General features: G+C 59.2%; 2 protein-coding genes across 3 annotated transcripts; both read left to right on the top strand.

Moving 5' to 3' along the window:
• The first annotated feature begins 8,216 nt into the window (after positions 1-8,216).
• Positions 8,217-41,691, top strand: LOC140897322 (WAP four-disulfide core domain protein 2). 2 transcript variants are annotated; one of them, XM_073309800.2, is made up of 4 exons: positions 8,217-8,438; positions 27,827-27,961; positions 37,704-37,857; positions 41,500-41,691. In XM_073309800.2, the coding sequence occupies exons 1-3, from the start codon at positions 8,345-8,347 to the stop codon at positions 37,853-37,855; spliced, it is 381 nt and encodes a 126-aa protein (XP_073165901.1). In that variant the 5' UTR covers positions 8,217-8,344; the 3' UTR covers positions 37,856-37,857; positions 41,500-41,691. The 2 variants fall into 2 exon arrangements, with proteins under 2 accessions (XP_073165901.1, XP_073165902.1); XM_073309801.2 differs by lacking the exon at positions 8,217-8,438 and adding an exon at positions 27,294-27,552.
• Positions 41,692-56,629: 14,938 nt separating this feature from the next.
• On the top strand, positions 56,630-58,654 carry LOC140897143 (BPTI/Kunitz domain-containing protein). Its single transcript, XM_078848286.1, has 4 exons — positions 56,630-56,669; positions 57,502-57,669; positions 57,776-57,943; positions 58,487-58,654. Exons 1-4 carry the CDS (start codon positions 56,630-56,632, stop codon positions 58,495-58,497), a joined length of 387 nt encoding a protein of 128 aa, XP_078704412.1. The 3' UTR covers positions 58,498-58,654.
• Positions 58,655-60,995: the final 2,341 nt, after the last annotated feature.

Raw genomic sequence — 60,995 nt, 5'->3', positions numbered from 1 at the left:
CCATGCAATACAGAGACACCCTCTGTCATCCAACCAGTGCAGTGCCCCCAGCAGCTGCCACCTGAGTGCAATGACCCAGTTCTCTGCACAGTGCTGGGAGGACGTCCTTGTCCCATCTCCTATCCCTCCTGCTCCCCACATTCCCACCGGGCTCTGGGCTTTGCCACACGCGGGCTTGAGCATTCTCCGCTCTGCTGAGCAGGGCTCCCTTGGGGCACGTGCAGGCTCCCTGCCTTTAGCATGTGGGCCCCAGAGCTCAGCTTTCAGGCTGGTGCTTCCCGCTCAGCAGCGCCCGGTCCCCACATCAGCTCCATCCAGCAAAATCCCTCTGCCTGGAGGTGCTTGGGCCCTGCCCAGCTGAGCTCCCTGATGGCCCCTCCTTCCGCCCGAGATGCGGGTCCTGCCAGCCCTCCTCTGGAGCTAGCACGCAGATCCTGGAAGGCTGCAGCATTGCCCTCTGCGGCCCAGCTCCCCGCGGGCTGAGCCCTCGCTGCCAGCGGGAGGTGCCCCATCTCTGATGCTCCCAATTACTGGCTGGAAGACTCTGGTGCTGCTTTTCCTACAGCCGCTTGGGCCTTTCAGGGAGCTTCCCCCGCGTGACTGCTGCATGGGGACCCAGAGGGAATCTGCCGGGGCGCCTGGCTTCGCATGACGACCCCTCGCAGACCCTGCTCGCTGACAGTGTGGCTGAGCCAGGCTAGAGACGGGAGAGGAGCATCACTCCCGTGTTCCGGATTCACAGCCTGCAGCCGCCTGCGCCCGCCCGGGCAACACCCAGCACAAGGCCAGCCTGGCGCAGCCTCTCCCGGCCCTTCGCCCTACCCTGCTCGCTGTGCGACAGCCGTGCAGGGGTGGGGGAGAAATGCTCATCCGGCTGCGTCACAGACAATGTACACGTGGCTGCTTTACTGGGGGCCCGCCCTGCCCGTTGGGTGTTACGATTATTGTCTTCTCGGTTTAATGGCCCCGGTGCTCTGGGCTGGCCGTGATGCTAGAGAGAAGCATGTTTGCTGGCTGACATGTGAAGACAGCCTGCCCTGGGCAGGGAGGCAGATGGGAGCCTGTCACCTCAGACTCATCAAAAAGTCACTTGCCTCGGCTGAGGTTTGTATTGCAAGGGAAGCCTGTGCCCGTGCCGTGCTTGGGGTTATCCAGAGAGACCCTCCCGTTCAGCACACGGGCTAACATCCTTGCTATCGCCCCGAAATTTCACACCTCTCCCATCGCCACAGTACCGGACCAGCACCTCGCAGAGGCTGGTTTCACTCCAGCGACTGGTGGATGATGAGTCTAGCTCCTGCTGCATCCCACTTCCATCAGCAGCTTTATTCCCCTCGATAAACAGCTGCCACTTTGTGGCTCTAATGACACAGCCAGAGGTTGGCCAGGACAGATGTTCTGGGGTGGTGACGCCTGTGGGACTGCTCCCGGGTGCACCAGGCAGCACGTGCATTCGTGTCTGCAGAATGGGAGCTGAGCGCAGTGGTCAGACCGACAGACAGAGTTCAAGATGTCCCAGAAAGCACAAGGCACCGTGAGCGCTGCTAAAGCATGTCCGCTGTGCTGCTGGTGGCTGCAGGACAAGGAATAGAATCATAGAATCATAGAATATCAGGGTTGGAAGGGACCCCAGAAGGTCATCTAGTCCAACCCCCTGCTCGAAGCAGGACCAATTCCCAGTTAAATCATCCCAGCCAGGGCTTTGTCAAGCCTGACCTTAAAAACCTCTAAGGAAGGAGATTCTACCACCTCCCTAGGTAACGCATTCCACTGTTTCACCACCCTCTTAGTGAAAAAGTTTTTCCTAATATCCAATCTAAACCTCCCCCACTGCAACTTGAGACCATTACTCCTCGTTCTGTCATCTGCTACCACTGAGAACAGTCTAGAGCCATCCTCTTTGGAACCCCCTTTCAGGTAGTTGAAAGCAGCTATCAAATCCCCCCTCATTCTTCTCTTCTGCAGGCTAAACAATCCCAGTTCCCTCAGCCTCTCCTCATAAGTCATGTGTTCCAGACCCCGGAGGGTCTGGAGGGGCGGTCATCCTCAACACACATGGCGGAGGAGCCAAATTCAGGCCCAGCTGGAGTCAGCGACAAACGTCCCATCAGCCATGGGCTCCGAAGTGCCCCCCAGCCCGAGGTCGTTCCCTGCCTCCCGAGATGGGTGACCACGCTGCCCCCAAAGCCCTCAGCAAAGCTGAGCCGAGCATCTCCGCTGCAGGGAGAAATGAGCCGGCCAGGCGGCCAGAAGCCGCATCCTGCTCCGTGGGACACAAGGGGCCACATCTAGCTTTGCCCTTCGCCACGTGCGCATGGGCACACCGAGATGGTGCCCCCCTAGCTGGGGAGCAGACGGCATGGTGCTTTGATGGAGAAGCTCTTGTTCCTTGATTCCAAACCCCCAGGCATGGGACAGCACTTCAAAGGCCTGGAAGGGCCGGTTAACGCCTATGCCGGGACAGACAGTTTCCAGAGAGGATCAGAGAGATCAAAAGCCTAGGACAGTGGGTGATGATTCTCCAGGGGAACTTATGTGACCTGGACTATCTGAAGCTGGCTGTAGCTCCAGATCCTGGGGGACGATTGGCCCCGCGGGGAACTGCTGAGATACCACAGGGCGTCCCTAAACTCTCCCGGAGAGGCTCCAGCCAGCTCAGACTGGGCAAAAAGGACTCCAAAGTGGAATCGAACTGAACCACACAGCTGCTATGTGCGCTACTCCAGCTCGGGGAGGGTGCTGATCCGGCCCGGTGGCCCACATGAACCAACCTGATAGAACACAGCCCCATCCCGGCACTGATTTGCCCCCTGCTGGCAGTTGGAGCAGAAAGGCCCAGGCACGATTGGCCACGGACGCTGAGTGCCCCTCACCCTCCAGCAAACCCAGGCTGATGCTCCTGGGGGAGAGGGATTGACACGGATGCCTTTAAAGCTAGCAGGTGCAAGAGCGTCATGCTCATGGCTCTTTCCTGGGCGGGTGGTGAATGGGGCAGCGTGGCTGCCATGTCACACTGTCTCACCGAGCTCCACCGTGGGAGGGCGAGAACGCCAGCCTCCTGCTCCCCAAGCACAGCCCCCTGCCACCTGAGCTGAAGCAACCTCTTGTCACGGAGTCCCCGGGCGATGCTCTGGAACTGTGCCCTATGAAGCCAGGCAGGACTCTGGGAAAGTCTCCTTTCTGTGAGCAGCCTGTCTGGAGGGCACACAGCTCACCCAGCTTCCACCTTCCTGGGCTCAGAGCATTCAGCATCCTCTGCCCCTCCGTGCGCTTCCCACAGCGAGTCCGCTCAGGCGGGGCTCCTGGGGAAGCCAGAGGGTCCTGCCCCCCAACTTCGCAGTCAGATGTGACTCTCAGCCAGCCAATAAAACAGAAGGTTTATTAGACGACAGGAACATGGTCTAAAACAGAGCTTGTAGGTGCAGAGAACAGGACCCCTCAGCTGGGTCCATTTTGGGGGGCAGTGAGCCAGACAACCACTTCTCCACTTCACTCCATGTCCCAGCCAGCCCCAAACTGAAACTCTCTCCAGCCCCCGCTCCTCTTGGCTTTGTCCCTTTCCCCGGGCCAGGAGGTCACCGGATTCCTTTGTTCTCCAACCCTTTAGCTCTCACCTTGCAGGGGGGAAGGGCCCAGGCCATCAGTTGCCAGGAAAAAGGGTGTCGGCCATTCTCTGTGTCCAGACCCCTGCACACACCTGCCCTCTAGGACTCTGCAATGATCATACACCTTTACCCCACCACCTAGACACTTAAGAACTGCATAGGGGAAACTGAGGCACTCCCACACTATTCAGAGGAAACATTAAGAACAGTCCCACTTCATCACATCTCTCCCTGCTTCGTGACCAAACTGAGTGGGGTCACTTTAGCCCGTGACCTGGGGAAGTTCGAAGCCACCAACGTTCCCATGGATGTCCCAGCATCTCTCCCATTCCTTGGTGGGAGTTACACAAGGCCCTTCCAGTTTCACGCCCTCCCTTAGGTCAGGGGTGGTTGATAGCACTCCCATGCCGCATGTGGGAAGGTTTATGCGGCCCGTGCCCTTTTGCCACCCCGAAACCCCCGGGGGTCAAACTGGGATTGGGTCTTCTCCCAGCGCTCCAGTCTGGAGGCCTGCAATTCAGGCTCTCTTGGTTAAAAGCCCCCATCTTGACCTGGGTCACATACTGTTCACTTACAGAACTAACATGGAGACACCCCTTTCTCAACAACCTTGTCTCCCCAACAAGCTGGCCAAACACAGCGACTTGGTTATCGGACTGTTTAACTTTCTGAAAAGCTTTCACTCCATCTGAGACCTTCTCAACGCTATCCACACTGGATCCTTCAACAGGAAAGTCAGTGGATCCATTCACAACGGAAAATTTCTGGCTGTTAGGAACTGAAACTTTCCTGATTAAATCACTTTCACACCCTTCAGTTGCAGTAAACTGCTTGCAAAGACTCCATGAGGATTCCTTTCCCTAGGGCTTTTCTATGCAACAATTCACCCCTCACAGAAATTCTGCCCTTACCCTCTTCACCTAGGGCTTGCTCTAGAGGAACACTGTCCTGAGCAACAACAGACTCTTTCTGGGTCTCCCTCACATCCAGAATCACCTCTGGCCCATCCAGCGGATTCCTACACAATCCCCTTTCGAGCAAACTTACAGACTTCCTAGATAAAAGGTTAGAAGCATTCTCCTTCCCTTTGCCACACACAAGTTCAGGAATCTTTTCCTTCTTGCGACAGGTTTCCACACCCTCCGTAGGTAACACAATCAAATCACCTTCCTGCTCTCCTTGTGCCCTGGCTAGGATCTCACCCTGATTAGACAGAGTTGCGACACCCTTTCCAACAACACACTAGCAACAGGCAAAATGCAAGCACCAGAATTGTCTGGGCTCTGGGATTTTACATAGACACTAACTGGATGAGACCTAGTTACAGGGCCATTCTCCCAAGCAGACACAAACTTAGGACCCTTCCCCTCCTGGGCTTTAGCTGAATCCTGAACCAACTCTGAGTCAACTACACGACCCTCAACCATCACAGGCTGAAAGGTCCCTTCTGTCTGCTCCACAGACAAAGAAGAGCCGGACACACTTTCTCCTTTCCCAGACACACAGCTTGGGACCTCTCTCCCCTTGTCCCAGCACACAAGGCTGTTCACAGACAACTGCTTGGAGACCGGGGTAGCTCCCTCCATAGGCAACTCAATACCCCTGACAGACACAGGCATGTTTCCTTCCCTGTCCCAATTCTCCACCCAGCTAACAGGTAAGGTCCAGGGACACTCCTCTTCCACTCTCCTCTCCTTCCCGCCCTGCTGACTAGACACAACCATCAGCTCACAAGGCTGCCTAGGCTTATCCAGTCTTTCTTTACCAAGCACCTTGCCACTCCCCACAGATCCCCTGCCCTGCCTGTGTCTCCCCCCACTCAGCTGGGGTCTCAGCTCCCCCCATGCTCAGCGCTGCCCTTGCTGTCCCAGTGGGGGTAGGCAGCGAGCTCCCTGCTTTCATCACTGCATCAGAGCCAGCATGAGCCCCCTCTCTGGTGTGCAAGGGGGTGGGGAGCATCTCTCTGTCCTACCCAGCCCCAGGGGTCTGGTTACAGGCAGGCAGGTAGCCTGAGCTGAGCAGCTCCTCCCCCCTGCCAGCCAGGTCATCTACATTTTCACTGACCATTTCCCTCTCCGCCGATTGGTTCCCTGGATTCAAATTCAAACCCTTGGCTGTTACAGGAGCAGGGCCTGGATCCTGTCCCAAAGAGACACAGTCACCCCACAACAGGGTCTCACAGCTGATATCCTGGAGAACCCCAACAACCAGCCAGCCCCACCCCTCCTGGGTCAGCACAGGGATCTGGGCCATAGGCAGGGCGAGGGGCTTCGTCCTTGGGACCTTCACCCAGCTCACACAGCCCCTCAGCTTCTGAGGCTGCTGTCACAGAGTCCCCGGGCGATGCTCTGGATCTGCTCCCCATGAAGCCGGTCAGGACTCTGGGGAAGTGAGCAGCCTGTCTTCAGGACCCACAGTTCACACGGCTTCCACCTTCCTGGGTCTGACCTCGGAGCATTCAGCCTCCTCTGCCCCTTTCTGCGCTTCCCACAGCGAGTCTGCTCAGGGTTGTTCTTCTCCAACCCTTTAGCTCTCACCTTGCAGGGTGAGATACTTCTAGATACTCTGCAATGATCATACACCCTTACCCCACCCCCTAGACACTTAAGAACTGCATAGGGGAAACTGAGGCACCCCCACACTATTCAGAGGAAACATTAAGAACAATCCCACTTCGTCACAGCTGCACCACCAGGGGCCTGGCAACTGATGGCCTGGGCCCTTCCCCCCTGTGAGGTGAGAGCTAAAGTGTTGGAGAACAAAGGAATCAGGGGACCTCCTGGCCCGGGAAAGGGACAAAGCCCAGAGGAGGAGGGGGTGGGGGGAGCTTCAGTTTGAGGCTGGCTGGGGACATGGAGTGAAGGGAAGAAGTGGTTGTCTGGCTCACTGCCCCTCCCCAAAATGGACCCAGCTGAGGGGTCCGGTTCTCTGCACCTACAAGCTCTGTGTTAGACCATGTTCCTGTCGTCTAATAAACCTTCTGTTTTACTGTCTGGCTGAGAGTCACGTCTGACTGCAAAGTTGGGGTGCAGGACCCTCTGGCTTCCCCAGGAGCCCCGCCTGAGCAGACTCGCTGTGGGAAGCGCACGGAGGGGCAAAGGAGGCTGAATGCTCCGAGGTCAGACCCAGGAAGGTGGAAGCTGTGTGAGCTGTGTGCCCTCCAGACAGGCTGCTCACAGAAAGGCGACTTCCCCAGAGTCCTGCCTGGCTTCGTAGGGAGCAGTTCCAGAGCATCGCCCAGGGACTCCGTGACAGCCTGACAACAACAATTCTCTCTGTCCCAGGATCTCGCCACCCCAGGAATGTCTCCCCATTGACTATCACCTTCCGCTCCCACTGGAGGTCTGAGGGGCCTGACCCCAGGAAAGTCCACACAGACATATAGGTTGGGGTCAGGAGTGGGAGCCTGTCCCCCTCCCCACCCACCAGGCTGACGGAGTCTATGGCCTTGGGACCCAGCAAGGGAGCTAGACACGGGGGCTTTTCCGCAGGGTCCCCCTGGTTCAAATCTCCAGCCTGCTCAAAGGCAGTGGGGTGGCATCCACACACACACACCCCCTCAACCAGGGGCAGCAATGTAGACTCGAGGTTCCCTGTGGAACTGGCCCCCCGGGGTCTATCCCCACTCACCCCTGGGAGGTCCCCTAGGCCTCTCCGCTCCCCCACCGCCAGTTCATGCTGCTGCTGCTTCTGCAGCTCTTTCTCGGGCTCTCGCTGTCTCTCACAGTCCTCTCGCTCCCTCGGACTCAGCTCCAATCCCATCCATCTCCGATCCCCGGATGGGGAACCCGATCGAGAAGACCCTTGTCTGGTTGGGGACAGAAGTCTTGGGGATGCCTGGCTCCCACTCCAGCTGCTCCCAGATCCTGCTATAGCCCCATTGGGGGTCAGGAATCTGTTCCTTAGAGCGGTCATCCTCCTCCAGCTGCACGATTAACTGTGCTTTGGTGAACTTTCCAATGCGCAACCCTCTCTTTCTGCACAGGGTTACAATGTCCTTCTTAAGGAGATGGTGACAGGCCATCACTCCGCTCTTCCCAAGTTGCTGTGGACTCACAGGCCTGTGTGCTCTCGGCTCCCCACGGTTTCCAGGGAGAACCCCTCGTGTGCCAGCCCTTCTCGAGGTCACCACCTCTTTGCCAGGGTCGAGCTGCAGACTCCTCTGCCCCTTGGACCGCTCGCTGCAATCCCCAGGGGAACCCTCTTACTGCAAAAGTCCTTCTCTCCCCTGGAGTGAGTGTGTGTTGGCGAGTCCCTGGCACTGCCCGCTGAGCTGCTCTGGGCTCCCTGACTAGCCTGGCTCGGGTCTCTGCTCTTGCCCGGCCCCCATGTTAAGCTGGTGAGGGGCAAGCTCTTTGGGACAGGGAGGAGCCAGTGAGGCTCCCCAGAGGGACCCAGCGTTTCCCAGAGTGCCAGGGCTGGGGTGTCTCAGCCAGCCCTTGGGCACACGTTTCTTTACTGAGCTGGGTTACTCCAGCCCCCCCCCCCCCTGCACCCCCCCCCCCCGCAGACTCCCTGGCCCAGCTGGAACGGTGCCGTGGTAAATGATTTCTCGGATCATGACACTGCCTGGGGCAGGGCCAGGCCAGCACTGGCCTCTGGCCAACAGTGAAATGAAAGGACACTTCTCAGCACCCAAAGGCCTCCAGGAGCCAGCCCTGCCCCCTGCTGACCCAGCCGGCCCCCGGCAAGTATAAATCTGGCTGGGCTCAGCGCTGGGCACTCACACCAGCGGCACCATGAAGCCAGGGACCATCCTCCTCCTTGTGGGGCTCCTGGCCCTCTGGACCGAGCTGCCGCCCACGGCTGGACAACGCAGGCCCCAGCCCCAGGGTGAGTGCAGACAGCAGCAGCCAGGCATGGCACCCTCTCCTAGCCCACTCCCCCTGGGACCCGTATGCCTGGCAGAGAAGCCAGGGACTGGCTCTGAGAGCTCGGGGCTGGATGTGGGTGAGCTCAGGGTAGGAGGTCAGGGGCTGGGCACCGGGAGCAGATGGAGGGGTGGGTGGGTAGGCACTGGTCTAAGGCAGCGCTATACCCTGGTGCATTGATCCTGAGTGTGGGGGCATGGCCCTGCTGCAGCTGAGCTGGGGTGCCGGGCATGCCAGCCTGGGACTCCAGGCAGAGATCACTGCCCTGCCCAGAGCTCACGCCTTCCAGGGGATGCTGGGGCTGAGTCTGACACTTCCCCGTCCTATGGCTCCCAGCACAGAGTCCAGCTCAGAGCTGGCCCGGGGCTGGGCCAGGGTCCCCAGGAGCAGCTGGGAGACAGGTCGGGTGATCGCGGCTGAGCTAGGGAATAGGGGGCAGGAACTATCAAGTGGGGTGGAGGGAAGTGTTGGCCATGCACTCGGGGCGCGGAGCCATGGATTCCACCTGCCAGCCCTGCGGGAAGCCATCGGCAATGCCGTGCTGTGGCAGGGGTCTCCCTAGGGCTGCACTGAGGCGGGGGAGCTTGGAACGCAAACCCTACCATCGGGAGCAGCTCTCCCGCCCTTCAGCAAGACTTCACTGACCGAGCCTCCGGTCCCGCCAGGCCCCGCTGGAGGGGTTTGTGAGCAGCCCCTTCCTGCCTAGGACAGCACTCAGGGGGAGGGCTAAGGAAGTGTGCTTCCCTACCTCCCTTGGGCTGGGGTTAGGGTCTGGCCTTTCTGTCAAAGGGGCAAGACATTGTGAGGCTCAGCGCTGCGGGCTCGAGCCAGGCCACACCCGGAAGCGTATCTGGCTCTGGGCAGGGCCCTCCATTCTCCCCACATCTCAGAGCCTCCCCTGCTGGGAGAGCAAAAGGAAAGGGCCAGAGATGGGGGCAAAAACTGAAACAAAAGAAGCCAAGGGCATCCCCCTCCGCGCCCTCCAACGGGGACCAGGATAGAGAACCTGGAGCAGCTGAGAAATACTGTGGAACAGGAGAGAGGTCGCCTGGGGTCGCCTCCCTGGGAACAGTAGCAATTAGACAAGCCACAGCTTGTAATCATTTACCACTCTCCCTGCAGGGGGGGTTTCCACCAGCTAACCCCACTGCTCCTCGCAAGGGACCAGACTTGCCTACAGGGCCCCATCCCCCTAAATCCAGGGGTGCCCCCAGGGATGGCAAGACAGCTGGGCTGGCAATGGGCCCCATCCTCTCCAGGCCTGCAGAGCCCGAACAACCTCACTGTGTTGTCATGACGGCCCTGCAGTGGGGGGAGCCCCTGGCTGGAGCCCCGGTGGCAGGAGCGGGCAGGCTAGCCCCCTGCTTCCCGCATGGGCTCATGGGAGCTGGTGCTTTCCCAGTTGATAACATCTCACCGGGAGCACCATGCGGGCTAGGACTGGGTCTGCCCTCCCCACTTGCCCTGCTCATGCTACAGAGCAAAGGAGGAGATGGCATCCTGGCCAGGAAGCAGCCTGGTCCTGCAGTGACACCCCAGCCCCACGGGCGGAACATGAGCATCTGGGGAAACGTCACACGTAGATAGAGAGTCAGATTCTTTCCAGCTCCCAGGTATAAATGCCGAGACTCTGGACCGAATCCAAGCATGCAAGCAGGCTCCTTTCTCCAAGCTGGTGCCAGTGAGTTAATTCCCCCTCGGGCACTCTGGCTGGCTGGAGGCGGCTCCAACCAGAACAGGTCTTTTAGCAGTTAATCTCCCAGGAGTCACGGTGTGCAAACCTGCCAGTGACTCCGGTGAGGGTGAGATGGCACTCCCAGCTGGGAACAGACCCCTTCAACTCACAGGGCAGGAGAATGGAAAGGTCATTTGGTGTCTCTGGGTGCAGCCAATTCTCCATCGGTGCCACAGGGCAGCTCTAGAGAGTGAAGCCATTCTGTCCCGCGGGCCGTTAATCCATCTACCGGCACAGAGATCACAGAACGCAGGGGCCTCGCTCCAGCCTGCACTCTGGTTTACCTAAAAAGAAAAGGAGGACTTGTGGCACCTTAGAGACTAACCAATTTATTTGAGCATGAGCTTTCGTGAGCTACAGCTCACTTCATCGGACGCTCAAATAAATTGGTTAGTCTCTAAGGTGCCACAAGTACTCCTTTTCTTTTTGCGAATACAGACTAACACGGCTGTTACTCTGAAATCTGGTTTACCTGTTACCTTCTGCTGTGGAGCACATCTCTGGGCTCCCTGCCACCTTGGGCCTTCAGATGGCTTGTTATAAAGATCAGGGTGGTTTCGGGTTGCCATACCGCCAAGGCCAGCTAACCATCAACAGGTGCACGTACCCGGTGCCCCTTTGCTTTGGCCACAGGGCGTGTCATCAGCTGGGTCCTAAGCTGCTAACTGGGGGTGCCTCCCCTTACTGCCCTGGGCAGTTTCAGCTATCCCCAACCCAGTCCTTATCCCCATTAGCAGCCTGATACCTTGGACACATGCTCTGATTTCAGCACAGTGATCGCTGCCTGACATCTCCGGAACAGATGAACCAACAACTAAAGTACACCTTACTTACAAGGTGTGACGAAGTCGGACTGTTCTTAATGTTTCCTCTGAATACTGTAGGGGTGCCTCAGTTTCCCTTATGCATTTCTTAAGTCTCTAGGTGGTGGGATAAGGGAGTACAATTGTTGCAGAGCAAAGGGCCAGGGTACATAAATGGCGGACACCCTGTTTCCTGGCAACTGATGGCCTGGGCCTTCCCCCCTGCAAGGTGAGAGCTAAAGAGTTGGAGAACAAAGGAATCCGGTGACCTCCTGGCCTGGAAAGGGACAAAGCCAGAGAAGGAGGAGGGGGTGGAGAGAGTTTCAGTTTGGGGCTGGCTGGGGACATGGAGTGAAGGGCAGACGCGGTTGTCTGGCTCACTGCCCCCCAAAATGGACCCGGCTGAGGGGTCCTGTTCTCTGTACCTACAAGCTCTGTTTTAGTCTGTGTTCCTGTCATCTAATAAACCTCTGTTTTACTGGCTGGCTGAGAGTCACGTCTGACTGCGGAGTTGGGGTGCAGGACCCTCTGGCTTCCCAAGGAGCCCACCTGGGCAGACTCGCTGCGGGAAGCGTACGGCGGGGCAGAGAATGCTGAATGCTTCGAGGTCAGACCAGGAAGGCAGAAGCCGTGTGAGCTTCTTGCCCTGCAGACAGTCTGCTCCCAGAGAGGAGACCTCATCCGAGTCCTGCTTGGTTTCGTAGGGAGCAGTTGCAGAGCATCGCCCGGGGACTCCGTGACAAGTGGTGGCAGCGGTGGCATGTACTGCACCCTGTGGACGGCGATTCCTGCAATAAGTGTCTGGGGAGCAGTAAAACAAAGGAGGATTGACGAGGACCAGGCGTGCTGAAGGCTCAGAGAGGAGCATTTTCGGGGGGCGGTTAACCCCTGGGAGTGTGTGACCAGCGAGGACTGTGCAGTAATGGGATCCCCCTGGGGACTGTGGTGAGCAGTCTCAGGGGCGGAGGAGCCTGCGGCTTGGCCCTGGGAGAGAGAAGGACTTTTGCAGTAACAGGGTTCCCCTGGGGATTGCAGTGAGTGGTCCCAGGGGCGGAGGAGTCTGCAGCTCGACCCTGGCGAAGACGGGGTGACCTCGAGAACTAGGGGTTCTCCCTGGAAACCGTGGGGAGCCGAGAGCACACAGGCCTGTGAGTCCACAACAACTTGGGAAGAGCGGAGTGATGGCCTGTCACCGTCTCCTTAAGAAGGACACTGTAACCCTGTGCAGAAAGAGAGGGTGGGTTGAGCATTGGAAAGTTCACCAAAGCACAGTTAATCGTGCAGCTGGAGGAGGATAACCGCTCCAAGGAACAGATTCCTGACCCTAATGGGGCTATAGCAGGATCTGGGAGCAGCTGGAGTGGGAGCCAGGCACCCCCAAAACTCCTGTCCCCGACCAGACGAGGATCTTCACGATCGGGTTCCCCATCGGGGGATCGGAGACAGATGGGATTGGAGCTGAGCCCGAAGGAGCGAGAGGACTGTGGGAGACAGTGAGAGCCCGAGAAAGAGCTGCAGAAGCAGCAGCAGCATGAACTGGCGGTGGGGGAGCGGAGAGGCCTAGGGGACCCCCCAGGGGTGAGTGGGGATAGACCCTGGGGGGCCAGTTCCGCAGGGAACCTCGAGACTAAATTGCTGCCCCTGGTTAAGGAGGGGCGGGATGTGGATGCCACCCCACTGCCTTTGAGCAGGCTGGAGATTTGAACCAGGGGGACCCTGCGGAAAAGCCCCCGTGTCTAGCTCCCTTGCTGGGTCCCAAGGCCATAGACTCCGTCAGCCTGGTGGGTGGGGAGGGGGACAGGCTCCCACTCCTGACCCCAACCTATATGTCTGTGTGGACTTTCCTGGGGCAGGCCCCTCAGACCTCCAGTGGGAGCGGAAGGTGATGGTCAATGGGGAGACATTCCTGGGGTGGCGAGATCCTGGGACAGAGAGAACTGTTGTCTGGCCCCGTGTGGTGCAGCCTCAGAGGCTGAGGGGCTGTGTGAGCTGGGTGAGGGTCCCAGGGACGAAGCCCCTCGCCCTGCCTATGGCCCAGATCCCTGTGCTGACCCAGGAGGGGTGGGGCTGGCTGGTTGTTGGGGTTCTCCAGGATATCAGCTGTGAGACCCTGTTGTGGGGTGACTGTGTCTCTTTGGGACAGGATCCAGGCCCAGCTCCAGTAACAGCCAAGGGTTTGAATTTGAACCCAGGGGAACCAATCGGCGGAGAGGGAAATGGTCAGTGAGAATGCAGATGACCTGGCTGGCAGGGGGAAGGAGCTGCTCAGCTCAGGCTACCTGCCTGCCTGTAACCAGACCCCTGGGGCTGGGTGAGACAGAGAGATGCTCCCCAACCCCCTGCACACCGGAGAGGGGGCTCCCGCTGGCTCTGATGCTGTGAGGAGAGCAGAGAGCTCGCTGCCTACCCCCACGGGGACAGCAAGGGCAGCGCTGAGTACGGGGGGAGCTGAGACCCCAGCTGAAGGGGGGACCCACAGGCAGGGCAGGACGGCTGCCAACCAGGTTTGCTGGTCCAGAGGTGCTGCTGGGAACTGATCCCACGGCAGGGAAGGGGGCTCTGGACATAGTGGGGCCCCTCAGCAAGGCGGCCGGGTCAGGGAAGAAATGCATCCTGGTGGTGATGGATTTTGCCAACCGCTACCTAGGGGTGGGGGATCTGCCCTCCGCCGAGGCAGACACGCTGCTGACCATCTTCAGCAGAGAGGGGGTCCCCAGCAAGGTCCTTACAGACCAGGGGTCAAATTTCATGTCAGTCCGATTCCGAGGCTTGTGGGAGAAATGTGGGGTCTGGCCTTGGACCTCTGCATATCATCCTCAGTCCAACGGGCTGGTGAAGAGGGTCAGAAATTGGCCTGTTGTCCAGACCAAGAAACAGGTCCAGACCTTTATCTGGATGGCAGGGTATGACTGGGACTATCCCCCACTTTAGCTCATAGCTACTCCCATCACTGAGCTATGTAAGAAGGAGAAGCCAGGCAAGCTGGTCTGGACTGAGCAGTGCCAGAGGGCTCTCTGCGGTGAAGGAGGCTCTAATCAGGGCCTGGTAAATCTGGTAAACCTGGACAGTGCCAAGCCCTTTTCAGTGTCACCGACGCCTCAGACGCAGGGCTGGGCACGGTGCTGATGCCGGTTGATGCGAAGGGGGGGGAGACACCCCATTGGGTGCCCAAGCAAGAAGCTGCTGCCCGGGAGCAGAACTACGTGGCCATAAAGAAGAAATGCCTGGCCATGGGGCAGGCCCTTAAAAAGCTGCAGCCGAATCTATTGGGGCGGCACTTTGCAGTGTATCCTGACCCCTCTGCCCCGACGTGGCTGCATCCAATGAAAGGGGATGATGCCGAGCAGTGGGAGACAGAGACACCTGGTCAGAGGGCGGCTAAGGTCAAGATGGGGGCTCTTAATCAACACAGCCCAAATCACAGCCCTCCATAGAATCATAGAATCATAGAATATCAGGGTTGGAAGGGACCTCAGGAGGTCATCTAGTCCAACCCCCTGCTCAAAAGCAGGACCCATCCCCAATTAAATCATCCCAGCCAGGGCTTTGTCAAGCCTGACCTTAAAAACTTCTAAGGAAGGAGATTCCACCACCTCCCTAGGCAACACATTCCAGTGTTTCACCACCCTCCTAGTGAAAAAGTTTTTCCTAATATCCAACCTAAACCTCCCCCACTGCAACTTGAGACCATTACTCCTTGTCCTGTCCTCTTCCACCACTGAGAACAGTCTAGAACCATCCTCTCTGGAACCACCTCTCAGGTAGTTGAAAGCAGCTATCAAATCCCCCCTCATTCTTCTCTTCTGCAGACTAAACAATCCCAGTTCCCTCAGCCTCTCCTCATAAGTCATGTGTTCCAGACCCCTAATCATTTTTGTTGCCCTTCGCTGGACTCTTTCCAATTTATCCACATCCTTCTTGTAGTGTGGGGCCCAAAACTGGACACAGTACTCCAGATGAGGCCTCACCAATGTCGAATAGAGGGGGACGATCACGTCCCTCGATCTGCTCGCTCTGCCCCTACTTATACATCCCAAAATGCCATTGGCCTTCTTGGCAACAAGGGCACACTGCTGACTCATATCCAGCTTCTCGCCCACTGTCACCCCTAGGTCCTTTTCCGCAGAACTGCTGCCTAGCCATTCGGTCCCTAGTCTGTAGCTGTGCATTGGGATCTTCCGTCCTAAGTGCAGGACCCTGCACTTATCCTTATTGAACCTCATCAGATTTCTTTTGGCCCAATCCTCCAATTTGTCTAGGTCCCTCTGTATCCTATCCCTGCCCTCCAGCATGTCTACCACTCCTCCCAGTTTAGTATCATCCGCAAATTTGCTGAGAGTGCAATCCACACCATCCTCCAGATCATTTATGGAGATATTGAACAAAACCGGACCCAGGACCGACCCCTGGGGCACTCCACTTGACACCGGCTGCCAACTAGACATGGAGCCATTGATCACTACCCGTTGAGCCCGACAATCTAGCCAACTTTCTACCCACCTGATAGTGCATTCATCCAGCCCATACTTCCTTAACTTGCTGACAAGAATACTGTGGGAGACCGTGTCAAAAGCTTTGCTAAAGTCAAGAAACAACACATCCACTGCTTTCCCTTCATCCACAGAACCAGTAATCTCATCATAGAAGGCAATTAGATTAGTCAGGCATGACCTTCCCTTGGTGAATCCATGCTGACTGTTCCTGATCACTTTCCTCTCATGTAAGTGCTTCAGGATTGATTCCTTGAAGACCTGCTCCATGATTTTTCCGGGGATTGAAGTGAGGCTGACTGGCCTGTAGTTCCCAGGATCCTCCTTCTTCCCTTTTTAAAGATTGGCACTACATTAGCTTTTTTCCAGTCATCCGGGACTTCCCCCGTTCGCCACGAGTTTTCAAAGATAAAGGCCAATGGCTCTGCAATCACAGCCGCCAATTCCTTCAGCACTCTCGGATGCAACTCGTCCAGCCCCATGGACTTGTGCACATCCAGCTTTTCTAAATAGTCCCTAACCACCTCTTTCTCCACAGAGGGCTGGCCATCTATTCCCCATGTTGTGATGCCCAGCGCAGCAGTCTGGGAGCTGACCTTGTTAGTGAAAACAGAGGCAAAAAAAGCATTGAGTACATTAGCTTTTTCCACATCCTCTGTCACTAGGTTGCCTCCCTCATTCATTAAGGGGCCCACACTTTCCTTGGCTTTCTTCTTGTTGCCAACATACCTGAAGAAACCTTTCTTGTTACTCTTGACATCTCTCGCTAGCTGCAGCTCCAGGTGCGATTTGGCCCTTCTAATTTCATTCCTACATGCCCGAGCAATATTTTTATACTCTTCCCTGGTCATATGTCCAACCTTCCACTTCTTGTAAGCTTCTTTTTTATGCTTAAGATCCGCTAGGATTTCACCTTTAAGCCAAGCTGGTCGCCTGCCATATTTACTATTCTTTCGACACATCTGGATGGTTTGTCCCTGTAACCTCAACAGGGATTCCTTGAAATACAGCCAGCTCTCCTGGACTTCTTTCCCCTTCATGTTAGTCCCCCAGGGGATCCTACCCATCCGTTCCCTGAGGGAGTCGAAGTCTGCTTTCCTGAAGTCCAGGGTCCGTATCCTGCTGCTTACCTTTCTTCCCTGTGTCAGGATCCTGAACTCAACCAACTCATGGTCACTGCCTCCCAGATTCCCATCCACTTTTGCTTCCCCTACTAATTCTTCCCGGTTTGTGAGCAGCAGGTCAAGAAAAGCTCCCTCCCTAGTTGGCTCCAGACTGGAGCGCTAGGAGAAGACCTGATCCCAGTTTGAACCCCAGGGGTTTTGGGGTGGAAAAAGGGCCCGGGCCGCATAAACCTTCCCACATGCCGCCAGCAAGTGCCATCAAGCACACCCAACCCAAGGAAGGGCGTAAAACTGGAAGGGCCTGGTGTAACTCCCACCAAGGAATGGGAGAGATGCTGGGGCATCCATGGGAACGTTGGTGGCTTCGAACTTCCCCAGGTCACCAGCTAAAGTGACCCCGCTAAGTTTGGTCTCGAAGGGGGGACAGATGGACGAAGTGGGACTGTTCTGAATGTTTCGTCTGAATACTGTAAGGGTGCCCCAGTTTCCCCAAGGCATTTCTTAAGTCTCTAGGTGGTGGGATAAGGGGGTGTAATTGTTGCAGAGCAAAGGGCCAGTGTACATAAATGGCCGACACTCTGTCTCCTCGCAACTGATGGCCTGGCCCTTCCCCCCTGCAAGGTGAGAGCTAAAGGGTTGGAGAACAAAGGAATCTGGTGAGGTCCTGGCCCGGGAAAGGGACAAAGCCCAGAGGAGGAGGGGCTGGAAGGGGAGTCAGTTTGGGCTGGCTGGGGATGAGGAGTGAAGTGCAGACATGCTTGTCTGGCTCACTGCCTCCCAAAATGGACCCAGCTGAGGGGTTGTGATGCAGTAGGGAGCGGGGTGGTGTGATGCAGCAGGGAGGGGGAGTGGTGACCTGGGAAAGTGGCAGGGGAGTTTCACTGAGGATGAAAGAAAAGGAGTACTTGTGGCACCTTAGAGACTAACCAATTTATTTGAGCATGAGCTTTCGTGAGCTACAGCTCACTTCGAAGTGAGCTGTAGCTCACGAAAGCTCATGCTCAAATAAATTGGTTAGTCTCTAAGGTGCCACAAGTACTCCTTTTCTTTTTGCGAATACAGACTAACACTGATGTTACTCTGTTACTCTGAAACCTGTCACTGAGGATGGGATACCTGAGAGCCTGTAACCTGAGCCGGAGGGGGGGGCAGGATGGGGAAGGTAGCACCTCTGCCCAGGAAACTGGACAAAGGCTGCAGGAGAGAACCTGCTGGAGGGGTTTTGGTTTCAGTTTTGGGCTGGATGTGGAAAGCAGGGGAACCCCAGGGCTGGGGTCTAAGCTCCCTGCCCCCCAGAAGGAGTTGACTGAGGGGTCCTGGTTGTACCCACAAGCTCTGTTTTAGACTGTGTTCCTATTGTCCAATAAACCTGTTTTACTGGCTGGCTGAGAGTCTCAGTGGATCCCAGGAAGAGGGGTGCAGGGCCCAGACTCGCCCACACTCTGTGCCAACTGGTGGCAGAGGTGGGATCTACTGCACCCCGTGGACGGCGCTTCCTGCAGTAAGTGACTGGGGAACAGTAAAATGAAGGGGGATTGACGGGGACCAGGCGTGCTGAAGATTCAGAGAGAGACGGTTTCAGGGGGCGGTTAACCCCTGGGAGTGTGTGATCAGAGAGAAGGACTTTTGCAGTAACAGGGTCCCCCGGGGGATTGCAGCGAGCGGTCCCAGGGGCGGAGGAGTCTGCAGCTCGACCCTGGCAAAGAGTTGGTGACCTCAAGAAGGACTGGCACACAAGGGGTTTTCCCTGGAAACCGTGGAAAGCTGCCCACGCCTGCAAGTGGCCAGCAGGGAGATGTACGCTAAACGCCTTAAGAGCGACCTGGTGGAGCTGTGCAGGCAGAGGGGGCTGCACATCGGGAAGTTCACCAAGGAACAGCTGATTGCCCAGTTGGAAGAGAGGGATCGCTTGGATGACCTGATCCCTGTCCCTGAGGGAAGCCGCCCAGCGGACGCAGCGTGGGCCCTGGGGCCTGACCGGGCTGGGAGGGGTCATACTGCTGCCGAGGACATCCCGAGACCCTTCCTACCTAGGCATGGGGGAGGGGTTGAGTCTACCGGATTCTTGCCATTTGAACTGTTATATGGCAGAAGGGTGAGGGGCCCCCTGGACCTGATGAGAGACGAGTGGGAGGGGAAGGCCACTCCCGATGGAGAGTCAGTGGTGGAGTATGTCCTGATCTTCTGAGAGAGACTTGCTGAACTCATGGGCCTGGCCAGGGAGAATCTGGCCAGAGCCCAGAAGAAGCAGAAGGTCTGGTATGACCACACGGCGCGGGCCCGTGCCTACGCCACCGGGGATCCGGTGATGGTTCTCATCCCCGTGAGAAAGAACAAACTACAGGCCGCCTGGGAGGGCCCTTTCAAGGTTGTCAAGCAGCTCAATGAGGTAAACTATGTGGTGGAGCTGTCGAACCGGGCGCACCACCGCCGGGTGTACCATGTGAATATGATGAAGCCATATTATGCCAGGGGGAATGCGGTGTTGGCCGTGTGTGGACAGTGGGAAGAGCAGGGAGATGACCCTTTAGTAGATCTATTCCCTGGGACCAGAGCTGGTTCCCCCCTGGAAACAATTCCCCTCTCGGATCAGCTAACCCCTGCCCAGCAAGCTGAGGTCAGGGAGGTGCTGCATCCGTACCGACAGCTGTTTTCCAACCAGCCTGGACTCACTAATCTGACTGTCCACCGGGTGCAGACAGGGTCGCACCCACCGATAAGATGCTCCCCCTTCCGAGTCACAGGGAAAATTGCTCAGGACCTGGAAAGAGAGGTCAGGGACATGCTGGCTTTGGGGGTGATCCAGCCATCTGCCAGCCCTTGGGCCTTGCTGGTGGTGCTGGTCCCCAAAAAGGGCAGGTTGATCCGGTTCTGTGTGAACTATCGGAATCTTTCAATGCCATCACTGTATCGGATGCCTACCCCATGCCCAGGCCTGATGAGCTCCTACACAAATTGGGAGGAGCTCGCTACCTTACCACCATGGATCTTACAAAGGGCTACTGGCAAGTGCCGCTGGATGCAGATGCCAGGCTGAAATCTGCCTTTATCACCCCTCTGGGGCTCTACGAGTTCCTGACCCTGCCTTTCGGCCTCAAGGGAGCGCCGGTCACCTTCCAGTACGTGGTGGACCAGCTACTGAGGGGGATGGAGAGATTTGCTGTGGCATATATTGATGACATCTGTGTCTTTAGCCAGACCTGGGAGGACCATGTGTCCCAGGTTAGGCAAGTGCTAGACTGACTCCAAGGGGCTGGGCTGACTGTAAAAGCGGAGAAGTGCAAGGTGGGGATGGCTGAAGTATCTTACCTGGGCCATCGGGCGGGGAGCGGCCGCCTAAAGCCGGAACCAGCTAAGGTGGAGGTGATCAGAGACTGGCCCACTCCCCACATCAGAAAGCAGGTTTCGACTTTATTGGGTTGGCAGGATACTATTGAAGGTTTGTGCCCCACTTTAGTGCCATAGCCGGCCTCATCAATGAGCTATGCAAGAAGGGGAAGCCAGACAAGGTGGTCTGGACCGAGCAGTGCCAGGTGGCTTTCCGGGTGCTGAAGGAGGCTCTGGTCAGTGGCCCAGTTCTGGCAAACCCAGACTTTGACAAGCCCTTTATGGTGTTCACCGACGCCTCAGACACAGGACTGGGCAGGAGGATGAAAAGGGGGAGAGACACCCCATCATGTACCTGAGCAAGAAGTTGCTACCCCGGGAGCAACACTACGCGGCCATCGAGAAGGAGTGCCTGGCCATGGTGTGGGCCCTCAAGAAACTAGAGCCCTATCTCTTCGGGCGACACTTCACCGTGTACACCGACCACTCTCCCCTGACCTGGCTGCACCAGATGAAAGGAGCCAACGCCAAATTCCTGAGGTGGAGTCTGCTCCTGCAGGATTACGACATGGACGTGGTCCACGTGAAGGGAAGTGCCAACCTGATAGCGGATGTGCTGTCCCGGAGAGGGGGCCCCGAACTTTCCCAGGTCACTGGTCAGAGTGACCCTGCTCAGTTCAGTCTCGAAGGGGGGAGAGATGGGACGCAGCAGGGAGGGGGGAGTGTTGATCTGGGAATGTGGCAGGGGAGTTTCAATGGGAGACCTGTTTCAGAGGAACAGCCGTGTTAGTCTGTATTCGCAAAAAGAAAAGGAGTACTTGTGGCACCTTAGAGACTAACCAATTTATTTGAGCATGAGCTTTCGTGAGCTACAGCTCACTTCATCAGATGTTTACCGTGGAAACTGCAGCAGACTTTATATACACACAGAAATCATGAAACAATACCTCCTCCCACCCCACTGTCCTGCTGGTAATAGCTTATCTAAAGTGATCAACAGGTGGGCCATTTCCAGCACAAATCCAGGTTTTCTCACCCTCCACCCCCCCACACAAATTCACTCTCCTGCTGGTGCTAGCCCATCCAAAGTGACAACTCTTTACATAATCAAGTCGGGCTATTTCCTGCATAGATCAAGGTTTTCTCACATCCCCCCCACCCCCATACACACACAAACTCACTCTCCTGCTGGTAATAGCTCATCTAAACTGACCATTCTCCAGGTTTAAATCCAAGTTAAACCAGAACATCTGGGGGGGGGGGGTAGGAAAAAACAAGAGGAAACAGGCTACCTTGCATAATGACTTAGCCACTCCCAGTCTCTATTTAAGCCTAAATTAATAGTATCCAATTTGCAAATGAATTCCAATTCAGCAGTTTCTCGCTGGAGTCTGGATTTGAAGTTTTTTTGTTTTAAGATAGCGACCTTCATGTCTGTGATTGCGTGACCAGAGAGATTGAAGTGTTCTCCGACTGGTTTATGAATGTTATAATTCTTGACATCTGATTTGTGTCCATTTATTCTTTTACGTAGAGACTGTCCAGTTTGACCAATGTACATGGCAGAGGGGCATTGCTGGCACATGATGGCATAGATCACATTGGTGGATGTGCAGGTGAACGAGCCTCTGATAGTGTGGCTGATGTTATTAGGCCCTGTGATGGTGTCCCCTGAATAGATATGTGGGCACAATTGGCAACGGGCTTTGTTGCAAGGATAAGTTCCTGGGTTAGTGGTTCTGTTGTGTGGTATGTGGTTGTTGGTGAGTATTTGCTTCAGGTTGCGGGGCTGTCTGTAGGCAAGGACTGGCCTGTCTCCCAAGACTTGTGAGAGTGTTGGGTCATCCTTTAGGATAGGTTGTAGATCCTTAATAATGCGTTGGAGGGGTTTTAGTTGGGGGCTGAAGGTGACGGCTAGTGGCGTTCTGTTATTTTCTTTGTTAGGCCTGTCCTGTAGTAGGTAACTTCTGGGAACTCTTCTGGCTCTATCAATCTGTTTCTTTACTTCTGCAGGTGGGTATTGTAGTTGTAAGAAAGCTTGACAGAGATCTTGTAGGTGTTTGTCTCTGTCTGAGGGGTTGGAGCAAATGCGGTTGTATCGCAGAGCTTGGCTGTAGACGATGGATCGTGTGGTGTGGTCAGGGTGAAAGCTGGAGGCATGCAGGTAGGAATAGCGGTCAGTAGGTTTACGGTATAGGGTGGTGTTTATGTGGCCATTGTTTATTAGCACTGTAGTGTCCAGGAAGTGGATCTCTTGTGTGGACTGGACCAGGCTGAGGTTGGTGGTGGGATGGAAATTGTTGAAATCATGGTGGAATTCCTCAAGGGCTTCTTTTCCATGGGTCCAGATGATGAAGATGTCATCAATATAGCGCAAGTAGAGTAGGGGCTTTAGGGGACGAGAGCTGAGGAAGCGTTGTTCTAAATCAGCCATAAAAATGTTGGCATACTGTGGGGCCATGCGGGTACCCATAGCAGTGCCGCTGATCTGAAGGTATACATTGTCCCCAAATGTGAAATAGTTATGGGTAAGGACAAAGTCACAAAGTTCAGCCACCAGGTTAGCCGTGACATTATCGGGGATAGTGTTCTTGACGGCTTGTAGTCCATCTTTGTGTGGAATGTTGGTGTAGAGGGCTTCTACATGAGAGCCTGTAACCTGAGCTGGGAGGGGGTGGGGGAGGTAACACCTCTGCCCGGGAATGTGAACAGAGGCTGCAGAAGGGAGCCTGCTGGGGGGGTTTAGTTTCAGTTTGTTGCTGGGTGGAGGAACACAGGGAACCCCAGGGCTGGGGTCTAAGCTCCCTGTCCCTCAGAAGGACTTGACTGAGGGGTCCTGGTTGAACCCACAAGCTCTGTTTTAGACCGTGTTCCTATTGTCCAATAAACCTTCCGTTTTACTGGCTGGCTGAGAGTCACCATGATTCCCAGGAAGAGGGGTGCAGGGCCTGGACTCCCCCACACTCTGTGACAGGGGCCCTGTTCTCTGTACCTACAAGCTCTGTGTTAGACCATGTTCCTGTCGTCTAATAAACCTCTGTTTTACTGGCTGGCTGAGAGTCACCTCTGACTGCGGAGTTGGGTGCAGGACCCTCTGGCTTCCCCAAGACCCCACCTGGGCGGACTCGCTGTGGGAAGCGCACGGAGGGGCAGAGGAGGCTGAATGCTCCGAGGTCAGACCCAGGAAGGTGGAAGCTGTGTGAGCTGTGTGTCCTGAAGACAGGCTGCTCCCAGAGAGGAGACCTCACCAGGGTCCTGCCTGGCTTCGTAGGGAGCCGTTCCAGAGCATTGCCCGGGACCCTGTGACACAAGGGGAACAGAGGGGAAGCCCAGAACAGGAAGGGGAGGATGGATTTGCTGTGGGTACATCAGTACCATCAGACAACGCCCCAGCAGCACTGCTCTCAGGCTGGCTGTGCCTGGAGTTATGAGTCCAGGTTACTCCACTCTCCTGGGCTCCGTAAGGTGGAAGATCCCACGTATCTGGACGAGGCATTGCAGGCCTGAGGGTGCTCGAGTGCGGTGAGGTGATGAGGGGCCGATTCGCCCAGGGCGAACCTCTCTGTAACAGCAACAGGCGTTACTCACAGGGACATTACCCTCCTTGGTGCCTCTGCTCTGCTGTGAAGCGTGGGTGCTGATGTCCAGCACATGTGCCCCATCGGGTACCATGGCTGACCATGCAGATCACTGTTGTCTCCTTGTTTCCTTGTGCTCTCCCCTTGCGCCACCCGTTGTCTCCTGTCTCATACGGAGGCGGTCAGCTCTTTGGGGCAGGGCCTGGCCTGTTCTGTGTTTGAACAGCACCGGACACCCTGGGGCTCCCGGGCGCTATGGTAACAGAAATAGCAGCGAGGCTGGGTCTCTGACTGCCTCCAGAGCGAGGAAAAGCCTCCAGGCCAGAGTCCTTCTGAGCCGAAGGGAGGAGAAGAGCCAGGACGCAATCCACCACGCCAGGCAAACCGGTAAAGACGACCTGTCGGTAGCTGACAGGACTCACCCCTCCGGGCCGGCCAAGGGGAGGGAGGCAGTTTAGCGGATGCTGGCCAGTAGCTAGAACACGGGCTGCTCCCAACAGCCAAGGGGAAGCAGAGGGGCCAATTTCTCTCTCTTTAGAGCTCAGCCGTCAGTACGGTTCCAAGTGCTTCTTGAGCAGACAGCTGTGTCCCGCGGGCTGAGCTGGGCAGAGGGCAATTGGCTCCGATCCCCTTGGAGACACTTTGAGGTTCTGCTGTTGATCTCCCAAGCCCTTAGCACCGAGGCCATGGGCCTCGCAGGGCCAGCTTGGACTCTCTCCTGCCAAGGCAGATGGGACAGCGGGTTCTCCTTCGCAAGGGGAAGTCTGATTAGGGCTAGGGATGCAGCCCCCTTGCTCAGCGGGGCTCTCTGTGGCTGTCTTCAGCCCTCCCGAAGCCAACTCTCCCAAGCCCATCTAACAGGCCTGAGTCAGCCATGGGGAGGGGTTTGATGCTGGCAACTTGTAACTGGTCAGTTCCTGTGTCCCATGTGTGGGCAGCACACGGGGACCTTGGCAGGCGGGCAGCCAAACAATGGATTTCCTGGCTGCGGTGGAAGAGGAAACACCATTTAGCATGTTGCCTGGTATTATCTGATATCTGTATGGTCAGAGCACCTCGGAGCCCCTATCATGGGCCACAGCCCCGCGGCGCTAGGCGCTGTACAAACAGAACACAAGCTGCTCCCTGCCACAAGAACTGACAACCTGCCTGCCTGCCACTCCTGGGGATTGTCTCAGGTCACCTTAGGCTCCCCCAGATGCCACAGGGTGATGTCCATGTACCTACACCAGTCCCTCTGGTGGAAACGGGCCCCCCGCCATCCTCCCCAGCATGGGGATGTGGAGAGCCCTCCAGGAGCTGCTGTGCTCCAGTCCAACCCCAGGTGCTGTTGTGCCTGGAGGGGGACGTGAACGGGCACCACTTGGCTAGTTCAGAGAGAGCCCTTGCTTCAGCTGCACCAGTAGAACCAGAGTCTGCTCCAAGCTAGAGAAACCGGAGCACCGTCCACGCAGCTCTCTAGCAAGGCTATTGAGTGACAACAGCACCCAGCCAATAGAAACCAAAGCTAGAAGCATTACGTCGTCCAAGGTAACTGTCATTGGCTGCTGTGGGGTACGAGGGCTGGACAGTGTTACCCTATTGCAGGCGTAAAGCCGTCGGGATCTGCATGATGCAGCTGAATGGTGCTGAGGCGTCGCTCTTCCCCACGGCCCAAGTCCTGGTGTAAGGACCTCACCGTTGCCTGGTGTTGACGCTTGCTCCAGACATCAGACAAAGACATGCAATCTGTGCGCCTCAGCGCCGCAATCAGCTACCCCAGCTGGGCATGTAGGTCTCTGGCCTGTGCATGACCTCGCTGGGACTGTGTGTAGATCAGATACTCAATTGCACACCTAGGTAATCTGGGAGCATGCCTCCGCTGGCATGCTCCCCACACATGGATCACCACTTGGCTGCTGCCCCTCCCCATGGGGCCATGGGGAAGGATTTATGGGGTTCATCCCTGCTTTGTCCTCCCCTTCCCTCTGCTCTGACGGAGTCCTGGTACGGTGCAGGTTATGTGAAAGCGCCCTCTCCTCACCCTCTCCTGCGGTGCTTCTGGGTGTCAACCCTGGCTTTGTTATTCCATAAACGCTCCCTCACTCCCCGAGCAGTGTGTGCGAGAGCAAACAGCCCACTGATTTACAGCTGCTCCACACCTTGCCTCATTGTTGACTCTGGACTTTAAATTACTTGGCAGTATGCACAGGGACAGTGCTGCCAAACTCCGTGTGACCTCAGAGCCTCGAGAGCTCGCCCAGAGCCTAGACGTGTGCCCAAAGCCTGTGCCATGTCCCTGTGACACGGACACGTCTGCCTGCAGCAGATGCTGCTTCCGTGTCCAATGTTGCCTGGAGCAAGTCAGTCTCTGGCTGTGCCTCAGTTTCCCCACCTGAGACATGGGGTTAAGAAGACATGGACATTCACCTGCCACGCTCCATAACATGGGGTGACAACACCCTCCCTTCCCTCTTGAGAGCACTGAAAAGCTGAATTCATTCAGGTCTGTGAAAGGACGCTGCTTCTGGGTGGCCACAGGGATGGGCGCAGCGGCTGCTACTCCCAGCCCAGTGCTCACAGGCTTTTGGTTCAGACAAACTGCCCCACTTCCCCTGAGCTGGGACAGCGGGAGCTGCGCTGAGCTCTTGGCGGGTGAGTCCATCACCGTGCTCTCCGAGGGCCTGCGATCATGTCAGCTCTCTTGCGCCCCGTCACACCTTTAGCTCGTACAGGTTTTGCAGTCTCAGCCGCAGAGCGGATTCCTCCTGTCCCCTCCCAAACAGGAGGCGGGAGTGTTGCTAGCACAGTGGCAGCTGCTTTCCACCCCGGAGGCTGCACAGTGGAGCTGTGGGGGAGTGATTTCCGCAAGCCGTCGGGGGTCAGTGCACCCCTGCCACAACCCAACCAGGGAAGCGTCAGTGCAGGGGGGCGTTTCTAAGGGGGTTGCTAAGGGATCAGGTCTAGGCCCCACGCCATTCAACAGTGTCCTCAGTTACCTCCCTTCATGGAGAGAAACTCCCAGGTATTGCAGGGGAAAGGCAGGACAGGAGCCAGTGGCTGGAAGCTAGACCCGGACTCGTTCCAGTCAGGCGGAAGGCACAAACTGTTAACAGTGCAGGATCAGCCACTGGACCAAACTCCCCCGGGAAATGTGAAGTCTCCTTCTCTTGATGCTTCCAATGCAGGCTGGAGCCTTTCTGGGAGGTGCTTTAGTCAAACACAGGTGATTGGGCTCAGTACCGGAGGGCCAGGAGAAATTCTGTGGCCTGTGAGCTACAGGAGGCCAGACTGGATGATCTAAGGGTCTCTTTTTGTCTTAAGTTCTGTGACTCGATGAAACCACAGTCCTTGGGTTTCTGTGTCCAACCTGCTGCAGTTTGGGGGGACCCAGGCTGCTCCCACTGCCCCAGCTCTCAGACACTGAGCCATCTGTCCCGATGGGCCACGAGGGCACAGCTATTCGGAGCCACGCTCGGCGACGCACGGAGCATGTTCAGCCTGTGATTCTCCCGCTCACCAGGATGCAGCAGCCCCTGAGATGTGTCACCCACAGAAACACCCCTGGGGGAGCTGCAAACCCCAGCTGCTCCCAGGAAACCTGCATGAGAAGCAAGTTCTTGAATCGCCCTGGCCTCCACCTGTCTGGGGCCGGCGGTGGCCACAGGGGGCTGCCCAGGAGCTGCAGCAACTTGCTGTCAGCCTGCCCACTGTGTACAGAAGATGCTGGGTCCCTTCCGAGCTCTCACTTCCTGGTTCGCAGGCGGGCCAGAGCAGATACCTGATACCCGCGGATTGTGCAATGGAATGAAGAGGGAGCGCGACTCTCCCCTTCCCTATAAATCACCTGGGAACCAGTCCCCTCCCTCCCTGGCTGCAGCCCCACCTGTGGGAAAGCTTAAAGCCCAGCCTGGGTCGGTCTGGACAGTCGGAGCTGGCTCCCCACAGCACCATGGTGAAGTCCAGCAGCATGGTCCTCCTCGTGGGGCTCTTGGCTCTCTGGGCCGAGCTGTCGTCTGCATCTGGCCACAACGTTACAAGTGAGTAGGAACGCCACGCCCCAGCCCATGTCCCCGCCGAGGGCACCGGTCCTATGTACGCAGCGCTTTGGCTGGAGGGCCCCCGGGGGGGGAGGGGGTCTGGTGCATCAAGAGCCAGGATGGAGCCAGGACCTGGCCCCACACGCTCTAGCTTGCGGGTGCTCCAGAGCTCTCACCATGAACAATGTCCGTGGGCCCTGGTCCTCGGGGACTCTGGGCCCACAGCCTGGCCCTCTCCCTGGGACCAGCGTGACCCTGGCCTTTCCTGTTTCAGAGAAAGAGGGCGTGTGCCCAGACACAGTGGTGGAGGCGGCTAACTGCACGGAGGAATGCCAGACCGACAGCGACTGTGAGGAGAACCTCAAGTGCTGCCAGACAGGCTGCGGCTGGTCCTGTCAGATCCCCAACGGTAACGCGCCCCCTTAGCGCTCCTGCGGGTCGCCCGGCCCACTGTGTCCCCGCCACTGCCCTGCCCAGGGGGCAACTGGCTGGGAGCACTTTGACCTGGGCTCCACCTGACACTGCCAGGTGTGTTGAGTGGCCGGGTCGTGCGGAAGTAGCAGTTGACACAGGCCGGGGGGTGTGAAGGGAGCTGGGGGACGTCTCTCCAACACGCAGGGATTGCTGTGTGCAGCTCAGCTCCACCGTGCTGGGCTTCTGGTCAGCACCTGTGCTAAGTGGCGGTGCCTGCAGGCCCCAGGTGGGGGGAGGGCCCCCACCAGGCCGGGCACTGTAGTTCCTGAGCTGGGGCCCCGGGTGGGGGCTGCGCCGGGCGCTGCCCAGTTCCTGAGCTGGGGCCCCGGGTGGGGGCTGCGCCGGGTGCTGCACAGTTCCTGAGCTGGGGCCCCGGGTGGGGGCTGCGCCGGGCGCTGCACAGTTCCTGAGCTGAGGGCCCGGGTGGGGGCTGCGCCGGGCGCTGCACAGTTCCTGAGCTGGGGCCCCGGGTGGGGGCTGCGCCGGGCGCTGCCCAGTTCCTGAGCTGGGGCCCCAGGTGGGGGCTGCGCCGGGCGCTGCCCAGTTCCTGAGCTGGGGCCCCAGGTGGGGGCTGCGCCGGGCGCTGCCCAGTTCCTGAGCTGGGGCCCCGGGTGGGGGCTGCGCCGGGCGCTGCCCAGTTCCTGAGCTGGGGCCCCGGGTGGGGGCTGCGCCGGGCGCTGCACAGTTCCTGAGCTGGGGCCCCGGGTGGGGGCTGCGCCGGGCGCTGCACAGTTCCTGAGCTGGGGCCCCGGGTGGGGGCTGCGCCGGGCGCTGCACAGTTCCTGAGCTGAGGGCCCGGGTGGGGGCTGCGCCGGGCGCTGCACAGTTCCTGAGCTGGGGCCCCGGGTGGGGGCTGCGCCGGGCGCTGCCCAGTTCCTGAGCTGGGGCCCCGGGTGGGGGCTGCGCTGGGCGCTGCACAGTTCCTGAGCTGAGGGCCTGGGTGGGGGCTGCGCCGGGCGCTGCACAGTTCCTGAGCTGAGGGCCTGGGTGGGGGCTGCGCTGGGCGCTGCCCAGTTCCTGAGCTGGGGCTCCGGGTTGGAGCTGCACCAGGTAGCAAATGTAACACCTGGCAATTACAGGCCTGTAAGCCTAACTTCAGTACCAGGCAAATTGGTTGAAACTATAGTAAAGAACAGAATTATCAGACACACAAATGAACAAGATTTCGTGAGGAAGAGTCAACACGGATTTTGTAAGAGGAAACCATGCCTCACCAATCTGTTACAATTATTTGAGGGGGTCAACAAACAAGTGGAAAAGGATGATCCAGTGGATATAATGTATTTGGACTTTCAGAAAGCCTTTGACAAATGTCCCTCACCAAAGGCTCTTAAGCAAAGTAAGCTGTCATGGGATAAGTAACTCGTTAAAGATAGGTTTCAGAGTAGCAGCCGTGTTAGTCTGTATTCGCAAAAAGAAAAGGAGGACTTGTGGCACCTTAGAGACTAACCAATTTATTTGAGCATGAGCTTTCGTGAGCTACAGCTCACTTAAACAAAGGGTAGGAATCAATGGTCAGTTTTCACAGTGGAGAGAGATAAATAGTGGGGTCCCCCGGGGATCTGTACTTGGACCGGTGCTGTTCATCATGTTCATAAATGATCTGGAAAAAGGGGTAAACAGTGAGGTGGCAAAATTTGTAGATGATACAAAATTACTGAGGAGCGTGAAGTCGAAAGCAGACTGCGAAGAGTTACCAAGGGATCTTACAAAAAGTGGCAGATGAAATTTAATGTTGATAAATCCAAAGTAAGGCGCATTGGAAAACATCATCCCAACTCTACATAAAAACGATGGGGTCTAAATTAGCTGTTACCACCCGATGTGCAGCGGCAGTCAAAAAAGCGAACAGTGTTAGGAACCATTAGGAAAGGGATAGATAATAAGAAAGTAAATATCATGATGCCACTATATAAGTCCGTGGTACGCCCACACCTTGAATACTGCGTGCAGTTCTGGTTGCCTCCATCTTACCAAAGAGATATTAAAACTGGAAAAGGTTCAGAAAACAGCAAAAAAATGATTGGGGGTATAGAACAGCTTCAATTCAGCTTCCGCTTGACTGGAACAGCTTCGATTTATGAGAGATTAAAAAGACTGGCACTGTCCAGCTTGGAGAAGAGACGACTGTGGGGGGATGTGACAGAGATCTATAAAATCATGGCTGGAGTGGAGGAAGTGAAGTGTTATTTACCTTTACATATAACACAAGAACCAAGATCACCCAATGAAATGAATAGGCAGCAGGTTTAAAACAAACAAAAGGAAGTATGTCTTCACCCAACGCACAGTCAGAGGAACTCGTTGCCAGGGGATGTTATGGAGGCCAACAGCATAACTGGGTTCAACAAAGAATTAGATACGTTCCTGGACGTTAGGTCCATCAATATTAGTCAAGATGGTTGTGACGGGGCTGCCCGTGGGAGCCTGCTGAGGTCACTCAATCAGGGTGAACTGCAAACAGAATGGGGCAGACAAACCCCAAACGCTGGTGGATATTCCAGTTCTTAGATTTACCAAACCAGCACAAAACAGCTTCTATAGCCCCTCCCTGGGTACTCAGACGTCCAAACAACGCAGTTCTCTTAAAGTGCCCAGCCTCTGGCTCCATCCAGACACACCTGTCAAACATAGGATGATAAATTCTGAAAATCTTATTTCATCATAGAAAAGAAAAGGTTCTCCTGACCCCAAAGGACCAAGCCCCAGACGCAGGTCAAATAATAACTCAGATCTTACCCCAAATACACGCTTATAGTCAATTCTTATTAACTAAACTAAAATTTATTAAAAAAGAAAAGAGAGAGCGTGCTGGTTAAAAGATCAATATACAGACAGACTTGAGTTCAATTCTTGAGGTTCAGATACAGAGCAGAGCTGAGCTTGTCGTGGACAAAATTCCTTTTAGAAATAGCCCATAGGTTATAGTCCAATGTCCCTGTTCAGGGTGACTCCAGTCAGTGACTGGGGATCTCAATCCTTAGGGCTCAGGGTTTCCCCTTCTTGAAACCCAAAGCAGATCTGAGATGAAGAGGGATCATGTCCCAAGGTTTTTATACATTTCCTGCAGCCTTTTGGCCTGAGAAAACAATCGGCTTAACTTTCCTTCTTCCAAACATCCTGGCAATTAGCACAGGGTAATTTATCCATTCAACAGTTCAGATACCGGCTATCACAACCTTCCCAGTGACATATAGACAACAGTACTATTTCACTCCAGTGTCTTCCTAAATATTAATAGTCCTTTACTGATCTTTGAATCAAAGCTATAGCCATCGACAAGACTTGTTTGCTGACATCACAAGACCTGAGCAAACATCTCCCCTTCTACCTCTAACAATGCAGACTTGCATTTCAAAGCTCTCTCCATTTCCATCTCTTCCTAACCAGTCTTTAAAGTTTGGCCATAGGTCAGGTCAGTCTGTGAGTTAATTAACTCTTTCTGGCCCTGTCACCTTTCAGTGAGATATATTACACTCATAACGTCACAATGGTCAAGGACGCAACCCCATGCTCTGGATGTTGGCTAGATTGTCGGGCTCAACGGGTAGTGATCAATGGCTCCATGTCTAGTTGGCAGCCGGTGTCAAGTGGAGTGCCCCAGGGGTCGGTCCTGGGGCCGGTTTTGTTCAATATCTTCATAAATGATCTGGAGGATGGTGTGGATTGCACTCTCAGCAAATTTGCGGATGATACTAAACTGGGAGGAGTGGTAGATATGCTGGAGGGCAGGGATAGGATACAGAGGGACCTAGACAAATTGGAGGATTGGGCCAAAAGAAATCTGATGAGGTTCAATAAGGATAAGTGCAGGGTCCTGCACTTAGGACGGAAGAACCCAATGCACCGCTACAGACTAGGGACCGAATGGCTAGGCAGCAGTTCTGTGGAAAAGGACCCAGGGGTGACAGTGGACGAGAAGCTGGATATGAGTCAGCAGTGTGCCCTTGTTGCCAAGAAGGCCAATGGCATTTTGGGATGTGTAAGGAGGGGCATAGCGAGCAGATCGAGGGACGTGATCGTCCCCCTCTATTCGACATTGGTGAGGCCTCATCTGGAGTACTGTGTCCAGTTTTGGGCCCCACACTACAAGAAGGATGTGGATAAATTGGAGAGAGTCCAGCGAAGGGCAACAAAAATGATTAGGGGACTGGAACACATGACTTATGAGGAGAGGCTGAGGGAACTGGGATTGTTTAGTCTGCAGAAGAGAAGAATGAGGGGGGATTTGATAGGTGCTTTCAACTACCTGAGGGGTGGTTCCAGAGAGGATGGTTCTAGACTATTCTCAGTGGTAGAAGAGGACAGGACAAGGAGTAATGGTCTCAAGTTGCAGTGGGGGAGGTTTAGGTTGGATATTAGGAAAAACTTTTTCACTAGGAGGGTGGTGAAACACTGGAATGCGTTACCCAGGGAGGTGGTGGAATCTCCTTCCTTAGAAGTTTTTAAGGTCAGGCTTGACAAAGCCCTGGCTGGGATGATTTAATTGGGGATTGGTCCTGCTTTGAGCAGGGGGTTGGACTAGATGACCTCCTGAGGTCCCTTCCAACCCTGATATTCTATGATTCTATTCTATGATTCTATGTCCCTAAACCCCTGACTCCCAGAACCTGGGAGTAGATGACAGGGGGTGGATCACTCGATAATTGCCCTGTTCTGTTCACTGCCTCTGAAGTATCTGGCACTGGCCATTGTCAGAAGCCAGGATAATGGGCTAGATGGACATTGGTCTGACCCACTGTGGCCGTTCTGATGTTCTTATTAGGTGGGGCCCTGGGTGGGGCTCAGACTCAGGCAGACAGGCATGTCTGAAGGCAGTTTGTATTCTCCTGTGCAGAGATGCATGGCCCCATGCTCCCGATCCCCCTCCTGGCCCCCGGGGATTTGCAGTTATTCTGAGCAGAAGTTGCCCAGACTTCGCTCAGTTTTGAGCCCGGTTTGGCTGGGAAGCAGACTGCAGCCTGAGCTCTGGCTAGCTCTTCTGTCACCTACAAGCCTGTGCAGCAGGGGGACAGGAGGGGCCCAGTGAGGTGCGTGGAGTTACAGTGCTGTTAAACTAGTCTGAGACCCCCAGTCAGGCCCTACAGATCCCAACATGCAATGTGCCAGGCTGACTGTTCAGATCCAGTGGGCACAGGGCAGCTGCACTTTGCCCCACTTGCTCTGGAAGCTGTGGCAGGCAGGCAGCCCCACGCCCCACACCCCGCGGGGAGGCAGGAAGCCCTTGTGCTCTGCCTGTCAGTCACCATAGCAGGCGAAAGAGACTCAAGAGCTGCTTATATCTGCTCCTCCAACCCCCAGCCCCTTCAGAGTACCCCAGCAAACCGTGCAGCCTCCTCCCAGCCAAAGGGAGGCCGGGGGGGACGTGTTTGGGCTCCGGAAAACCAGGAGTCCCTTCTCCCCCAGCCCATGTGCATTGCTCGCTGCACCTCTGTGAGACTCGGTCCCATCTCCAGGCTGGGGACACACAATGCTGGTGGGCCGAAAATAAACTACGGCCCAAGAACAGCTACTGAGGCAGCTGCTGGAGCGGGTGAGAGAAGAGAGGTGGCAAGGCCAGGAGAGCAATGCCTGAAGGCGAGGAATTGCCATGAGCAGAGAGGGATCAGGATTGTCCCTTCTGACATTAAAGTCTATGAGTCTGTAAGAAAGGGAACACTCAAGCTACTTGCAGTGCTAGATCAACCTTCTGCCTGGGGATAATCCCCAGAGAGGCGGGGAGTCCTGCCGAGGGGCCAGCAGGGACATGGAGTGGGCTCTCAGCAGGCGGGGACAGGAGTCCCTTTCCTGGGCCGGGGGGGGAGACCCAGCACATATAGCCCCCGCCAGCCACAGACTCTGCATCTGAACGTCCTTTTCCTCAGGTCACGGCTCCGGGCAGAGTCCCTCTGGGCCACGTCCACTGGCTTCCCAGATGCCTTCGAGGAGCAGTGGGTGCTGTCCGGGGGTCTCTGCTCGGTCTCCCCCTCTGGTTCCCTGATTTTGACCCTGTGACCCTCACTCCTGTCCCTGTTTTTCCATTGGTTGTGCCCCGAATGCAGTTGAGACCCGGGTCCAGTAGCTCCGCCCCTTAGGCTGGGGGAGGGGCCGTTAGAGGTGGGCGGGTGCAAGAGCCTCAACAGGTGCCATGATGCACCCTGGGGCCCGGCTGGGGCATGTGACCGCCAGACACAGGTGTCCCACTCACCCCGCCGGAGAACTCTCCGTCTGTGCAACAGCCCTGCCCGGCCAGACCCCCAGCCGCCTCGCAGGCTCCCGCGGTGCCGGGTCCTGCCCAGCCTTGACTGCCTCTTCCAGCCCCTCCAGCCTTGTCCTGGCCCAGCTCTGACCAGACCCGCTCCACCCACCGCCTGACCCCCAAGCCCTCGCACTCACTCCAAGCAGCCTTTGACCTTCGGCCTGCATCCGGACGCCAGCGTCAGTCCTGATTTGGCTTATCTGCAGACTGACCGACTCTGACCCATAGCCTGCCCCTGGACCCCAGTTTCAGTACTGCCCTCAGCCCCATTCCAACTCCACACCTGGCTCCAACCACCAGGCCTGACCGCCTGGAACCCAGAGCTGACAGGCTTTAACAGGTTCCCATACCGGACCCTGTCACGGCGTCCCCGGGCGATGCTCTGGAACGGCTCCCCACGAAGCCAGGCAGGACTCTGGGGGAGTCTCCTTTCTGGGAGCAGCCTGTCTGCAGGACACACAGCTCACACAGCTTCCACCTTCCTGGGTCTGACCTCGGAGCATTCAGCATCCTCTGCCCCTCCGTGCGCTTCCCACAGCGAGTTCGTCCAGGCGGGGTCCTGGGGAAGCCAGAGGGTCCTGCCCCCCAACTCCACAGTCAGACGGGACTCTCAGCCAGCCAGTAAAACAGAGGTTTATTAGACGACAGGAACATGGTCTAACACAGAGCTTGTAGGTGCAGAGAACAGGACCCCTCAGCTGGGTCCATTCTGGGGGGCAGTGAGCCAGACAACCACGTCTGCACTTCACTCCATGTCCCAGCCAGCCCCAAAACTGACTCCCCCTCCAGCCCCTCCTCCTCTGGGCTTTGTCCCTTTCCGGGCCAGGAGGGCACCTGATTCCTTTGTTCTCCAACCCTTTATCTCTCACCTTGAAGGGGGGAAGGGCCCAGGCCATCAGTTGCCAGGAAACAGGATGTCGGCCATTCTCTGTGTCCAGACCCCTGCACACACCTGCCCTCTAGGGCTCTGCAACGATCATACACCCTTACCCCACCCCCTAGATACTTAAGAACTGCATAGGGGAAACTGAGGCACCTCCACAATATTCAGAGGAAACATTAAGAACAGTTCTACTTCGTCACACCTTCTAACCAACAGAAGTGGGACTGGTCTGCAGAAAAGGACCTGGGGATTACAGTGGACGAGAAGCTGGATATGAGTCAGCAGTGTGCCCTTGTTGCCAAGAAGGCCAACAACATATTGGGCTGTATTACTAGGAGCATTGCCAGCAGATCGAGGGAAGTGATTATTCCCCTCTATTCGGCACTGGTGAGGCCACACCTGGAGTACTGCATCCAGTTTTGGTCCCCCCACTGCAGAAGGGATGTGGACAAATTGGAGAGAGTCCAGCGGAGGGCAACGAAAATGATTAGGGCGCTGGGGCACATGACTTATGAGGAGAGGCTGAGGGAACTGGGGTTATTTAGTCTGCGGAAGAGAAGAATGAGGGGGGATTTGACAGCAGCCTTCAGTTACCTGAAGGGGGGTTCCAAAGAGGATAGAGCTAGACTGTTCTCAGTGGTGGCAGATGACAGAACAAGGAGCAATGATCTCAAGTTGCAGTGGGGGAGGTTTAGGTTGGATATTAGGAAACACTATTTCACTAGGAGAGTGGTGAAACACTGGAATGTGTTACCTAGGGAGGTGGTGGAATCTCCTTCCTTAGATATTTTTTGTTAAGGTCAAGCTTGACAAAGCCCTGGCTGGGATGATTTAGTTGGGGGTTGGTCCTGCTTTGAGCAGGGGGTTGGACTAGATGACCTCCTGAGGTCCCTTCCAACCCTGATATTCTATGATTCCATGATCAGTCTATTGTCTGGAGAAGCCCTAGATTGGACATTATCCCTCCCAGCCTGCCCAGGTCCCTCGCTAATATTCGACCACCCTGACAGCCCACAGCCGAGGTGGCCCCGCAGTTCCTCACACTGGGTCCCCAACCTGTCTCTGCCTACAAAGCACCCAGCGGCTGATACAGCCTGGAACCAGGTGTCCTGGAGCTACTGTTTCTGTCAGGGACTGAACGATGCCAGAAAGGATGAGCTGGCTCGGGTCCAGTCCCCTTCTGCACACAGCCATGCCCGCACATGCCCAGGTCCCAGCCGGGCCTCCCAGTGGGGGGCAGCTCAGTTTAGGAGCCAGCTCTGGCACGGCCTTCCGGGAATTTGCTGGGAGCGCAACTGATGCCTGCAGCCCCTCAGTGACAGTGAGGGGGTCGGGGCCAGCCTCCAGAGCCATAGCGGGTAATAGCCCCCTGAGGTGCTCGGTGCGCGTCTGGAGTCGGTGGGGGAGCACTGGGGTCACAGCAAATTCTACCCTTGGCTGCCCTGCAGGCTCTGACGCTCAGGGCCTGTTTGTACCAGTTCTGGGGGGAGTTGTGGGGACGGGGCCCCTCCAGCTCATCAGCCGGGGAAATCCTGAGCAGAAATGGCTTTGCTGCAGGGGCACAGAGACAGGCCAGCCCTCCAGGGGGCATTGTGCATCCCCTTGGTCCCCAGGCCATTGCCGGGGAGCCTCCGGAGCAGTTGCCCCCCTGCTGATGGGGCCAGTGGAGCTGCTCTGAGCGCGGGCTGTGCCAGGTGCAGTCCATGTGGGTGCGTATCTGGGGGCTGCTGCTCAGCGTGGAGCCCCACTGTGCTGGGTGTGCCCTGTCCCCCCAGAGCAGGGGGCTGCCGCACCCCATTTCCCTGCAGGAAGTGGCTCTCTTGTGGAGAGGTATTATTGTCCAGCCTGGGGCAGGGTCTCAGTGGGGGATTCAGCCTCATTTATCTGCACCCCCGTTCCCAGCCAGTCTGCTCCCCTGCACCCAGCTCCTGGCCTGCTCCTCCCTCATCCCCTGCAGGCCTCTGCCTCTCCTCTGGGCCTCACAGGGACTGGAGCAGCCCAGCCCCTTGCAGCCCTCCAGGTGCTGTCTGGCCCTCTCCATGAGGCATTCCCCTTGGTCCGGCTACAGCTCTCAGGGTGTGAAAGCAGCAGCTAGACCTAGCCCTGGTGTAGACAGCGCTAGGTCGACGGGAGAGTGCTCGGTCTCTCGGAGAGCTGAAGAGCTACAGCAACCGGCGCGCCCCTGCTGGCCGTGTGGATAGGCATCGTCACTCCGGCGGTACAGCTGCATCGCTGCAGGGTTTTGAGCGTAGACAGGCCCTGAGATCTCCATACCCGGCCCTACGCACAAGATGTGCGCACAGAGCTGGCTACGCGCACAGGCGCTGGGCTGCCCACAGCCAACGCAGGGGCACAGAGGGAGGCCGATTGGAAAGTGAGGCCCTTCGTCTCCTTCACACAGAGCCCCGGAGCCAGGCTGTGCCCCTTGGGTGCAGACACTTTCCTTTCAGAGCAGCGAGCGCTGCTCCCAATCCTGACCCCCCTGGTGGGTGTGTCTGCTGAGCCCATGGGCCGGGGACCCGCACGCGAAACTCATACTGTCTCCCACCCTTTCAGTGAAACCTGGCTCGTGCCCAGTGGTGCCAGGTGGAATCCCCTTACTGGGTCTGTGCAGGAACCAATGCAAAGTGGACTCGCAGTGCCCAGGGATCATGAAGTGCTGCATGAACGGCTGTCGCAAACAGGCGTGTGTCCGCCCAAATGTTTAAAGGTGAGCGTGGGGTAAACAGCTCAGCATCCCGGCGTGTGCCCCTGGGGTGCGGGGCAGACAGCTCAGCATCCCGGCGTGTGCCCCTGGGGTGCGGGGCAGACAGCCCAGCATCCTGGTGTGTGCCCCTGGGGCGTGGGGTAAACAGCCCAGCATCCCCGCGTGTGCCCCTGGGGCGTGGGGCAGACAGCCCAGCAGCCCCGTGTGTGCCCCTGGGGCATGGGGCAGACAGCCCAGCATCCCGGCGTGTGCCCCTGGGGCGTGGGGCAGACAGCCCAGCATCCCCGCGTGTGCCCCTGGGGCGCGGGGCAGACAGCCCAGCATCCCGGCGTGTGCCCCTGGGGCGCGGGACAGACAGCCCAGCATCCCCGCGTGTGCCCCTGGGGCGCGGGGCAGACAGCCCAGCATCCCCGCTTGTGCCCCTGGGGCATGGGGCAGACAGCCCAGCATCCCCGCGTGTGCCCCTGGGGCGCGGGGCAGACAGCCCAGCATCCCAGCGTGTGCCCCTGGGGCGCGGGGCAGACAGCCCAGCATCTCGGCATGTGCCCCTGGGGCGCGGGGCAGACAGCCCAGCATCTCGGCATGTGCCCCTGGGGCGCGGGGCAGACAGCCCAGCATCCCGGCGTGTGCTCCGGGGGCGCGGGGCAGACAGCCCAGCATCGCCGTGTGTGCCCCTGGGGCGCGGGGCAGACAGCCCACCAGCCCCGTGTGTGCCCCTGGGCCGCGGGGCAGACAGCCCAGCATCCCCGCGTGTGCTCCGGGGGCATGGGGCAGACAGCCCAGCATCCCTGTGTGTGCCCCTGGGGCATGGGGCAGACAGCGCAGCATCCCGGCGTGTGCCCCTGGGGCGCGGGGCAGACAGCCCAGCATCCCGGTGTGTGCCCCTGGGGCGCGGGACAGACAGCCCAGCATCCCGGTGTGTGCCCCTGGGGCGCGGGGCAGACAGCCCAGCATCCCGGCGTGTGCCCCTGGGGCGCGGGGCAGACAGCCCAGCATCCCGGCGTGTGCCCCTGGGGCGCAGGATTAGATAGCAGAGCATCCCCTACTCCTGGGGGAATTCTGCGCCACTGCAGATTTTTCTTTGGTTCCCTGCAGAAAAATGACTTTCTGTCAGGGAAGCTCAGGAAAGCTGCAGAAGCAGCCATGCACCACTCCCGAACAGCACAGGTACATCATGTCAGGCACCCAGAGCAGCCAGGGAGAGATAAATCGCCACGGGGTGGGGGACACCCCAGCCAGTGGCTCCTACCCTGAGCTGAGATCAGCTGCTCGTCCCAGCTGGGCTGGAGGCAGGATAGGACAGGACTTCCTCTTCCCCTGCAAGAGTGTCTGGGGCTGTGTCAGACCCAACCCCAGAAACCTCCCACAGCTGCAGGAAGCTCAGCATTCTCCCCTGCTTCCTGCCCCCATTGCTCCTCAGATGTGGAGGGAGGGGGTTACTGTATGGGGACTGCTCCCCCATCCACCCAACCGCTGTGCATCCGGACCTTCCATACCCAGACACCTCTGCCAAGCCTCACCTGGTACATCCAGAACTCCCCTAGCCCTCCCCATACGTGAACCCCACCCCACTGAACCTCAATCCCTGCATCTGGAGCCTCCCTGCCTCCAGACCCCCACCCCTGCAGCCAGACCACCCCCACTGAGCTCCCTGCACTCAAATCCCCACCCTGATACCCCACCCCCTGTACCACCTTCACCTCCCACATCCAGAGCCCCACGCCACTGACCCCCAGCTAGCTGCACCCAGACCCTCACCGAGCTCCACTCCCCCAGCACCCAGACCCCCTGCTGAGCCCCAACCACCTTCACCTGGAAGCCCCTGCAGAGTCCGATTGCCCGTGCACCCGGAAACCCCACAACGAGCCTGTGTGCATCCAGATCCCCCCACACCAAGACCCCCCACTGAGCTGCCTGCCCCCAGATTGTCCCACACAGAACCCTCTCACCCCACACTTGGATCCCCCCACACTGATACTCTCCCTGGTTGAGCCTACCTGCCCCACACCTGGTGCACCTGGCGCAGAAGGGCAAGGCTCCAGGGTGTTTCTGGGGACGGTCCAGGCCTTGTGCTGTATCAGGGTCAGGGACAGCCTCACTGCTGAGTCATGTCCTGGGGGTGGGGGTGGGGTGATCTCCCACCTTCTTTCAGCCAGTGGCTTGTGCTCCTCACTGCCATGCTGGAGCCTCTGCATTTATTGATTGACAAATAAAACTTGCAGAATTTTTTATTTTTTTGGCACAGAATTTTTAATTTTTTGGTGCAGAATGCCCTCAGGAGTAATCCCCATGGGTGCTCCTGGGGCCTGGGATAGATAGCCAGCATCCCTGTGTGTGCTCCAGGGACATGGGGTAGATAGTCCAGCATCCCTGTGTGTGCTCCGGGGGCACGGGGTAGATAGTCCAGCATCCCTGTGTGTGCTCCGGGGGCACGGGGTGGACAGCACAGCAGTCCTGTGTGCTCCTGGACGGAGTGGCAGCATGGAGTGGGGTGGCAGGCAGTGTTCCCTCTAATGTTTCCCACCCATGTGCAGAATGAATTTTGTTATGTGACACATCACCTCCAGGTTGGTGCACAGAACAAAATTCATGTGGCGTGGGTGGGGCTGAGGGGTTCGAAGTGTGGGCGGGGACTCAGGGCTGGGGCAGAGGGTTGGGGTGGGGGGGTGCGTGCTCTGGCTGGGGGTGTGGGCTCTGGGGTGGGGCTGGGGATGAGGGGTTTGGGGTGCAGGAGGGTACTCCGGGGCTACGGCGGGGAAAGAGGACTCCCCGCCCCCCAGCTCTCTCTCCCCACAGCAGCACCTGGGCTGGGGGGAGAGGTCCCTTTCTCCGCCGTGGCAGCTCCAGGGCTGGGGCCGCAGGATAGGCGCCCCTCCCCCAGCAGGTCCGGGCCAGGGCTGGGGCTGGGTTTGGCCTGGGGGAGGGGCGCCCTGACTGGTCTGGGCACCCCGGCCGTGGCGGGCTGGGGGAGGGGTGTCCGGGCCACGGCAGGTTGGTGGCCGGGCTAGGTTGGGGCTGGGGGAGGGGTGCCCCTCCCCAGTTGTGGAAGTTCCCTGGCATGGGTTCCCTGAGCTGCTGCACGGTGGGACGCTTACAGGGAAGGTAGGTGACAGGGCACCCCGCGCCCTATCTCCCGTGCAAGGGTCTCATGGCCAGTGCTCCCAGGCACTGTGGGACCTCCTTTCCCACTGCACAGCTATATGAGAAGCTCAGATGCCACGAGGATGGGCAGACAGCCAGACCTGGAGGGAGATCTGCTACTTCTCCCCCTCAGGTAGTCAGTGTCATTTGCCCTGTGGGGCCAGCCTGTCCCTGGGGCGTTCTAGAGCCAGGAGAGGAGAGGATCTCCCCAATCCCGACCTAGCCCAGAGTGTCACTGTGAGCAGGGCTGATACCGCGAGCCAGCCTCACCCTCCCAAGATCTCCGCCGGCCCCAGGCTTCCAGCAGGGCTCTCCATACAGATTCCCTACGCTGCGTAGGGCTCGTCAGGGGTCCCAGGACACAGCCTGCAGGCCAGCAGGGGCTGGCAGTACCCAAGAGGCGATTCACTGTCGGCACCATCACTGCACCCAGTGCTGGGGTGGGCAGGAGTCCTGCTCACAGCCCGCTCCCTGCCTCCTCATTGCTTGACCTTCCCTTTGCAGATGCCTCCTAGATCTGCCCATCACCAGGCAAAGGGGGAGCGGCTCTCTGACACGCCTGTCGCTCTGCACATGACTCCCAGTGCCCCAGCATGGAGCTGCCCTGCTCTCCAGCTCCCTGCCCAGGGCTCTCGTGGACCAGCACATCCAGACTCCAGTCTCTCCCTGACCCCAATAAAACAGCCTCGTCCTGCAGCTCTGGTGGTCGTGTCTGCATCTTCTCCAGCTCTTTGGGCCAGGTAGCTGGCCAGCTCTGATCCTGCGCCCACGTTTCCCCCGTACACCTGCCTCACCCGTAGGCTCCAGTCCTGCACCCCTGCCTCACCACAGACATTGCACGTGTCCAAACCTGTGCTCACCAGCAATCTGCACCGTGCAAATGGCTGTTTGTCTTGCAAAATGGGTACACGCTCAATATACAGCTACACTCAGTTGCAGCTCGGTGTGCACAATCCAGGGCTGGGGCTGAGAATGTGCCCCGTGTCATCCTCCTGGTCCTGCCAGGCTAGGACAGGGCAGTTGCAGTTGGACATCTTGCTCTCCCCAACGCACTGAGTTTGTCCAGCCCCCTCCTGCGCTGTAACCTCTGTCCGGCCCCTGGGCAGTAACGGTCGGAGGGCGGAGCTGTTCCCGGCATCGACTCTCTGTTGTAAGACACCGGGGCAGCGAGGGCTGGGACGGCCTCGGCATAGGCTCTTTGCACCCCTCGGGCAAATGCACTTCATTTGCAGCAGCCCCAAGTGGGGCCATGGAGCCCCATCGAGTGGAGTGGCCCTGAAGTAACGCAGCAGAAAACCCAGCCCTGCAGCTTCCAGCCCAACTCCAGCTCCTTGTGAACAGCCTGCCCCACGGGGCTTGGCACGCTGCCTGGCTGCGTGACTCCCCACGGCCAGGGCCTGGGGCGGGCAGACAAACTCCTGCCTTGGCAGAGCCTGAGCTGCTCTTTGCTGGCCCCGCTGGGCTGGGTCTGGGCCCCAGTCTCAGGCTTGGTCAGCGACACAGGGCACCTCACGTGCCTCACTCCCGGAACTCACTGCCCTGCCCCTCTGCCCGGGACAGCCGGTGGCCCTGCCTGCGGAACACGCAGTTCTGCTCCTGGGGGCAAGCCAACAGCCAGGGAAGCAGGGGGCCAAGGACGGAGCCAGGCAGGGCGAGCAGCACCCAGTGCCAAAGGAATGAGGAAACCTGAACCCCTCCCATTGTTACCCGCCCTGCCTCTCATGCCCTGGGGCCCCACACTGTCAGCAGCCTGGCATGGCCCCAAGGGCGGCAGGGCTGGCTTTCTGGGCCGGCCTGGCTGTGGAGCTCTGCACGGGGCTGGATTCTGGCTCAGCAGGAGCACCCAAGGGATGCTGCCGGCAGCCCAGGTTCCCCCAGGAGCAGGACTGGTCATTCCCTCCCCTGCTGGGCGCTGCCTGTGTGATTCTCCCCGGGGCTGGATCTCAGGCCCAGCCGGGGCACACGTAGCCACGCTGGCTTGGTGCCCACCTGCCTCTGTGTGCACAGGAGCCCTTTGCAGGGAGAGGTGACACCTGCTGCTCATTCCCTCGTTCCACGGGGACCCGTCTGGACTCCAGGCGTCCAAGCTGTCCTGACCCCTGTACATCTGGCTTTGCCTCACCTTCCCTGCTGCCAGGAGGGGGGCTCGCACTTGCTTGGGCTTCAGGGGCCCTGACCACATGGGGAAAGGACTCCCCAGGCCTCAGACCACAGGGATGGAGACAGCTCTGGCACCTGCAAGGGCCACATCCAGAGGGCTGGGCTGCACCGGCCCCACGGCTGGGCACTGCCAGGGCCAGGCAGCAGGTCCACCCTTGCCAGGCTGGCCTCAGAGGGTCTGACTCACAGCTAAGGGATGGGCTGCGGGGCCCACTGGTCCTTCTCAGCCACACTGCCAGAAATACCACTGCCCACAAGTTCCACCCTTGCCCAGGCCCCCACCATCCCTGAGCACAGATACCCCCATCGCGCTGGCTGCCCGCAGGCCCAGCTGAGGCAGGGGAGTCGTTCCGGTCTCTGCAGGGGCTCTGTCTCTGAGGAGAGTCTGGGGCTCAGTGCTAAAGGGGGCCTGGCTCTGATGCCCTGCACCTGTGGTGCGGTGGAGGAGCCCAGCACCCTGCCTGACCACGCCCCGGCGGGAGAGGAGAGTGTCCCAAGCTGGCTGGCAGCGCTGCATTGTTCTCTGCTCAGTGTTTGTTTAAACCGAGCCCCAGGCAGCAGGAGAGGCCGGGCCCCATTGCTGAAGCACACACTGGTCTCCTCTCTCCCTGGGATCAGAAGCCCCAGCCCTGGGGAGCTTGGACCCTGGCACAGCGGGATGCGTGGGCTCAGGTCCCAGCTCTGCACACTGCTGGCATGGGCTGGGTGTATCAGAGACCTGCACTCTTGCTAATCGCAGGCGTGCAACATGGGCTGATGTGGGCACCAGACATGGGCGTGTCTGAGCCTCCGCTGGAAAGGGCCCTCCCTTAGCAGGTGTGGGGGGGTGTCGCTGTGTGGCAGAGTCCCTCCCCTTGCCCCTGAGTAGGCGGGGGAGGGTCACTGCATGCCCAGGTCTTTGCCCTCTACGCCCATCCCTGCACAGTGGTCACACCAGCTACGCTCAGCGTGTGCTGCCAGGTGCAGATGGCGCTTGCCCCTTGCACGGGGCCCAGCAGAGCCCAGGCAGCAGAAAGGAGGAGGCCCCTGGGGCTGGGTTGGGATAGGCTGCAGGCACCAGCTGGCTGCCCCATGTGATGAAGCGGGACTGTTCATGTTTCCTCTGAATAGTGTAGGGGTGCCTCAGTTTCCCCTGTGCAGTTCTTAAGTCTCTAGGTGGTGGGGTAAGGGTGTATGATCGTTGCAGAGCCCTAGAGGGCAGGTGTGTGCAGGGGTCTGGACACAGAGAATGGCCAACACCCTGTTTCCTGACACCCCAGACCCCTGGCGAACACCCCGCTGGGGACGTCTCTTCCTAACCCCATCAGCAGGCAGGAAGAGTGCCAGGAGGCACCGGGATGGCTCTTGGCGAAGGTGGCGATCGCTTGGTGCAGGTATTTGAGGGCAGCTGTGCCCAGGGACCCTGAACACTCCATGGACCCTGAGTCATTTGCAGAGCCGCCTGGCATTGCGGGTCCGGCTGGGCCCTGGTGTATCCTGACCACTCTGAATCCCGGCACGTGGCCCCCTTCACCCTGCAATCCAGCTGGGCTCCCCCTGCTCCCCCGTCCCACTCCACTGGCGTCTCTGCCAGGCAGCTCAACCGGGGCGGGGATTTCGGCTCCCACGGGAGGCGGGCAGAACAGGCCGCCACCACGACGCTTCCCGCCTGGAACGTGGCAAACACTCGCGAACGGCGCCCCCACGGCTTGCGGCCCTGGCACCATCACTGTCCAGCTAGATCCTGGCCAGCACGACCCAGGGAACCAGCCGCTTGGAATGGACAGCACAGCTGGCCAGACAGAGCCGGTGTTCCCAGCGGGAAGGTTCGCACCAGACACCTGGGGCCGGGAGCGGTGCAAGGTGCACCATGTGACTTGTATGCCCATCACAGCAGGCTGGCCTGGGGCAACCAAATGCTGGCATCAAAGCGTCGGAGGAGGCGCTCCAGACAGAGGAACGCAGTGGAGAGCAGGAGGGAGGCAGACTCCCTGGAGAGCGCTGTGGGCTGCCTGCCCAGCTCTGTTCCGACATCCGGATTAACATTGTGCTGAGCAGGCCCACAGCGCGGCCCCCGCTCCCAGCGCTGCTACTCCAGCCAACGCGCTGTGAATAGAATGAGCTGGACTCTGGCAGGTGAGCCAGCCCCTCCCCGGCCTGACCCAGCCCCCTCTGGGCCACAGCTTAAATCCTGGCCTGGCTCAGTTCCGGGCACTCAGACCCGGCTCCCGGCACACCATGGAGTCAGGAGGCATCTTCCTCCCCCTGGGGCTCCTGGCCGTCTGGGCCGCGCTGCCACCTGTGTGGGGGCAGGAGAAAGGAGGTTAGTAACAGATGAGTGCTGGATCTATGTAGCTTAACAACGGGGTGAGCTGATCCCCGTCTCTTGCGTACCGGCCTGGGGAACAAACATTCACTAAGGGGCTCTCCGGTCTAGCTGAGGAAAGTCCAACACTGTCCAGGGGCTGGAAGTGGAAGCGAGGCAAATTCAAACTGGAAATAGGGTGTTGTACATTTTTAACAGTGCCCGTTGGAACAGTCACCGGCATTTGTGGTGGATTCTCCATCACTGACCAGTTTTTAACTCCACTGGCTGGTTTTCTAACAGAGCCACGCTAGGAATTGTTTGGGAGCAGGTCCCTGGCCTGTGCTATACCGGAGGTGAGGCTAGATGATCAGTGGTTCCTTCTGGCTGGGAATCTATGCAGCTTTGAGTACAGAGAGTGGTCGCCTCCCAGCCCAGCAGACGCCACCTGTCCTCTCAGGTGGAGGCAGGTAGCTATGTTCTTATTCCTCAAACCATATAGCTGGGTCCACTCAGTGCAGCCACTCGCAGATGGGCTCCAGTCTCCTTTCTCTGCTACAGGTAAAGTGGGTGAATGTCCAGCAGGGAGGATTGAGTTTGTGCGTCCCTCCAGGATCTACTGTCTCTCAGACCGGAGCTGCCCAGGGAACGAGAAGTGCTGCAATACTGGGCATATGAGAACCTGTCTCCTCCCTGACAGAGGTATGTGCTGCTCTCCCTGATTGCCGAGGGACCCTCTGCAGAGACAGTGGGGGAGCGGCTCAGAGCATGGCAGCAGGGCAAGCAAACCGTGAGAATGGGCAGGGATGGAATGTAATACACAGGGACCATACAGGAGAGTAGTCGGTGTCTTTGGAGGACCATGGCCCTGCGCCATTGATTTATTCACCAAAGATACAGCTGGTACAACCGGAGTCACTAGATAGTGCTGTTTGCTTAGCCTGATGTTCTTGTTCTTAGTGCGCAAGCTGGGTATGGTCTTTGCACCGCAGGATTAGCAGCACAGCACTTCTTCCGTTTCCGTGGGGTGAGCTGCTGCAAATAGCAGGGGAGTTCGCCTCCGCCTTCATCTCTCACTAGAACCACCTCCTGGGCACTGGGGTTGGAGCTGAGTGCTCTAAAAGAGGAAGCAGCATGCATGCCCTTTGTGACCATCTCTGCTCCAGGACTGCTGTATGTACTATAAATAAACAAGCTCCACCCAGCACCCAGACTCTGCCTCCAGATTTCTCTTCCAATGGGAGACCAATCTGCAAGGCCCCAAAGCCTGCTACTGCTTGGCAAAGGGGCGGCCCAGCGGAGTGGCCAGCCCCGAGCAGGGCAGCAGACCCTCAGAGCGCTGTGGGTTCCGACTGACAGGTGAGACTGTTCAGACAAGCTGGAGCGGCTTGGCTGGGATATCTAAGGTTGCAGAGCATCTAGTGCAAACTCGAGGGGCTGGAGCCATCAGCCCGGCAGCCTGTGCTCCCAGCTGGCTTTCCCGCCATTGAATGCACAGCCGGGGAAGCAGCAGAAGCCCCTGTGTTGTGCTACCCTCATCTTGCGTGTGTACGGGGACTCCGTTCCCAGCACACCCACTGAGGCGGCTGCAAGGGCCCCTTGGAGGGGCAAGCCCGCCTCTCCTGGGCACAGCGACTGCACTGTGCGTCTCCTGTTCTGCAGTGAACCCAGGCTACTGCCCGGAGCCCAACACCAGCGTGGCGGAGCCCTGCCTGGTGAGCTGCCGGAATGACTCTGCGTGTGCCGGAGGGGCCAAGTGCTGTGCCGAGGGCTGCCATGTTCGCTGCACAAGAGCCCAGCCAGGTGAGGCCCATGGGAGCGCATGACCTCTTGGCTCTGTGATCCCCACCCCCAGCTGTGCCCGGGGCAGGCTGGTTGGTTGGCTGATGTACAAGGAGGGCAGCGACAGGCCGTGACCAAGGGCCACCCTGCTGCTTCCCAGGGCACTGCCCAGCTGCTGCTGCCTGGGGAAAGATCCCGTCCCTGGGCCAGGCTGGAGCCACTGCACCCTCCGTGCAGACACAAGACAGGAATGGCCCCAGCCGGCCCCCACATGTGCCCTGCCCACATGTGCCCTGCCCCCCTCTCAGGAGAGCTGCTGGCCAGGAGTGTCTGCACTGCCCACTGCTTATGGATCTAGACCCCAGTGTGCTTTGGCACGGTCTGTGGGAGCTGCTGAGCAGCAGCCTGGGCCTGGCCCCAGATGAAGGCCCTGACGTTCCAGCCAATGGCCTGCAGCTCTGAACTTGTCCCACCCCGGGGGACCCAGCGGGAGGGAATCGCCCCGGGACAGCAGTGCTGCCCATGGGCCGGGCTGAGTGTGGCATGTTCCCTGCACCCACAGAAGGTGTCACCGCCCCTCTCGATCTCACACCCAGCACTGCTCTGCATGGCATAACGACTGCCCTATAGCCAGGGGGAGAAGGGTCAGGAAGTGAGGGCAGAGACCCTGGCACCATGTAAAAGCCTGGGGCAGGGGGCACAGGGACGGGGCAGGGCAGGCCCTGGGGCAGCAGGTACGGCCTTCTCTCCCGGCTGGCTGTGGCCCGGAGAGCTCTCCAGGCAGGCCTGGGGTCGGACAGCTGGCGGGGCTGGGGGTCGGGTGCTTATGTCTCTGCTGAGCTGCACCCTGCGCTGCCGTCTCGCTTCCAGCCAAGCCTGGCGCCTGCCCACAGAGACGAGTGTCGCAGGATTTCACTCCTTGCACAAACCAGTGCGACGACGACAGGCACTGCCCCGAGGGCCAGAAATGCTGCTTTGCTGGCTGCGGCCTAGCCTGCATGAGCCCCTACACAGGTACCAGCGCGAATCTGACCCACTCTGACGAAGTGGGACTGTTCTTAATGTTTCCTCTGAATAGTGTGGAGGTGCCTCAGTTTCCCCTATGCAGTTCTTAAGTATCTAGGGGGTGGGGTAAGGGTGTATGATCGTTGCAGAGCCCTAGAGGGCAGGTGTGTGCAGGGGTCTGGACACAGAGAATGGCCGACACCCTGTTTCCTGGCAACTGATGCCCTGGGCCCTTCCCCCCTGCAAGGTGAGAGCTAAAGGGTTGGAGATCAAAGGAATCCGGTGACCTCCTGCCCCGGGAAGGGGACAAAGCCCAGAGGAGGAGGGGCTGGAGGGAGTTTCAGTTTGGGGCTGGCTGGGGACATGGAGTGAAGGGCAGACGTGGTTGTCTGGCTCACTGCCCCCCAAAATGGACCCAGCTGAGGGGTCCTGTTCTCTGCACCTACAAACTCTGTGTTAGACCATGTTCCTGTCGTCTAATAAACCTCTGTTTTACTGGCTGGCTGAGAGTCCCGTCTGACTGCGGAGTTGGGGGGCAGGACCCTCTGGCTTCCCCAGGAGCCTGCCTGAGCGGACTCGCTGTGGGAAGCACACGGAGGGGCAGAGGATGCTGAATGCTCCGAGGTCAGACCCAGGAAGGGGGAAGCCATGTGAGCTGTGTGTCCTGCAGACAGGCTGCTCCCAGAAAGGAGACTTCCCCAGAGTCCTGCCTGGCTTCGTGGGGAGCAGTTCCAGAGCATCGCCCGGGGACGCCGTGACACCCATGCACGGCTGCTGCCCAGCAGGATCCCAGCCCTGCGGCACCAGGGCTCGGCACCCCCCTCCACACTCACCCCAGCAGCTGGCTCCATGCACACTGGTCCCAGGAGCGGGTCCTAATCCCATCCAGCTCACGCATGAGTGCAGAGGCCTCCCATGCTGGGGCTGCACGCGCTGGGGTCTCCATCCCATAAGCCCAGATTCAGCTCCCAGGCACACATCCACACGCATGTGCACACCCAGACGCCCGCGTCACGTGGGTCTGGCTCACCCGGTGCTAAGGGAAAGCCGGGCCCCTCTGCGCCGCCCCAGGCAGGCCGTGCTCAGGCCCCCTCTTTCCCCAGAGAAGGCCGGCGTGTGCCCCGCCGTGCAGCTGGAGCAGCCCGAGGGGCTGTGCCTGGACGCGTGTGTGGACGACGCCGACTGCCCCGGAGACGAGAAGTGCTGTGCCACAGGCTGTGGGTACAAGTGCCGAGTGCCCCTTGCAGGTACTCCCCCTCCCGGAGCCCAGCCCCTGCTCCGCAGCCCACGTGCCGGGGGTGCCCAGCCACCCGGCACCACCAGGTGAGGCTGGGAGCCCGCTGAGCTGGCAGGAATCCCGCTCTAGGACCCCGCTGAGCGGCCTTCGCGATGGGCTCTGGGCCAGGCGGGGGCATGTGGCAGTGACTGGGACGCGTGTCTGGACCTCTTAATAAAGAACAAGGGGAAACCCAGCCACCTCGGCAATGAATCAGCTCAATAAAATAGGGAAGGACCCGCCCCCAGCCGGAGCCAGCCCCGAACTGAGGGTTAGGGCCAGCCCAGGCCAGGCGAGTGCATCACGCTCCTCCTCTGGCCGCTGGCCGGGGCCAGGCGGGACGCTGGGCTGGCCGGGCCTGGGCTGAGCCGTCTGGCACCCACGGGCGACGTGGGCAGCAGGCTGGGAAATAGCCAACAGGGCAGGAGCGGACGGTGGGGTCTGCGGGCAGGGAGCCCAGGGAGCAGGCGGCCGGCCAGCGTGTCAGCGGGTCCAGGGGCCGGTCGGCTGTCTCCAGGCGGCCAGGCAGGGGACCCTGCTCTGTGTTCCAGTGCGGCCCGGCCTGTGCCCAGCCGTAGCCCAGCGGTTTCTTGTCTCGTGCCTGCGGATGTGTCGGAGCGACAGGGACTGCCCCGCCGCGAGGAAATGCTGCAGCAATGGCTGTGGGCGGCTCTGCATGGCGCCCGTGCTCGGTAAGGTCATGCCCTCTTCCCACGTCCATCGCTGACCCCGCGTTGGCTCCCAGCCCTGTGGGGCAGCGACCTTCCCGCAGCCGGTTCGTGCCACTCAGCAGACGGCGGCTGGACCGGGGCCTGTCTTTGCCCCGCCCCTCGCTCCACGCTCTGCCCTGTCTTTCCCTGCATTGCAGTGAAGCCAGGCCTGTGCCCAGCTCGAGCCCCCGAGGGCAGCGAGGACCCATGTTTTTTTCGATGCCTGAAGGACAGTGACTGTCCAGGGAACGGGAAGTGCTGCTTGATCCGCTGTGGCCGCACCTGCCTCTCCCCGACGCAGGGTAAGAGCTCTCGGGACGTCCCGGGGGCGATGGCCTTGGACCGGAGCAGGTGCTGATCACTGGTCAATGAGGGGCCAGGACCCCACCCCCAGACCTGCCCTGCAGGATCCCGGCCTCCCCAGGGGCTCAGAGGCTCAGCGGAGGCTGGTCTGGATGTTGTTCCCCGGAGCGGGACCTGCACGGAAAGGTTATGGCTGGGGCACGGAGCAGGCGAGTGCTGAAGACAGCAGCTGAGAGCGGAAAGGGCAGCGTCTGTGGGCGCAGGGAGCCAGGGGGGCCCATGGGGAAGGCGGGACACGAACAGGGAGCTGTGGAGACCACACCACAGGGCATCAATCGAGACCTTGGCCTCTCCAGCCTGGTGCTTTGTGCATCCCCTCAGCCCTAGGAGGGGTGGTGGGGCTCCAGCAGGAGGAGGGATTAGAGCTTTGGCAAGCGGAGGTCGGGGGGCTCCAGTGGGCGCAGGTGGGGGGGCCTCTGGCGGGCGGGGGGCTCCAGCAGGCAGGGGGGTGCAGCGGGCAGAGGTGGGGGTGCTCCAGCAGGCACGGGGGGTCGAGTGGGTGGAGGTGGGGGGGCCTCTGGCGGACAGGGGGGCTCCTGCAGGCGGGGTCCAATGCTGCGGCTCTTGTGCGTTGCAGTGAAGCCCGGCGCGTGCCCAGCAGCGCTCAGAGGCTCCCTGGGGCCCTGCGTGGAGGGATGCCGCAGCGACAGCGACTGCAGCAAAGCGGAGAAGTGCTGCAGCACCGGCTGCGGCCATGTCTGCAAGCCACCCAGCGAGGGTAAGGGGGCCTGAGAGTCACCTGCCTCCCCTGTCCTGCGGAGGGCTGCCAATTTCCTAATCCCACAAAGCCAAACAGCCTTGCCCCGCCCTCGCTCACTCCATCCCCCTCTCTGTCGCTCGCTCTCCCCCATCCTCACTCACTCGCTTCTTTTGACCAGGCTGGGGAAGGAGCTTGGGGTGCAGGAGGGGGGAAGGCTCTATCTGGGGGTGCGAGCTCTGGGGTGGGGACAGAAATTAGGGGTTCAGGGTGTGGGAGAGGGGTTCAGAGCTGGGACAGGGAGTTTGGGTGCGGGAGGGGGCGTGGGGTGTGGGGTGCGGGCTCCAGGCAGCACTTGGCTTGTGGGGTTCCCCAGAAGCAGCGACATGTTCCTCGGCTCCTAGGCATCGGGGCGGCCAGGTGGCTCTGCACGGTGCGCACTGCATCCGCCCAGAGGCACTGCACTGCAGTTCCCATTGGCTGCAGTTCCCAGCCAATTTCAGCTGCGGAGCCATCACGCAGGGCAGGGTGGGGGCAGTGAGCGCAGCCCCCCCAGCCGTCCCTCTGCCTAGGAGCCGAGGAATATGTTGCTGCTTCCAGGAGCTGTGCGGAGCCGGGAAGGGAGCCTGCCAGCCCCGCCAACCAGACTTTTAACGGCCCAGTCAGCTGTGCTGCCCAGAGCCATAAGGGTCGCTTTTTGACCAGGCATTCCAGTCAAAAACCAGGCACCTGGCAACCTTGCTCGTCCCCTCAAGGCCAAGGCTGCACCCTCCATTCGCCAGGAGAGCCATGCTGGCCTCTGGCTGGGGTCCCTGAACTCCACCTGCAGAGCCCTTCCTCCCCACTGCCACGTGCAGCCCCGGCAGGACCCTGCCCCTGGCCCCTGGGGAGCAGTGAGACCCTCTGCGGAGTCCCCCCTCTCTGGAACCCCCTCTCTCTGCCTGGGCACCCAGATATCTGCCAGCTCCCTGCCGAGATGGGCATCTGTGACGCCGACCTCCCTCGCTTCTTCTACAACACCAGCTCCGGGAAGTGTGACAGATTCATCTACGGGGGCTGCCAGGGGAACCCCAACAACTTCGAGGGGGAAGCGGAGTGTCTCCAGGCCTGCGGGGGCCCCGGTAAGGGACACAGGGCGCCAGACAGCCAGCCTGGGCCGGTGTCGGAGGCCCACCAAGGCTGAGCCCAAGGAGGTGGGGGAGAATCTACAGGCCCTGGCCTGCCAGCCTCCCTGGTCCTGGTTCCTCTATCCCAGCCATTAGTGAGCAGGGCCCCAGCCCCCTTGGCTCAGGAAAGGCTGCAACAGATGCAGAGAGGAGGGCAGGGAAGCCAGGATCTGCGGGATCCCGGGGGAGCCGCTCCCGTTGGGCAGAGGGGCTTGCGCTGCTCCCCCTGAGAAAGAGACGCATGGAGGGCGACAGGACGGAGGGCCACAGGGCAGAGGCGACGGCTCATCCCGTCTTCCCCGAGTCCAGTGATTGAACCAGAGGGGTGGGAATTAATAGGGATGAGGGGGCTGACAGCCCAGGGGGCTGGGGTTTCACCCCTCCCCTGGAAGACTCTGACGCTGGCTGCTGTCCCTGAGGGGCAGGGAGCCAGAGCAGGGCAAGGCAGGGCTGAATGGGCCCAGATGTTCCTGTGGGGCCCGAAGCTGCTCTGGGCTGGGTGGGTCTGAGGGGGCCTCGAGGAGGGCAGGGCCCACGGGGGTGTTCCCCGCCCCAGCCAGCCCTTGAACTGTCTCTCTGTGTCTGCCCAGTGAGGCCGGGGGTCTGCCCTGCCCGGGCCGGAGAGGGCCAGGCTGACGAGTGCGTCTCGCCGTGCTCCAAGGACAGCGACTGCCCCGCCAGCGAGAAGTGTTGTCTCCGGAGCTGTGGCCGGGCCTGTGCCCTGCCCGTGCAGGGTAAGGTGCCGCCTGCCCCGGGGGACACTGCCAGGGCCCCTGCGCGCGCGGGAGGGCCCCGCTCCAGCCCACCCACGAGGGAGTGGGGGGCATCTGTGTCCGTGCAGGGAGGAGGAATCCGAGCTGGGGCCCCAGCCCCATTGAGCCCCCGCACTGACCCCGGCTCTGCCCGGGCCCAGGGGCGCTGCGGGAGCCCGAAGGGGGCAGGGCTCTCTGTGCCTGGCTGCGCTGCCGTGGGGCCCGGGGGCTCGGCCCAGGCTTCTCTACCCCCGCTCTCGCTGTTGCAGTGAAGCTGGGCCGGTGCCGCAGGACGCTGTTCGTGTGCACGGGGGTCATCACCGCCGAATGCGACTCCGACGCCGAGTGCCCCGGCTCGCACAAGTGCTGCCCAGTCGGCTGTGCCAGGAAGTGCGCCCCTGCGGAGACAGGTACGGGGCCCCTCTCTCCCCCCCCTCACCCAGCGCCGGCTCAGCCAGGGTCTCACGGGAGGGTGTGCCAGACCCAGACGGGGGCTACAGCAGAGATCCCAGCACAGACCCTAGCTTGTGTGCAGGGGACACAAGGTGCCGCTGCACCAGGGAAGGACCTGGGAACCCCGCGCCCTCCTCAGGACACTAGGATGCTGGCCCCACGCCATCGCACAGCTCCTGCCAAGGGTGGCTCTGGGCTGGCATGGGGGCCAGGTTCCCCACGAGTCTCTGGGACCTGGGAGCCGTAGCAGAGCCTGTGGCTATGCAATAGGAGGCTGTGGGCCCAGAGATGGTGTCACGGAGTCCCTGGGCGCTGGAGCTGCTCCCTGTGAAGCCAGTCAGGACTCTGGGGAAGTCTCCTTTCTGGGAGCAGCCTGTCTGCAGGACACACATCTCACACAACTTCCACCTTCCTGGGTCTGACCTTGGAGCATTCAGCATCCTCTGCCCCTCCGTGCGCTACCCACAGCGAGTCCGCCCAGGCGGGGTCCTGGGGAAGCCAGAGGGTCCTGCCCCCCGACTCCGCAGTCAGACGTGACTCTCAGCCAGCCAGTAAAACAGAGGTTTATTAGACGACAGGAACATGGTCTAACACAGAGCTTGCAGGTGCAGAGAACAGGACCCCTCAGCTGGGTCCATTTTGGGGGGCAGTGAGCCAGACAACCACGTCCGCACTTCACTCCTCGTCCCCAACTGACTCCCCCTCCAGCCCCTCCTCCTTTGGGCTTTGTCCCTTTCCCGGGCCAGGAGGTCACCTGATTCCTTTGTTCTCCAACCCTTTAGCTCTCACCTTGCAGGGGGGAAGGGCCCAGGCCATCAGTTGCCAGAAAACAGGGTGTCAGCCATTCTCTGTGTCTAGACCCCTGCACACACCTGCCCTCTAGGGCTCTGCAACGATCATACACCCTTACCCCACCACCTAGATACTTAAGAACTGCATAGGGGAAACTGAGGCACCCCCACACTGTTCAGAGGAAACATTAAGAACAGTCCCGCTTCATCACAGATGGCACCCAGGATTTGGGACCATAACCCAAAGCCGCCCCACCTCTCTCCCCCCCAGGCACTGCTCACTGTCACGTTTCCTCGGGCAGCTGTACCTGACCCCCTCAGAACTCCAAGCTTCACCTTTCTTGGGGCAGGGTTCTGCCATCCTCTCCCCAGACAGGGCCTGAGGCTGCAGACGGCAGCGAATCACTGCGTGCTCTGCAGGCCGGTGGCAGCTCAGGCCCCTGGGAGCCGTGGCGGGGTCACCCAGCGATCTGCCGGCTCTCTGCCGGCAAAGCTCTCGTTATTCAGCACAAACGCACTTCGGAGAAAACTGGTCTCAAAGGAGTAAGCAGCATAGGCGCCCTTCTGCCCTGTGGGGACCTAGGCAGGTCTGACAGTCCATCAGGTGCTCCTGTCTCTCATCACCCGCTCCGGTCAGTTGCCACCTAGAGGAGGATGAGCCCCGCTCTGCTCAGCGCTGATGTTCAGTGTCTCCAAGCCCCCAGGTCAGACCAGGGAAGCTGTTTCCTGGCAGGGAGACATACCCAGGGGCAGGGAGTCAGTTACCCCCACTGACTTTAGGCTTGCAGGAAACCTCCTTTATCTGGCCACGAGCCGGCAGTGCAACCACGAGCCAGCCCAGACACACACACAGAGCATGGCACCCGCACACAGTAGGCTTCGCGCACAGCAGGTACCCCTTGCGCCTGTCACAACTGCAACTCCCTCCTTTCTCCTCCCAGCGCCCAGAGGCAGCGACAGCCTCCTCCCTGCCCGTGACTGGGGTAAGTGACACTGTCGAGGGGAGAGTGGGGCCAACGGGCAAGCCATGTGCCCCCGAGTGTCTGTGGAAGACAGGTAGAGGGCGCCTCTGGGATAAGACAGGGGTGGGGAGGAATCTTCTACCTGAACTCTCCTCTCCAGCTGTGGCATCCCCAGGGTCTCTGCCAGTTCTCGTGCCCTTTCCACCATCAAACCCTCCCTCCATGTGGGCAGGCCAGCATGGCTCTGTGCAGCCCATCCTGCTCAGCAATGACACCAGGCTCTTGTTCCTCCCCCCGAGGGGGGCATGCTGCCTCTGTAACTCTCCCGCCCCTGCCAGCCCGGGCAGCCAGCTCCCACCCCAGCCAGCCCAGACAGTCCGCTCCCACTCCAGACAGCCAGTTCCCACCCCTGCTAGCCCAGGCAGCCAGCCGGACAGCTAACAGGGAACAGCAATCTGCTAACCCTCCGCACCCACGGGCTGTTTACACCAGGGACCCTCTCTGTTGCAGTGAGACCTGGGACCTGCCCCCCTGATCCGGTCCGATGTGCCCACTCAGCACCGGCCCACTGCTCCGGTGACCCCGAGTGCCCGGGAATGCGGAAGTGCTGCTATATCGCATGCAGATTCCGCTGTGTTGACCCGGCACAAGGTACCAGAGACGGCGAGTGGTTATGCGTGTCTCAGTCAGTGAGAGCGCCCGGCACCGGCTGAGCTGGGGTCCCCTTGGGACGGGTGCGCCAGCCCCCGGCTGCAGACAGATCGCTGCACTGCACCAGCCCCAGCAAACCAGGGGGGGACCCAAGTACCTGGTACCTTCCCAGCTGCCCCACGCCCATGACACTGGGGACGGGCTGGGGCTGAGCCTGACTCTCCCCCATCACAAATTCCCCCCTCGGACAGGCTGCGGCTGCCTGCGACCCTGAGCCCTGCAGGAGCCCCCAGCGTCCCCCAGCTGCTCCACTGCAGCCTGTTGTGGGCTGCCCAGGGAACTGTGTGTGTCTGTGCAGCCCTGAGCCCTGCTCTGCAAAGAGCCACCCAGCTGGAGCGACAAACTGTAACGAGGGCTCCAGGCTGAGTGGATAACGGGTGGCACACACACACACCCCCTGAGCACGTCCCTTGCTTGCAGAGAAGCCCGGCTATTGCCCGGTCCTCATGCCCGCAGGCCTGAACTTCAGTAAGAGCTGCCGCCCCTGCCTGGCGAACAGGTCCTGCTCCGCCTGCTTTCGGGATGCGGATTGCCCAGGCCCGGAGAAGTGCTGCCCAGGCCGGTGCGGAACCCGCTGCTCGGAGCCCATTTCCAGTAAGAGAACATACGACCGGCCACACAGTCAGGCCAGTGGTCCCCTAGCTCCGTACCCTGTCCTGACAGAGGCCAGGCCCAGCTTCTGGCAGTTAGGGGTTTAGGGACACCCGAGCATGGGGTCACCTCCCTGACCATCTTGGCTAATGGCCATCGATGGACCTAACCTCCAGGAACTTATGTAATTCTTTGTTGAACCCTGTTATACTTTTGGCTTTCACAGAATCCCCTGGCAGTGAGTTCCACAGGTTGATTGTCCACTGTGTGAAGAAATACTTCCTTCTGTTTGTTTTAAACCTGCTGCCTAGTAATTTCATTGGGTGAACCCTGGTTCCTATGTTATGGGAAGGGGTAACTAACACTTCCCTAGTCACTTTCTCTGCTCCATTCATGAGTTTATAGATCTCTATCTATCCCCACTCAGTTGCCTCTTTTCCAAACTGAGCAGTCCCAGGAGGCACCAGCCTGGCCCGAGCAGAGGACACCTGCAGCAGGGTGTGCATCCCTCGCCCCCCACCTCCTCCCCATCCCTGAGCGGCAAGACTCAGAAACTGGGGCCCAGGGAGCAGGGCAGGACCCCCAGAGCACAGCGCCCTGCCCGACAGGCAGAGGCGGCGCTGGGAGCCTGCAGAGCATTGAGCTCAGCGCCCTGGGGCAGCAGGGAGAGGCCACTAGCCCTGCCGTGCTTGGCTGTGACCGTGGGGCATGGAGCCGTGTCGGAGACAGAGAGCGACAGGCCCTGGCTGTGCCGCATGGAGTCACGTCCCCTGCACTCCCTCCGCTCTGCTCTGCATCCCCAGACTTCTGCCAGCTCAGCCCCGACATTGGGCCCTGCAAAGCCTGGGTCCCTCGGCTCTTCTACAACTCCAGCTCCAGGCACTGCGAGCTGTTTATCTACGGCGGCTGCCAGGGGAACCAGAACAACTTTGCTGTGGAAGAGGAGTGTCTGCAGGCCTGCGGGCCCCCTGGTGAGAGCAGGGCCTGGCGGGGGGGAGTTTGAGCTCGCTCTGTAGGGGCATCCTCCTCCACGCAGTCCGCACGGCACTGCCGGGCACTCTCTGTTCTCTGTTCTAGACATCTGCAAACTGCCCCCTGAAGCGGGACCCTGCGACGCCGCATTGCCCCGGTTCGTCTACAACGCTGAGGCCGGGCGGTGTGACAGGTTCACGTACGGCGGCTGCGACGGCAACAGGAACAACTTTGAGACGGAAGCCACGTGTCTCCAGGCCTGCGCAGGCCACGGTGAGGTGTCAGCTCAGCGGCTGGGGCCCCGAGCCCTCCCATCGGGCCGCCAGCTTGGCCAAGCTGCGGGTTTGGTCAGTGGCTCAGCCACTTCCCTCAGAAAGTCCCTCCAGAACTTGGGGTTCTCTTCTGAGCCTGGGGCCTCACAGACCTGCCTTCTGGACACATCCGTCTCGAAGCCTCCCCGCTAGCCCTGGCAGGGCGAGGGCCCTCTTGGACCCCGTCTGTGGGCAAGGCCTATGAATGACGTTAGCTGGCCTCTCTGCAGTGTCTGGACCCTCCTCCCTTGCTCCCTGGAGACCCACTGAACCCACTGACTGACACAGGCTCCCTGCTGCTGACGCACTCGGGCCCCTCTGACTGTTTGCTCTTTAGGGTTCCCCTTAGCCCCCCTAATCGCCCACACCCATTCGAGCTGCCTGCCGACCCCAGGTGGGCCCAGAGGGGCTGAGATTCCCCAGCTGGCTGGGGAGCAGGAGTCCTGTGCCCTGGGCTCTGGCCTGTCCTCGGCCCTGCCCCAACCACTTTCTCCTTCTCTTTCAGGCATGGCCTAGCCCTGGCCAGAATGGGGCTCCACGGGGAAGCTGCAGTCCCTGGGGACCAGTCCCATTCACCCAGCATGACCCTTTGATGCAATGCTCTTCTGCTGTCAAGTCCCTGTCCTGTGTGGAAATAGGTTTTTCTGCATGTGCTTCTCACAAACTTGTTACTGTGTCCCTGGGGTAATGGGGTCTCACCGGAGGTGCTTGCATTGTTACAGATAAAGGGATGTGGCTGATTCAAACCTGTTTCCCCCTCTAGTCTGGATCATTAGCCGGTGTCTGAAATGCAGAACAACATTTCCACACTGTGCCTGCAACAGCCTGCCCCTGGCACTCCCCACCTCCACCCCATCAGGCACCGATCGGCAGGGTTTGCTCCTGTGCACTGGAATCTCGGTGTGGCCCAGTCAGACTCACACAGTGCATTGCACGTGCCTGTGGAGATGTGACCAGCCCAGGGGAGAGATTTAGCTCCTTGGAGCAGGGCCTGTGTCTTCCCCTGGCCCCACTCAGAGCGGAGCCCTGAGTGTTGCACAAAGAATAGAATCGGGGTGGGCCGCCCTTTGCCCTGCAGGATTATTTTGTCTCCCATTTTCTCAGATTTTTTCAGATGCTTTTATAGAATGCGGGTGCATTTGCAACACAATTTGCATACACAATTCCTACAGTTACATGCACAAGCATGGTAAATGCAGCTAGATGCCCTGCCAGCTATTTGCCTGGGCACTTATCACCACTGAACATGCATCCTAACACCTGGGCCCAATGGCACCCCCTCTTATTCTTCATCCACGGGCAAGGAGAGGCTGGGGAAGGGTGCTTGCGTTCCGCACAGTTGGCTGGATTGTCTCTACCTCCTTCCAGCATGACACCTCTCAGCCCCTGGGCAGTAGCAATCCGATGGCTGAGGTGCTCCCTCGGGATGGTGTCTCAGGCAGGCACCGGGTCTCTGCCTCAGGGGGTCAGCCTGAGATCACACAGACAGTGGGGCCATGACCCTGTCATTCAGGATCACTGCACACAGGAAAGGCTTCGTTTGCACCTTACAGGATTGAAACAGGATCCGGATGCAGATCTGCTGGTGTCTCATGCGCTACCCATTTGGGGTGACTCCCAGGGTCAGCAGGCCCCACTCCCCCATACCATAGTCTGACCTGTGTGGTCCAAGCTCAGACCATCCACACACCCAAAGCTCTGGCACATGCTTTGCCAAACTGAGGCCAAACATTTCCCAAGAGGCCAAGGAAACCGTTTTTGCTCCCATGATGTCTCTGTTCTGTGACACCATTTCATGTCTCCTCCAAGGCCCTTCAGGCCTGGCCGCGAACATTACGCTTCTCAGCTGTCATGTTAAAGGGCCCCAGATCACTTTGGTCTTTGTTTCAGTTCTGTTTATTGAGGATTTTCCATATTCACTGAACCCCGAGCGAACAGAGAGACAATATAATACAGCAGTGCAGGGACTCCCCAGTAGACAAGCGTATGGCATGTCAGAGTTTAACCCAAATCCTTATCGTTGCTGAGCCCCTAAGGGAGAGCAATGGGGCTGGAGCAGAAATGGGGGATCGGCACGAGAGCAGAGGGGGATCCAGGCAAAGGGGCTGCCTGAGACCTGCGCTGGGCACCAGGGCCTGCGCTGCCTCAGTGGGTCTCTGCCCTGACCCCAGGACATGGAGCAGCAGGCCCAGGCTGCAGATGGTCATGCTGACATGCACCCCGCGGCTCGCCGGCCGATAAGCCTGTTGACACAATCTGGCAGGGCATCCAGCACGGGATTCTGCGAACTCCCCGTCCTGTGTTTGTGCTGCTCCCAGGCTTGGCACTGGCTGGAAGCTGGCCTCTGGCAGGATGCTACAGGTCACCATGTGGGAGCCAGCCCTTCCCCCTGCTGGCCCTGCCCCACCCATGCAGGGTTTAAATCCCCACCTAGCTCAGCCCTGGGTGCTCAGAGATAGCCCCTGACAGCACCATGAAGTCAGGTACCATCTTCCTTCTCCTGGGGCTCCTGGCCCTGGGGAACGCCACATGGAAGAAGGAGAAAAGTGGTGAGTGGTTTGCCCTGTTCCTCTGGCCCAGGGCAGCTGGGGTGGATGTGGGGGATCTAGAGCCCAGCACCAGCTTGGCCGTCGATGGCTGGCTAATGAAGAGCTCCATGGCCATAGCCCTGCGTGGCGCTGATGTGGGCTCAGAGGAGGAACAGCCACATGCTGCCCATGGAAATCCACCCTGCCTATAGGGCTGCTTTCCAGCTGGGCCCTTGCCCAGGGACCGGGCCATGCATGCTATAAGTTCTGCACGAGCATACTCGGAGCATGTACAGTACGCAGCCCCGGTGCACGGCCATTAGGCTATGCAAGTGCACACAGGTATGTACATCCATTAAGTTGCAGGTGGACCAGCGAGGCCAGGGTTTGAAAACCTCAGCCCCAAGCCTCCCCACCCCCAGGACTGGCTGTGCTGACAGCTGATGTCAGGTCTGGGTGGCATGGCACCAGCTCAACCTGGTAAGG

This window comes from Lepidochelys kempii, chromosome 13 (assembly GCF_965140285.1).
Source record: "Lepidochelys kempii isolate rLepKem1 chromosome 13, rLepKem1.hap1, whole genome shotgun sequence".
Classification (NCBI taxonomy): Eukaryota; Metazoa; Chordata; order Testudines; family Cheloniidae; genus Lepidochelys; species Lepidochelys kempii.
This window is presented reverse-complemented; position numbering and strand designations above follow the sequence as displayed.

Bases quoted from the DNA above. Each gene is read 5' to 3' on its own strand.
- LOC140897322 (XM_073309800.2), top strand. From the start codon at position 8,345: ATGAAGCCAGGGACCATCCTCCTCCTTGTGGGGCTCCTGGCCCTCTGG. The intron at 8,439-27,826 runs GTGAGTGCAGAC...TTCCTGTTTCAG, and splicing joins ACGCAGGCCCCAGCCCCAGG to AGAAAGAGGGCGTGTGCCCA. The intron at 27,962-37,703 runs GTAACGCGCCCC...CCACCCTTTCAG, and splicing joins GTCCTGTCAGATCCCCAACG to TGAAACCTGGCTCGTGCCCA.
- LOC140897143 (XM_078848286.1), top strand. From the start codon at position 56,630: ATGCGGATTGCCCAGGCCCGGAGAAGTGCTGCCCAGGCCG. The intron at 56,670-57,501 runs GTGCGGAACCCG...CTGCATCCCCAG, and splicing joins GAGAAGTGCTGCCCAGGCCG to ACTTCTGCCAGCTCAGCCCC. The intron at 57,670-57,775 runs GTGAGAGCAGGG...TCTCTGTTCTAG, and splicing joins GCAGGCCTGCGGGCCCCCTG to ACATCTGCAAACTGCCCCCT.